Source organism: Crocuta crocuta, unplaced genomic scaffold (assembly GCF_008692635.1).
Source record: "Crocuta crocuta isolate KB4526 unplaced genomic scaffold, BGI_CrCroc_1.0 scaffold619, whole genome shotgun sequence".
NCBI classification, from domain to species: Eukaryota; Metazoa; Chordata; class Mammalia; order Carnivora; family Hyaenidae; genus Crocuta; species Crocuta crocuta.
Genome location: NW_027533395.1, coordinates 3,610,067 through 3,682,155, shown reverse-complemented (window position 1 = coordinate 3,682,155; position 72,089 = coordinate 3,610,067). Strand labels below are relative to the sequence as shown.

The 72,089-nt window shown below is 44.5% G+C and overlaps 2 long non-coding RNA genes across 3 annotated transcripts; one reads left to right on the top strand and one right to left on the bottom strand.

The window, feature by feature from the left end:
* Positions 1 to 42,819: 42,819 nt before the first annotated feature.
* On the top strand, positions 42,820 to 50,818 carry LOC144218543 (uncharacterized). Of its 2 annotated transcripts, XR_013331187.1 has the most exons (6): positions 42,820 to 42,937; positions 43,021 to 43,114; positions 44,519 to 44,661; positions 45,956 to 46,046; positions 47,451 to 47,586; positions 50,679 to 50,818. It is a non-coding gene; the product is annotated as an uncharacterized LOC144218543 (long non-coding RNA). The 2 variants fall into 2 exon arrangements; XR_013331188.1 differs by lacking the exon at positions 47,451 to 47,586.
* A 5,584-nt stretch (positions 50,819 to 56,402) lies between these two features.
* Positions 56,403 to 63,412, bottom strand: LOC144218541 (uncharacterized). The gene is made up of 3 exons (XR_013331185.1): positions 63,117 to 63,412; positions 58,615 to 58,745; positions 56,403 to 56,770 (listed from the first exon to the last, which is right to left on the bottom strand). It is a non-coding gene; the product is annotated as an uncharacterized LOC144218541 (long non-coding RNA).
* Between the last annotated feature and the right edge of the window lie 8,677 nt (positions 63,413 to 72,089).

The window sequence follows — 72,089 nt, the reverse complement described above, 5'->3', positions numbered from 1 at the left end:
TGAGAGACAAATGTGGGAACATTTTCTTGCTGTCCTTCATCCCAAGGTACTTTTGATCCCCTGCTAGCTCCTTCAAACCTACACCCTTGTGACCTGTCCCTTCACTAAACTCTCTTCGACCCCCTTCTTGTGTCATCTGCTTCCTGCCTGGACCCTGAGCAGCCCCTGGCAATGGGCTGTGGGTACCCCAACAGAGAGCAAGGGCTGTCTCTGCTGTGACAAGCTTCTCTATGCCACAGATGAGGCACCTTGGAAACACCTCTCTCCACCAGGCCATCCTGAACCTTAGAGGGGTTTGTAACAGTGATGCCTCTTGTTTCTCTCATCTACCAGCCATGGAGAGGTGGCAAATAAGCCCAGTTTACCTCCTGGCAGTCCATTTGAACAAAGAAGCTAGGTGAGCTAACGGAGATGGAAATCTCCGTGCCCCCTCCCAGGCTAGAAACAGGGGTGCTGTGAAGCCCGCCAGTGCAGCCAATCTCTCCCATAGCCAAGTTATGCTCCTGTGCCTCTCACCCAGCGGGTGTCAATCAGGCAGGGAACAGGGAGAGAACAGATGCAAACAAGCCGACTAAAAATACACCCGTTGCAGACTTCGTTAAGTGTGCGGGAACATCCTAGTCCCTGGGGCGATGATGGGACCTCAGGATCTCAAGAGGCAGAAGAGGCATGGCAACTAAACCCAGTATAAAAACAACAGCAGCAATGACAAAAATATATACCCAATAAAAAAAGGAAAAAGAAAAAAGAAAAAAAACTGCTCATGTTTAAATCCTGCAGGATACTAACACCTAATTATTTTTTTTTTTTTAAAACATTTTTATTTATTTCTAGGAGAGAGAGAGAGACAGCGTGAGCAGGGGAGGGTCAGAGAGAGGGAGATACAGACTCTGAAATAGGCTCCAGGCTCTGAGCTGGCAGTCAGCACAGAGACCGACGCGGGGCTCGAACCCACGAACCGCGAGATCATGACCTAAGCGAAAGTCGGACGCTTAACCGACTAAGCCACCCAGGCGCCCCCTAACACCTAATTATTAATCAAGCTGAACCAGATTGAGCGATGGTCTCTGAATCCACTTCCTTCCACTGTCCAGAGCCCATCATTCATTCTGTGTGTGCTACTGGTCTCATGCACTCCAGGAGATGGGAGAGGAGCCCATGTCAGGCTGGCTTCGAGACAAAGCAGGAGTCTCCAACCAAGTGAGGCCTGGAGGCCAGGCACACATGATACAGACAAGCAAAGAACCCCTCCACCAGTACTCTCTGCACTCCAGATAGCAAGAAAGCAAAGGATATTCTAGACCCAGGTTTAGAACAACCAGGAGAAAAAAGGACCGTTTTTCAAACGCATGAAAGCCAACATACTACCTTTATTTTAATGAAAGCGCTGACTGCACATTGTAGAAGAGTCCAGATTACACTGGCTGATGCAGGAAAGGGGACTGGTTGGCTCCTATAACTGAACAGTCTAGGGGTACTTCAGTCATAGCTGGATCTAGGTACTCAATGGATGTCACCAGGAGTCTCCAGCTCTCTGCCTTTCAGATCTGCTTTCCTTGGTGGGACTCAATTTTCCCTACTCATGAGTGGCCCCCAGAAGCTCCAGGCTGACACTTGTTATTAAGCAACTTCAGAGGAAAGTACATGCTGCTTCCCTAAGAGTGCCCACATAAGTATTGGAGTTGAATTTCAATGGTGTGACTTGCAGCACCTGCCCATCTGTATGTAACTGATCTTGGGGGGGGTGGGGAGGGGGTAAGAGAATGGAGTGCTCTGAATGGCTATGTCTGAGTCATGTGCTCACCCCTGAGTCTTAGAAATGGAATGGTCCATCATATATAGGCACTCCAAAAATATATGTTGAATACATGAATGAATGAGTGGCCCAGGGACATGAAAATTCACAGTACATTGGGAATCAGTGAGTTGGCTACTGTGGATAAAAGAATATGATGGGAAAGCTAAGAATGAACACACAGTATATGATATGGTGGCCATGGGCAAGGTACTTGGCCAACTGGACTACATGCAAGACACACAGGGAAGCTCAAAAGCACCATCTGCCTTCTGGAATTTACAACCTGTTAAGAGTCTTGTTATAACCATCCACAAGCTATGACACAGAGAGATGTTCCTGCAGGAGCAGAGGATGTCTTGCCCCCTGGGGAGGATGGGGCATGGGATGAGTACACAAACAGTGTACTTGGACTTGGTGAGGGGGAAGAATTTGGACAGGTGAAAGCAGGGACAAGGACTTGAGGCAGAAATGCTGCACCATTCAGCAGGGGTGGAGTGGGTTGGTCCTGTGAGGACAGGCCAGTGAGGGTGCCCAGGAAGTGAGACTCTAAATGGGCTCAGGATGCACCCCAGGGGAAAGGATGAGGCTTCTGGGCCAAACATTTAGAGCTTTACCCAGTTGTCCGTGGGGCATTGCAGTGGCTTTGTGAGCGGATTCCTCTCAGTCATTATCCTGAAAATAGCATCTGCCTTTTCTTGGGGAGTTAGCAACTCAAATTCATGGTTTCAGGCAATCAGCAGGATCTCTGCGCCCTGGCTGCTGCTATAGGAGCCCTGATTCCTGTCTGAGGGGCAGCGTCTTCAGGCTGCAAATCACCTTCCCTCTGACTTTCAGACACTTCCAGCGACAACGGCATAGCTCATCTTAAAAAGCCAGGTTTCACAGCATGCGTGATAAACTCAGCTTTAACTGACTATTGAAATCTACAAGCTGTTAATCCAGTGGCTGCCAGCAAAGGCCCATTCTCTCCACTGGTTAATCTTCACTTACAATGACAGGATTCATATGTTCTGTCAGCTGCTCCCAGCAACCCCCACCGAACCTCTCCTGAAGTCCCTGGCACAGCAAACACATTCACAATCTCCTCTTCCCCACCCCAATCTATCTCTCACTCTCTCTAGTGGAGGCAAACTGGAAATTCTTGGTCAAAGCAAGTAAGGACATCTCTTGGCATGGGTAAATTCTGTGCAGGGGAAAGTATGGATTCTCAAGGACCTTTATCAAGATTTGCCCACTCTGCCAGCAACTGGCCCAGCAGGCTCAGAGTATTGCTCAGTTTGATGAGTGACCTTTGCCGGCCATCTGGGTGGGGCCTCTTGAGCAGTAGAGAACCTTGTCACCTAGGAGCATCACTGGAGTCTGTGTTGCCTCCTCCCCCAGTGAGCAGCTTTACCTGAGACTCCCAGCACCCCCGCTCACCTGGCTGAGTTAGAGATGCCAAGCTGTCTCTCACATCAGAGGAACCACAGGCAGAGGAGCAGACCATGTCCTCATTGTCCCCTACTCATAATCCATGATGAGGATTTCAGTGGCACCTGAGAGCCTACCCAGACCAGTCCCTCTTCTTCAGCCTTCTCTGCCCTCCTCCTCCTCCTCACATACCCTCACCTCCAGCCACACTGAACTGCCCTCAGTTTCCCCAGATCCCTCCACCCTTCCTCATCCCTCTGCCTTTGCTCTGCCTGTCTTCTCCACCAGGCCACGCCCTCTACAACCGTCCCCCGCTGAGAAGTTCTCCAGATCCTCCCTAATGTTCGAGCTCAAATGCTACTCTTCCACAAAGACTTCCCAGGTTCCCGAGCTCACTGGAGCACTCTGAACTCCTGTGACACTCTTTGTGCATTTGTGGATACTCCTCCTGTTCTACTTTGTACCTGCAATGGCATGGCATAGAGATTAGAATATAAAGTTGCTGTGTGGCCCTGAGAAAACAACTTAACCTCTCTGTGTCTCGATTTCCTAACCCATAGGAATAATGTTCCTACCTCAGAGAGTTGTTGAAAAAAATTGAATGAGCCAGTATCTAAAAGTGTGTATGGAAATATCTGGCATACGGTGACTGTTTAAAAACCAGCAGGTGTATTATTGTTGTTAGGGTGGCTGCTACTATAAATATTTCCTTTCTCTTACTGTGTTAGGAGTTTCTTGGGGACAGGACAACGTCCTGTTCATACTGGAAACCCTCTCATTGGCCAGCATATTTCCTGGCATGCAGTATGCACTTATTACTTGATAAATGAATGAACAAGCAAGCAAAAGAACAAATTGCATAGGAGTGGCTTTATGGCTTGGATTTACTAACATTTTAACTTCTTTTGCTATTGGCCCTTCTTTACTCACATTCATACATACTGCCCATTACATCCCCTCACACACATATACAGTCTAGCCACATGAGATGCCTTAGTAATAGAAGGCAGGCAGAAATAATCCTCTGGGGAGGTTGGGAAAGGCTGCCTTTCTGGATACACACTGCATGGAGCATGACGACTGGTTCTTTTCATTGTTAGTTATTTTACTCATTTCGTCCATCAACAAACCTTTGCTCAGCACTTAGTCTGCACCAGACACCAGGCTAGGTGCACGGCAAGACTGGCACAGTCCTGACCTCCTAGTGCTTGAATCTAGCAGAGAAGATAGGCCTTAATGAATATTAACTCAAATAGCTGTAAAATTCTAACCATGACATAAGCCATGGCAGTGGCATTTAATAGGAGCAACTGGCTTGACTGGGAAAGGCAAGAAAGCAGCAGTACACAGCTCACAGCTCAGGGGCCCTCATTTATCACACTTCCTATGGCATTGTACCCCAAGGGGTGCCACTCATGTAAAAGACCATCCAAACAAAGCCTCCCACCAGCACTGTGTGATGCAGAAGCCTGAGAAAGGCTTCTCACGGGAAGTCCCCTGGGCTGCGACCAACAGAATGAGTAGGATTACACTAGAAGAAGGGGCAGAACAGAGAATTCCAGCCTGTTCCATGGCCCTAAGGCAGAAGCAAGCGAGGTGCCTTAAAGGACCAGAAAAAGGAAGACTACTGTGGCTGAACCTTAGGACACCAGGGACAGGAGGAGCAGGGGGAGGCTGGAAGGGACAAAGGTGTCAGACAATGTTGGGTTTGCTGGTCATGCAGAGGATCTGTGCCTTACCCTGCAAGTGGAGAGAATGTGGGCAGGGTCCTTCAAAGACACCCAACTCCCCCAGTATGGAACCTTCTCCACAGAGGCACCCATCATAAAACTGGTCCAGCTGGGAGGGGTCTGAGACCTCACTTGTCCTGACTTTCCATGTCTCTTCAGTCACCTGACCTACACAACCCTTACCTGCAGCCAAAACCAAACCCCAAAGTCCCCCACCTAATAGCACACCTGACCCTTAGGTCCCCCATAGGTCCCATAGGTCCCCACCTGATCCAAATCTACTTCTGGAAACCTCTTTGAATTCCATCATTCAAGCAAACACAGGTAAGATTTGTTAGAGGAATTCTTTTCTGGAAATTAAAGTAAATACAGAGTGAGAGAGAGCACAGTTCCAAGCAATGATGGGAATGACTGAGCCTATCTTCTGCTGGACGAAGCTTCCCAAATTCCCAAGCTGATCTTCAATCCGCAACAATCATAGCTCCACCACTGCTTGGGAAGCCACGGTTTGTCCCCCCTACTTCATGGGGGTCTCCCAGAAGCAAAAGTGATACCCCTGAATAGCTCAGCCAGGACAGAGTACAGGGGCTTGTCTCCTCTGCGGACTCACTTCCCTTCTGTGGTTTCTCAGCTTCAGAGCAAGCAGCCTGTTGGCAACTCATGCTGAATTTGATCAGCTTAGCCTTCTGGATTTCTTTGAAGCTTGGCTTTCTCTGAGCCAGTGGTTCCTAAATTTCTGAGTGTTAGACCCTCTGGAGGGCTCTACTCTTTATTAGGTGAACCCTCAGATCATTTCCCGGGATTTATGGGCTCCCTAAAGCCACCTATGGACACCCTCTTCCCACACAGCTTCGGACACCCTGCCCTACTCGTAATGCCAGAGCAGGCTTTGGATACCTGGAAATCCTCTAGGACAGCTTCTCCCATCCTCTCCCTAAGGAAGAAGGTTCCTTCCTTCTCCCTCCTCACTTCCCAGAACTCAGACCTACCTTTTAAAGTCTATAACCAAAGCATCCGACTTTCGCTTAGGTCATGATCTCACAGTTCGTGGGTTCGAGCCCCGCATCGGGCTCTGTGCTGACTGCCAGCTCAGAGCCTGGAGCCTGTTTCAGCCTGTGACTCCCTCTCTCTCTGACCCTCCCCTGCTCACGCTGTCTCTCTCTCTCTCCTAAAAATAAATAAAACATTAAAAAAAAAAATTTAAAGTCTATAACCAGAGATTCCAATGTAGAAGTCTTAGGAAAATCCCAAATGTGGAAATCCCACAAGTTTCTCCAAAGCTAATCTTTGCTACATCTCCAGCCTTTGCCCAAGCCAACACATAAAAATTCTTTTGTAGGATTTTAATACTGACTATGCAAGAAAGAAAAGAAAAAGGGGTGAGAATTTTGTGAAATAGGTGTGGAAAACACTAGATTTCACAAAGTTAATTCTGCTTCTTTGCTTTAGTACTTCTCAGAGCCTTTATTATGCTAAAGTGCTCCTTAGGCCTATTTGACCACAGAACTCTTTTAACACATCTCAGTGGTACACAGAAATACCAAGAGGCTGGCATTTGTGCCACTCAATACATGNGGCTAGAGAACCTAGAAATGAAGCTATCACATGGAATGGAATGGAGAGAATTGGTATAGAAAAGGATCCCCACAGTAGGGCTCCTTCTGGAAGTGGGGTGAAAGCGGGTGCCTGCTTTCTTTGTCAAATTTGATCCATTTGTTCTCAGCACTGGGCTCTCTTCACTCAGAGGGTCCCCAGGATGAATGCTCAGCCAGGTTCAAAAGATGTCAGTGGGTGGTATCTGCTTTCATGAATCAAGCAATCAACAACCTGTGGAGTATTGTAGACTGATGACATCAGAGCCCTGGGCTTGACCGTGGGTGGGATAGAGGGGGCATGGCAGAGAAGAGGTATTCTCTGCCCCAAGAACTACTAACTCAGACAGACAGAAGTAATTCCCAATAAACCTCCCGGACAAGAATGAAATCACAACCAAAGCCATGTGCCAGCTGCCTTACAGTGGGTTCCTGAAACCAACATGTGATACCTCTGCCTACCCCTCATCTGCCACATGCAAATATGTCTGCTTTGAGCTGGGTCAGGAGTCCTGGAGCAGGGGGTGGAGATAGGTGGTCCAAGAAGGCTTCATAAAACACCCAGACTGGGCAAGAATGTGCATGCATGGGTGTGTGTGCATGCATGTGCCTGATCATGTGTGTGGGTACATGGGTATACCTGCGTGAAAACACATGAGCGTCTTCAGACTGTTCTTTGAGAAAACTGTCAAGCTGCAGGGTTATCCCTGCCTCCGTTTGAAGTGACTTTCTCCCCCTTTCCTCAACCTCTTTTGCCTCCCTACCTCCACTTCCTCTACTGCCCAACAACACACAGAAGAACCAGTGGCCTCCTTCAAGTCCCAGAGATAACTAATTTATTATGATTAAAGGCATAACCTCTTACCTTACAGGGGCATCCTGTAAGGTAATACTTACATTCAATATTAATATTGAAAAGGGGCAATACTTAACCCCTAGGATGGGATCTCTAAAGGAGGTAGCAGCTGGGGAACAGGTTTTCTAACAACTTTTAAGTCTCCTTTAGGTCAATGCACAGTGCTGGGAAAATTGTGTTCATCATCTCATTCAGTCCTCATAATAATTCTGCAAAAGACACATTCTCTGTCTCATTTCTTGGAAAGAGAAACAGAGGCATATAGACATGAACAGGGCTTACCCAAGGTGACCCAGTGGTAGCGTGGAGTCTACCCTTTTTCAGTACCCTGTGCCTGGATGGGGATAAAATATTGGGGGGGGGGACAGATGTGGGGATTGGGATAGATGGCAAGACCTGAACTACTCTGTCAGGCTGACCCCATATCTATCAGGCCCAAGGCCCTTCTGGAGCCCCACAGCCCTTTTCCCTCCTGCTTTCCCCTCAATCCTCCCTCCCTCTCTCCTCTCCTTTTTCATTTTGGGAAGTAATTGACAAGGTGGGATTATTTGCCCTTGGATTCACACCTCCCAAAATGAGGTGCTGGCTTGGGGCTATCCTAAGCAGTTTTTAAGAAAGCAATCTAAACGGAATCAAATGTACTTCCCCGCCTCAGAATTTAGCTACAGAGTCATTTCTCTGGGTAATGATGATAATGAAAAATGGCCTCCAATTATTCAAAGCCTGTTTCCATGAATAATTCAGGAGCAAAAAAGCTGGGGCTCCTTACCTGCTTTTGCCACAACGCCCCCCCTCCACTCCCACCCTTTCCTCACTCCTGGGTCACTTCTTGATTTCCAAAAAACAAGACAGTAACTCTCTCTACGCTGAAGTACCCAGACACTCGATGCCTGGAAATGCCAGTTAAGGTAATTAACTGTGGAACTCATGCCATATGCCCAACACTGGGCTAAGCTTGCTGCGTGCATTCCCTCCTGAATCCTCCCAGGAACTGGTCCACATTGTACAGGTGAGGAATCAGAGGCTTGGGAAGTAAAAGGAATGCTCCAAGGCCATGCAACGAAGAAGTGATAGTGCAAGGATCCAACCCCAGGAAGTAGCAAAGCCTGGGCTCCACACCACCACTGTCCATTTGTACCGAGGGGACAGAGCCATTTCCTGACTCTGTCTGACTCTGACATTGCCTGACTACCCCTCTCCTTGCCCCTACAAACAAGCCCAAAGCTAGAGTGCTTTTTTGGCTTGTTCCAGTGTTTTAGGATTTGCACAGAATCATCCTTCCTCCTGGAATGTTGCTGACTCCCCAGTTTACAGCACTGGCTTCTTGCAAGACTTATTTGGTGGACAGAAACCTGGGAATCTTTTGAAGCGCTCTGACATCTGGGGTCCGGCTTTGCCTTATGCCAAGTCCTGCTCCTTGGGGGAAACTTTTGCAAAGTTTTGCGTGTAGGTGAAAGCAGCCTCAGCACTCACAACCCCCTCCCTCACCTTCCCATTGCTATAGCAACCCATATCCCATCATAACTAAGAGAACTGGTGAGAGGGGCAATTTTGAAATGGCACTTTTAGCTTCCTGATCTAAGACGTCTATGCTTGGTTCTACTCTGGTTCTTTACCATCTCCCTGTGATACTGGGCACATGGCCTCTTGCTCTACCCTCAACACAGGGAAGGGGCCTAGTCAGCCAAAGACCAACGCTTCATATACTTGTTACTGGGAGAAGAAAGAAGGCACAGGTGTCCCAGTCCCAAAGGGTCGTTAATCAGCCCCATGGCAGAGCCAGCCAGTGCACTGCCTGTATCCATTCCCCCTTCTTCCTTAGAAACAACCCTGGGATTTATTCCCACACTCTGTCTCCAGGAGTAAAGACTACTTATGCAGCTGGTCTCCTCAGGCAGCTGGGCTCTTACCACAGGAAATGTAGCAGAAGGGTGTGGGAAATTTCCAGTAAGCCTTCTTTTTCCTTCTCTTCCTCACATTTGCTGCCTAGTACTCAGATGTGGTGGCAGAAGAGGACCAGAGCCATTGCCAAACAGACAGGAAGAGGGTCCCTGACTTCATTCTCTTGCCCGCCTATCACCTGCTTGCCCCTCCCATTGACCAGACCTATCTGAAAGACAGAGGACTTGAGCTAAAGGGTCCTTAGCAGTCAGTCTGTAGGACTCACACAGGGAACCTCCTGCCGAGGCAGGCATGCCTCCAGAAGATCCCTCATTCACTTCCCCCCAAAACTCATAGCATGTCTGCTAGAACCCCCACCCTCTACCTTTGAAACCCACCTCAGCACTCACAACCAAAGACGATTGAGCCTACAAACAATTTGTACTATTATTTGTACTTGCTGATTCTTTCTGTTGTTTCCGTTTTTATTGTGGTGAAATATGCATAACATAAAATGTACCTATTTAACCACTTTTTAAAAATAGTTTATTGTCAAGTTGGTTTCCATATAACACCCAGTGCTCATCCCCATAAGTGCCCTCCTCCATGTCCATCACCCCCCTACCCCTCCCCCCCATACCCTTCAGACCTCAGTTTGTTCTCAACATTCAAGAGTCTCTCATGGTTTGCCTCCCTCCCTCTCCCCCCTACTTCCTCCCTTCTTCACCCCCACGGTCCTCCGTTAAGTTCCTCCTAATCCTCCTATACGTGCAAACATATGGTAACTGTCCTTCTCTGCCTGACTTATTTTGTTGGTGGGAATGTAAACTGGTGCAGCCCCTCTGGAAAACAGTGTGGAGTTTCCTCAAAAAATTAACAACAGAACTCCCCTATGACTCAGCAATAGCACTGCTAGGAATTTACCCAAGGGATACAGGAGTGCTGATGCATAGGGGCACATGTACCCCAGTGTTCATAGCAGCACTCGCAACAATAGCCAAAACATGGAAAGAGCCTATTTAACCACTTTTAAGTGTACAGTTCAGGGGCATTAAGTACATTTATACTGTTGTGTAACCATCACCACCATCCATCTCCAGAACTTTTTCATCTTCTCAAACTGAAATTCTCTCCCCATTAAACACTAACTCTCCCTCTAGCCCCTCCTCATTTCTCCTTCCTCCAGCCTCTGGTGACCACCAACCTGCTTTCTGTTTCTATTAGTTAGACAACTCCAGGTACATCATATAAGTGGAATCATGGAATATTTCTCCTTATGTGACTAGCTTATTTCACTTAGCATAAAGTCTTTAAGATGCATATAGCTTGTAGTGTATATCAGAATTTCCTTCTTTTAAAAACTGACTATATTACACTGTAAGCATATACCACATTTTGGTTTTGCATTCATCCACAGATGGACACCTGCCTGACTGGCCTCCACCTTTTGGCTATTATGAATCATGCTGTGAACATGGGTATAAGACAAAGTTCAAGTTTCTGCTTTCAGTTCTTTTGGATATATATCCATATGATAATTCTATGTTTAATTTTTTGAGGAAATGCCAGGCTGTTCTCCATAGTGGCTGTACTGTTTTACATTCCTACCACTGCTGACTCATTTTTCAGCATTGTTTTCATGACATTTTATGCTTCTGTGTTGTTTCCTCATCCAGACCATCAGTACCTCCAGGGCAAAGACAACACCTTCTCTTGCCTATGGATTTGACAGCAATAAATATTTATGGAGGACCCCCTGTAGAAAGACACTACAAATCACCAAGCACATTAATACAAATGACCAAGAGCCTTTCCTAGACCTCAAGGTATCAAGCTTTTCAACCTAGAAAGAAAACCAGCTAAGCAAATAAATGCAGTGATATCGGCTACAAACAAAAACAATATGCTTATTCCTACAGGGGTATTTACAGAAGACTTCTTAATAAAGACAGCATTTGAATTGGGCTGTGAATGGAAAGAAGAAGTTCTCTAGCCAGCACCAATAAAGGGAACCCTAAATGAGACAAACAGGGAGAGTAAAAGTACAGCTGTATGAAAGCTTCCGGTGTGTTCAGGAAATAACAGGTGCTCACGGGTCCAGCACCAAGACTGCAGGGCCAGTGAATTGAGGCAAAGTCGGTGAGGTGAGTTGGGGCCAGGAGTAGAGACCTTCTTAGCTGCCATGTTGAAGAGTTTGGTTTTAATTAGGAGGCAATGGAGAGCCACTGAAAGTTTTTGAGCACAAGATGTTATAACCAGAGCTTTGTTTTATGATAACGAAAACAATAGCAGTGCAGAAGGCTGGGTTAGGAGGAGGAGATTAGAAGCAGGAAGCCAGGTCAGGAGACCATTGCATGTTAGACACGAACCATGTTAGGACCTTGAAAGCAATGCCATGGATAGAGTGGGCTTGTGTTGGGATGCTGGTAAGAGAACACTGTGCAGGGAACCCTGTAGAAAACAGGCTCATTCTCTCTGAGCTGAGGGAAGTCCTGCTGTGTGCTGCCTTCCAAAGCCTCCTCTCTCAATTTGAGTGTGGTATGGACTCCAACTCAAGAGTTTTTTGGCCTTCTGTGGGCCTACTGAGGCAGAGGTGAAAGGCTTCAAAGGCTGGGAATGGGCCAGCTGGGCTGGAGCCAGATGGAGGACACAGCAGAGACATAGGATGCCCCTGGTAGGAAGAGCTAAGGGGAGGGGGAGGCCAAGTCAGGATGTCTGCTGATTCCAGAGCCTGAGAACTCTACTAGCCTCTGCCCCACCCCTCCTTGAGTGCCAGCAAGGTGAGCCATGATCAGGTAGGCAAGTGGCATCACTGCGAAAACCATGCAGGTCTGAAAACTCCTGTACCCTGATCCTTTGAGAGAGCTCCCCATACTTCCCAGCATCCATTTGGCCAGGGTTGGAATAAAAGAAATGAGCAATAGCCTGGATCAGACTACATAAAGTATGTTTTCCACTCATGAGAAGGCCAGATCTGTTACAGTCAGAATGGAAAAGCTTCAAGTTCAGTACCAGAGAAGGTGATGCTCTTACAACATTATCTTTTATTACCTGAACTTGGGATAGAACTCCACTACAGGCACCTAACACATGGGGCTAACATGCCACAGGGAGGCAGGTCCGGACCTGCATCTCCAAGCTATGGGAGCATGGCTGTGGGTTGAGGACAAACAGAAGAATGGGGATCTGAGCAGCAGGACCACCATGCACACTTCTTCAGGCCACGCATCACACAAGGGCTTCTGGGAGCTGGGGCGTCCTTTCCAAATTTGCACAGTCTTCATATAGAGTAGCTAAGGGCCCTGGTGATACAAAGATTTTTAAGCTGTTTCAGAAATCATCTCCCAGCTCTGATGTTCCAAAGCCAATAACTTCTATTATTAGCTTTCATACCCCAAGTAGCTCCTTTGTGTAGCACCTGTCATGTTTATAGATTTACACTTATTTGTATGAATATTTATCAATGTCTGTCTTCCCTCTGGATCATAATCTCCAAGAAAGCAGGGAGCAAAAGGCTGCTTGGGTGCCTAGCAGTACTTGGCACATAGTAGAGGTTTATTAAGTGAAAACTACTGTCCCAGCTGTAGGTCACCATAAAGCTCTGCGGGATGACTTTTGTGCCCCAATCCCTATCTCCAACACCAGACTCCATTCCCTGAAGTCTTGCCATGGCTTGGAACTGGGGTGAGAAATTTGGCTGTAGCTATGCTTTGGAAACTCTGGATTTTGAAGAAAGCGCACTGTGTGAAAACCCTCAAGCCACAGGCAAGGTGGAAACTGAATTAGGGTCCCTCACCTCTTGTGTCCCATCCCTTATGCCACCAGTAATGCAATGAGCTGGCCAGGGAACCCCATGACAGAATGATGGAGAAGTCCAATTTTCTAAAAGGCATCTAAGCCAGACTTTGTCTGAAATCCACACACCCTCATGCACACACAGAGACATTATTTTAGGCTGCAGAGTTACTCACAGAAGTTGGCAATGATAAACAACACCTTTTGTAACTATGGGGGAAATGGGTCGCTTTTCAAAGCCCAGTTTCTTTTTTTTCACCCGCCAAAGTCGTCATCATTCAGGTTTTAACAACAACAGTCTTGGCTTAGACAGGAAGATGTTCAGGGGAAATTCTACACCTCCTCCTCCTCCCTTCAGTCTTCCATTGGGGTATAACCAACGAGTTCGTCAAGTCACTCCTCCACGTTCCCTTTTTTTCTAAAAACTCCATGCCATCCCTTAAAAACAACTAGTACCTCAAGGCCTTCTATGTTTCTCAGCCCACATTTTAGGTCAACAATGGTATTATAAAGCTATTGCTGCATGACAAACACCGTTCAAATTGCAGTGGCAACAATAAGCATTTACTTTTCACTCACAGGTTTGCAGATTGGCTGGGCAGCTCTGCTCCGTGTGTTTCTCATCGAGTGTTTCTCATCCTCATCTTGGGGCCAGGGGTGAGTCAGGTGATGGTAAAAGCACAAGAGGGCAACTCTATTGCACCAGCACATCCCAAGCCTCCACTTCCTTCATGTCTCTTAGCATCTCCTTGGCAAAGCACATCCAATGGCCAGACCTCATGTCGAAGGGCAGGGACAAGCTATCCACCTTTGTGAGAGGAACAGCAAAGTGACACAGCACAGGGCATGGATCTAGGGAGGGGTAAGCCCATCCCTCATAATAAAAAAACTATCTGCTTTCTTGATATTCACCAAGTCCCTCATTTGCTGAGTTTCTGCTACATGCAAAGCACTATGGGATACCAAGTTGAATTGGATCCAGTCTCCACCCTCCAGGAATTTACAATAAAGGAAACAAGTGAATCCCTAAAAAGGTGACATTTGAATGTGAAGCAAAGAGCTTGGGAACAGGGGAGGAAGTAACACATTCTGCCAGTGCCAGCTGAGGAATACTTTTTGGGGAAAGGAACATTTTAGGTACAAGGATGCTTTTGATGGGTAAAAAAGGAAAGAACCCTTGACTCTCAAGCCAAGGGCAAGAAATTCAAGATCAGTGGTGATGTATAATGTTGTAATCTTTTGTATTGTAAACTGTTTCCATAATCCTGGATACTAAAGACACAGAGGGTGCTGGATTCCTAGCACGATAGTGCTCTAGAGGATTCGAGAGCTCACCTAATCCAAGCCTGTATCAGGACCCCCATGTTGTGAAGCCCTGGGGGACACAAGATGAATAAGACATAGTTCTCTGACTTCAGAGGGGGCAGTTCTCACCTCAGAACAGAGGTAGACAGGTCCATGGCTTGTGATCATGGAAAATCAACAGGACCAACTTGTAACACCAACCCATGTAAAACAAGGAGGGAGAAAATGTGGCAATCCTGAGGACAAGAGAAATGCCGAGAGACTTCCGGTCAAGACAGACTTCCACACTCTGAAACCTTTCCTGGGAGAGGGATTCTCTCTCTGCATGCAGGTATCTGGAGTGGAATTTCTCTTAAGGCCCCTGGGCTCCAAAGCATTTGGATGAGCCCTTTTTATCTTCCTAAAACTTAGAAATTTAAAGTTGAATTGTCTCTTCAGACCCACCTGTTCTACGTTACATTGGGGAAACCAAGGCAGCCCAGTAGACCCTTCTCTCACTGAGGGTTCAACCTAACAAATGCTCAAGGACACCTAGAGGTTAACATGGCCAGGATTTCTCCCTGTGGAGTCTCAGGATGGCCATGAGGGAGTCTAGAGCAGCCTGAAATGACATGTGAGATGTGTGTTTTCATGAGTATAAATTTGGAGTAAGAATTCATAGTTTTAATTATACTTACATCCTCAATACAATTAGGTCCACTCGTTCTTCCATTTTTTCAACAAATACTTCCTGATGTAGACCTCCTAGAGATCATGTGCCCAGCACTGAGGACGCAAGGCAGGTGAGGCACCAGCCTCCCTCCAGCAGGACGATCCATACAGCACCTAGCTCTTCCACAGAGTCCATTAGATAGGTCAGCAGCATTTTTATATCCTTTCGTAATGTGACACATTATGCCCAACATTCCTCACTGCTCCCCAAATCCTTCCCCCCACACACCCCTCTCCCTGCCTCTGTCCCATCGTGCCTTTAACGAATATTTAAGGAGCACACACATGTTTTGTGCCTGGCCCCGGCTGTGTCTTGTTTAATTACTGAAACCATGGTCTGCACTGAGCCAATTTTGAGGCAATTCATCTCTATAATGAGAAAAAAAAATGTTAAGTCTCTTGTCATCTCCTCTCCGCCCCTCTCCCCACCACCCTGCCCTGCCCCAGTCAGGGAAAGCTTTGTTTTCTCCTTGAAGAAGCCATGTTGGAGACTCCCCCTATGTTTATGGTTTACGGAAGGAGAACATTAGAGGATTGCCATGGTTACAGGCCCCATTCTGCCGGCATCTGAGGACCAGAGGGAGCTGGAGGAAAGCACAGAGCCCCAGCCTCTGGGGTCGCTCAGCCCAGAATCATCATTTAAAAAAAAAAAAAAATGTTTACATCAGAGGAGAAATTGCTTCTCAAACAGAAAAGAGAAAATGCCAGGTTTGATGAGATTGTTACACAGACTCTTGGCTCGTTGTTTCTCCCTCACCAGCATCCTCCCCCCTTCCCCCCTCCCCATTATTATTTAAGGTTTTATTAAATCAGGCAACGGGAGCAGAGGACAAAATGCAACTGGGTGTTGGCAGCTCTGGCGGGATGCCCGGGCTCGAGGCTGGCCCTGCGCCTCGTCCCCTTCATCTTCCGCCACGGCAGCCTGGGCGGCCAGGGTTGGCGTCTGCCTGCAGGCCCTGCCGGGGACAGCCTGGAACTGGGCCGTTGACCCCGCTCTGTCTCCCTGGGGCCTTTTGGACTCAGGCGGATCGTTCTGATTCTGAAGCAGAAGCAGGCCAAGCTACAAACTGGGCAACTAGCGTCTTTGGTGTCTTTTCCTCTCAGAACTAGGATTTCCCTTCCTGAAAAACGAGGGCATGGGGGACCATCCTGAAAGCAGGGCAGCGGAATACTGTTGTAAAGGGTCTGGCTGCCAGGGCCCAAATCCTGCCTCACCACTGGCTGCTTGTATGACCCTGGCCAGGTGCTTAACCTCCCTGAGCTCCAGCTCCCTCACTGGAAGACCAGGAAGGACGGCAGCATTGGCCACATGGAGCTGTGCTGACACCCAGTCACTCGGAGGGGGTGTGGTTGTGTGCACGCTCAGCGAATGGGCACCATTATCCCTGTGGCCACAGCCTGTGGAGTCTCCTTTCTTCCAGAAAGCCCACAAACTAATGCATTTCTTCAATAAGGGGTGTTGTTTGAGCTGCCAGATGGCAGGCGAAGCTGTTGGCATTCTAATGGAATGATCTTTCTTCCCCTTCTCCCACACCCCAGCCCCTCCCTCTGAAGGAGCCCACCGGCAGGTGGCCGGTGGGGGGCTTATCCTGAGGAGACCTGCGGGGGCCTGAGGGAAGGCTCACTTGTGTGAGTTACAGAGCAGGGGACCTGGATTTCTGCACTGCAAGCTCGTGGAGGCACAGATGGCTTTGGGTAGGGTTCCTTGGTGAGGTAAAGTGGGAGCGAACCTAGGAGGAGGAGGTCCCAGTTCCAGGAGCCATAGTGAAGGGAGTAGCCAGATGGCATTTGTTAAGGACCTGGATGCATTCCTATCTGCAGCGCCCTCTGGGCAGGCACCACATTAAGCCAGCACTGTGGGTGTGGCTGTGATCGCACACGTGTGACAACACGTGGCACCTGGCCCGAGCTCATACAGCTTCCACGTGGCCAAGCCTGGCTGCCACACTGGGACGGTTGGGGCCTGACCCCCAGCCTCTCCGCTTGGTTCCAAACACAAGGCGCACTAGAAAAAGGTCTCTGGCCAGGGTACAAAGCGCTGAAGGCCCCTAACTGCAAACCTTTTGCTCTTTCTTATCACTAATCCGTTCCCTGCAGTCTTGTTGACATGCCTGAGAACTTTGTAAGGTACTATGTGAAAATCCGAGCGCCTCTACTGTGCAGAAACCAGGAAGGAGAATTTGGAAGACAAAAGGCAGCTGTGTGAGCAGGAAGCCCATCAGCCCCATGTCATACAAAGACTCTTAGTTCTTTCAAGGGGGAGATTCCTGTACCCAGGTGTGTGGGTACATCAGTCAGTTGTACTGATTGGTTCGAGCATCACCGTGTCAGTGCCCAGGGCAGGCAGGAGGAACCTGGGTGATCAGAGACTGCCTGCCTTTCCTCCTGAGCCTCATACTCTGTGCCAGGCGCTGTATTACTTAATGCAGCTCCTCATAACTACCTGATTAATCACTGTAGTTATTCCCTTTATATGGAAGGAAAAGGAGCCTTAGACAAGCTAACTGCCCCCTCCGTGTTCCTAAAGTGGAAAGTGACAGACTAAGATTTAAACTCAGAGCTGTCTAAATTCAGAATCCAAAGCCCTTGCTCTGTGCCCACGGAATCCCTCCTCAAGACAGAAAGAACCGTCCTAGAAGTCCAAGGCAGGTCTAACCCCAGAGCCCATGCCCATATCCTACGGAGGATATGTTCCCTCTCCTCAGGGAAGGACAAACTAGCTGAAAAACAGGGCAGCCACCAAACCCACTAAGTAGCATGCTGCGAATGTCCATCACTGAGGGTTGGAGCAGGAAGTATAGATGCTCACCCAACAAGATGAGGGCACCTGGATGGACACCTGGGAAGGGGTGAGCTTACAGGACAGAATGGCCATAGCAGAAGGGACAAACCCAAGCAAAGGCAGAGGGAAGAGGGTAAGTCCAGCAGGGCAGGCATCCTGAGAGCCAAGTAAGAGGAAGCCTCTTCCAGTGAGCTAATGAGGAGTAGCGGGGTCTCCACGTTGAGTGTATGACGGACTTCAGGACTCCAAGAGTGGTGGCTGCAGGCACAGAGCCCAAGCCTCCCCTTCTGTTCAGACCAGGAAGCCTAAGCCCTTGTACCCCCATCCACCCTCTGCCCGCCAATCAGAAGGAAAAGCAATCTTCCATATTAATGTATCTGAATCCCAAACCTGCTGACCTGTGGAGAACCCTTTCTAGTGATTTATTTGTCTCTTCTTGCTAAGACGACTGCTATTATTTTAAGTCGCACATGTAGCGGAGACACTAGCTCCTTTCTGGGGTCAGATTGGGCTTGCCCTGAAGGCTAGAGAAAGTCCAGAGGGATCTCAAGGGGTTCCTGGCCCCAGGATGGCATCACTTGGCAGGGCCACTTAAACCACTCTGGGACAACATGGAATTCCTCAGAGACCCCTGTTGGCAGGGACCTGGCCAGAGGAACCAGACAGAGAGAAAATCTGGCCACCAGCCAGTAAAATAATGTCTAGAAGATGTGGTTTACTACCCGTGAAACCAGGGCACCTGTGTCATGGCAGATATCTTAGAAAAACTTTCACGGATTTTGCAGTGAACTCAGGATGACAGTCTTTTACATAAATGACCCTGCTTTTTCTCAGAGAGCAAGAGAAATAATATCCCAAATATTCCCACCCCACCTCATTTTTTTCTTTGCTACAAAAAGGGGGAGGTATTAGGAAATGGATGCTACAGATTGGTCAGATCAAAAACAACTCAGAAATCTCAACTTAGTTCACAGGGGAACAAACATTATTCAGCACCTGATGTGTAGCTGCAGGGCCTTCCAATGATTGCTAAAAGGGCAGGAATTGCCAGGGGTAAGGCAAAACCTTCCCAGTCACCCTTGACCAGAGAGACAGAGTAATGGCAAAAAACAGGAGCTCTGTGGTCTGGGTATCTGGGTTTAAATGCAGCCCCCACTGGCATTAGGCATGGTGTTTAACCTCTCAGTGTGCCTCCACGTCCCCATTTATAAAATGGGGATATTAACAGCCATGGCAGATTTTCAATTAATGTTATTTCTCTTCCTTCCTGTATCTCACTTATTCCACTCTGAATCTTTCAAAGCTCACTTCTCCATTGAAATCTGAACAGTCTATCCTCTACCTCCTACAGCCTGCAAGTTCTGCTTACCATGTGCAAACCTCTACTATGCAATCAAATATTTTTATGTCCTGTATTTTCAAACTGTTTTCAGAGAGGAGGTGCTGTCTCTCCAATTATAGGCACAGTGTGTTGAGGTGGAGCTGCCTTTATACTTATTGATGACCCCCCTGGGATCTGCTACAAGACTGGCACATGATGGGAACTCAAGCAAGAGACGTTTAACAAGGTAACCATGGAGACACAAGGGGCTCGGGGATCAGAAAATCAGTCCACTGGACTGGCCAGATAAGGACTGGATCACTGTATACTGAAGATGTAGCCTGGCATTGCCTAAACATACAGGGGATGATGGATGGATGGATAATGGGTGGATGAATGGGTGAATGGATACTGGATGATGAATGGATGGAGAATGAATGGATGGCTAGAATGATGGCTAGCTGACTGGATGCATGCTTGGACACCTGGATGCATGGACAGAATAACCTTATTCTAGTGAGATTTCTCTGACCTCCTTGTCCCTTCAAGTCTACCCTGAATATTTACCTCCTTTCCTTGTCCACAGGCTGTTATTTTAGCCAAGCCACAGCCAAATTCTCAAAGGTAAAGGTTGGTTAGTTTTCTCACTTGCTTCTGTTGTGTAACTAAATAATATAAAAACAAATCAGTGTGGGGGCACTTGGGTGGCTCAGTCAGTTAAGCATTAGACTTGAGCTTAGATCATGATCTCACAGCTCATGAGTTCAAGGCTCATATCCAGCTCTATGCTGTCAGCACAGAGCCTGCTTTTGATCTTTTCTCTCCTTTTCTCCCTGTGCCTCCCCTATACTTACTCTCTCTCTCAAAAATAAATAAATTTTTTTTTTAAATTAATGTCATGTCCCAAGCATTTCTGACAGTTCTGTCAGCCTCCTAATTAATGCCATTGACTGGCAGGCACTCAGTGGCCTGTCCCCCTGAGCTCTGCCAGAACCCCCAACAGGTAATGCCAGGCCTGGTGTGACCTGCATTGAGCCCCATCCAGCAACTTCCTCTCCTGCTCACCCTGGAGACACAACTACTTCTGCCAAGTTCAGTGTGAGGCAGCCCAATGCCACCACATGCTCAGGAATGTGGTTACCAGGATCGTGTAGGAAACAGGCTCTGTCTTTGGGGAAATCTCTTTCGAGCTTCCTTCCACAGCCTTACCTCTGCTCAATCCACAACTCACCCTCCAGAGCTGATTCTTCGGCCCTCCCCCATCAGTTCCCTTTGCTGACCTTTGAAACCTTCTGTCTACTCTGTGGGGAAGGTGAATGTGTCTCTTCCCTCCACTCATGTTTCTTTTTTTTTTTTTTTTTAACGTTTATTTATTTTGAGGGAGAGAAAAGAGCCTGTGGGGGAGGGGCAGAGAGAGAGGGAGAATCCCAAGCAGGCTCTGTGCTGTCAGCACAGAGCCCAATGTGGGGCTCGATCCCATGAACCATGAGATCATGACCTAAGCTGAGATCAAGAGTCAGATGCTTAACCAACTGAGCCACCCAGGTGTCCCCTCCATTCAGATTTCAACCTTAGCCCACCGAGAAGAGCATCTTTTGTGAGTTTCCCCCCAGAGCACATTCTACGAAACACTTGGGTGTTACCCCTCAAAACTGTCAGTCATTGAAAATGACAAAAGTCTGAAAAATTGTCACAACCAAGAGGAGCTAAGGAGGCATGATGACTAAAGGGGATGAGGTGTCCTGAATTAGATTCCAGCTCAGCAAAAGGACCTGAGGCAAAAAATAAGGAAATCTGAACCAAGTATGGGCTTTATTCATTAATAATGTACAAACACTGGTTCATTGCTTAGGACAAACATACCTAAGTTAACCTAAATGTTAAGATGCAAAAATAGGAAAATTGTGTGGGGTTTCATTCCTACTATCTTTGCAATTTTTTTTATAAATCTAAAACTGTTCTAAAATCAACTAATTTTTAAAAAACTTAATGGAAGGATTTGAGTCCCCAACCCCACCCACCTTGAAGTACTGACATATATATTCCCCCAGAGTGATACCTGTTCAGATACTGTCTCACAGCCATTTGGTGCCCCAGTAAGCGCAAGTTTCTTAAAGACAAGAACCAAGTCTTTCCTTTCTCTTATTTCATGCATATATTCTTCACACAGAGCCAAGCATGTAGTAGGTGCTTAATAAATGCCTGATGATTGTTTAAAACACCTCAGGACTTCAGGAAGCTATGGAGGTGGGAAGTGGCCCAATTTTGCACCTTATGTAGTATATATTTTCCACAAGGAAACCAGCTAATGGTGATCCATTAAATGAGGCAAATTATTCCAAGTTAACAATTACCTGACCAGTACAAATAATAATAAATCATTCTTAACACTTAATGCATAACCATACTACTTAATGGTAGTATGCATGAAAGTTGTGCACAATCTCATATAATCCTCAGAACAACCCCCAAGTAGCAGGTAGTTAGAATTGCTATAATCCCTGTTGTATGGATGAGCAAAGAGGAGTTCAAGGAGATAATGACCCAAGGTCATAGGGCTAGTCATCAGTGGAATTAGATTTTACCCTTGGCGGAGCAGTCTGGCTCTGAATCCACTTTAAACCAGTAACATTCTGCTTGTGCCAATGACCTACCAACCTGTGTTACTTATTTCAACCTGTTTATCAACATGACCTATGGGCTCTGTGTCCAAATGATGGCAAATTCCCAATAAATAGATCAAAATAAACAAGGGCATCTAAAGGTGTCTGTCCAGAGGCACCTAGGTGGCTCAGTCGGTTAAGCATCCAACTCTTGACTTCAGCTTAGGTCGTGATCTCGTGTTTGTGAGTTCAAGGCCCACATTGGACTCTGTGCTGATGGCACAGAGTCTGCTTGGGATTCTATCTCCCTCTCTCTCTGCCCCTCCCCTGCTTGCTCTCTCTATCTCTCTCTCAAAATGTATAAAAAGAAACAAACAAACAAAAAAAAACAACTGCATTTAAAAAATCCTTTAGAGCACATGTACCCCAGTGTTCATAGCAGCACTCTCAACAATAGCTAAAACATGGAAAGAGCNGGAGATGGCATGGAGGAGGGCACTTGTGGGGATGAGCACTGTGTGTTATATGGAAACCAACTTGACAATAAACTATTTGTAAAAAAAATAAAAATATAAATAAATAAATAATCCTTTAAAGGTGTCTGTCCAAACTAACAGAGAGGGGTTGTCCAGACCTTCCAGAATGACAGCTTCTCCTCCACAGCACATGGCCTGTCTTCCCTCTGCTACTACATGCTTGGCTCTGGTCCTGGCTTGGCCATCGGGTGGCTGGGTCGGCTCAATTGGCCTCAATTTCCCGCCTCTGCCATGAGAGGGCTGGCCCAGCAGACCTCTGAGGCCCTTCCCAACTTGAACATTCCAGGGCTCTTCAGACATGATGGAGTCCCCAAGGGGCAGGTCTGCCTGCATCAGAACCGTATGGTGTGGGCACAGAGGGACCAGAGTCTGGGGGAACAGCCCTGCCTTTGTCTTTTCCCTCCGAGTACTCCCAGCTTAATTCTTCAAAGCCCAGTCCTGTCATCTCTCCCCCAGGACTGGGATCTTGGAAACAACCCAGCCTTTAGCACAGGTCTTCCTGAACTTCTGCCCTTCCACATCGGAAGGGAAAAGGCCAGCCACAGCAATCCTACCCAGCCGTTCTTTGTTTTGTTTTAAATTGGGAGAACATTCTACTACATAGATTTTTAAAATTGAATCACGGAATCTCCAGGTTGGCAGTTACTTCAAGCATAATTCAGTTCAGGGGCATCTGGATGGCTCAGTTGGTTAAGCATCTGACTTCAGTTCAGGTCATGATCTCACAGTTCATGGGTTGGAGCCCCATGTCATGCTCTGTGCAGACAGCTCAGAGCCAGGAGCCTGCTTTTGATTCTGTGTCTCTCTTGCTCTCTGCCCCTCCTCCATTCGTTCTCATCCTCTCTCTCTCTCTCACTCTCTTTCTGTCTCAAATAAATAAACATTTAAAAAATAATAATAATAATTCAGTTCACGGGTACCTGGGTAGCTCAGTTGGTTAAGCTTCCGACTCTTGGTTTTGGCTCAGGTCGTGATCTCATGGTTTACGAGTTTGAGCCCCACGTCAGGCTCTGTGCTGACAGCTTGGAGCCTGGAGCCTGCTTCGAATTCTGTTTCTCTCTCGCTGCTCCTCCCCCATTTGCACTCTGTCTCTCTCTCTCTCAAAAATAAACATTAAAAATTTTAATAAAATAAAATAATAATTCAAAACAACAAAATATTTCAGTTCAAACCATCACCAACACAAATAATTAAATAGTTCCCTCAACTCCACAGCATCCTTTCTAGGAGGTCTACCCCATCAACACCACAGACCCTCGCTCCAGGGCGTGGAGGCAGGTGGTGGCAGGTGGTGCTGGGGAAGGGAAGGAAGACTGGGCAGGGAGCAGGGGAAACAGACATGGATCATTCTTGCCCCCTGTACCTGTGCGCTGGGGAAACAGCGGAGGCTTATATTTTAAACACACACATACAGACTCCAGGCCAGTCCTGCCTCCTCCCCTGCTCTGGTCTCCGTAACAGGAGACCTTGGGGGAGCTGCTTCTGGCTGGGTTGGCTCATTCAGAAGCATCAGTAGGAGACTGGAGGATGAGAAAAAGGGAGAAATCAGAGTATCTCTCCGCTTCCTTCTCTCTCCCAGAAAGTGTCTATGGCAACAGACGCCTAATTGACTTCTGCTCCCATCAGAAACACCTGCTTCACGGCTCCAGTTCCCACCAGATAACACTCCTGCCCCCACTCCTGGGCTCTGGTAACACCCCTCCTTCCCTCTGACTCTCCAGCCTAGAGAGGGATGACTACTCCCTGCTGTTGCTAAGCTCTGAGTTGCCTCACTATCCCTTTGGGCTTTCAGCTTCTCCATCACATTGTATTAAATGTCCAGCATTGTGAAAATTCACAGTGATGTCTGTTTTCCTGGTTGTACCCTGCCTCTTGATATCAGCTCTCTGGTTATGTAAGAATGTCAAGCCTGGAAGGCAAAGCCCCTTTAGTCTATTACTTTCCACGCAATGGATCAATGAGCCTGTGCTCCAGAGGAAGAACCCTGAGTGGCTAAGGAAGGTGCTCAAATATCCTGTGATCCCAGGGATTTGAATTGTCAGCTCTAGAGCCCCCCACCTCTGTCTCCGGGGACCTATCACTCACCTCCAGATGTGTTTGGGCACCCACTGGCCAGATGTGCTCAGAGACTACAGAGCAGAGAACAATACACACCTTTGGTGGAAGAGGGAGTCTAAGTAGTTCAGGGAGGCCTTGAGAGATGCCAATGACGCCTGTTCTCACTCCACCCCCAGAGGAGACACAAAAACCCTTTATGAGATGTTCAGGGGTTCTGCAAGGCAGCGTTTGGGGCTCAATCTCTTCTAATCAGGAGTGATCTTGCTCTTATACCTGCACTGTCCACCGTGGTGACCTGTATCCACAGGGGGCTTTTTCTAATTTTAATTTAAGTTCATTAAAATTAAAGAAAGTTTAAAATTCAGGCCTTTGGTTGCACAGACCCTATTTCAAGTGCTCACCTGTGGCTAGCAGCTGCCGCATCAGGCAGCGCAGACACAGAACATTTCCGTGTTTGGGGCAGCGCTGTTGTAGACTCAACTGCCTTTGTCAACAGAGAAAGAAATAGAAACTGCATAATACAAATTAACCAATTACATTTTAACAACCAAACATTCCCCCAGCTATGTGTGTGACCAAAGGATGATTGCATTTTTATGCAGAAATGGCTTTTAGTTGTACCAGCCAAGGGTTCAGGCAAAGTGGAAGAGGCTGAGATTATTTTCTAATGCCTCTTCCAAAGATACATGAATCGAGAGCTGATAGGATTAATGTAAAGATGCAAACCCACCAGAGCGAGAAGCTTTTTAGAAATGAAAGAGAGATATTTACTTAAATGGGAAAAAAAAAAAGAAGCAGCAACATGTTTACTCTTTACTTGGTTCTTTTATGGAAAGAAAAGAAACAAAAGAGCACCAGCTAAAAGGTATTTAACTACCACACAAGTGTAGCAGGCCAGGACTCTGAAGGCGATGCTGGCAGCGGGAGAATGAGATAGGATATTTAAACTGTCTGCTCTGACAAGAAAATTAAAGACAATTGAGCACGGCACTAAGCCTGGAGAAACTGAGCCGGTTTCTTTGCATTATACCTTCTCTTACCGCAGCTCCTAGCTAGAAAGAAACAGCTCTATTTCCAGTTCATTCAGAGTCTAGAACAGCCGCCCCTCCTTATCCACAAAGGATACCTCCCAAGACCCCCAGTGGGTGTCTAGGGTCGCAGACAGTATGGAACACTATCTATACCACAAGTGTGCCTTGTTTTATTGCACTCCGCAGACCGCTGCAGTTTTTGCAAATTGAAGGTATGCGGCAATCCTGCATGGAGCAAGTCTATCGGCGCCACTTTTCCAAAAGCATGTGCTCACTTTGTGTCTCTCTGTCCTGAAATATTTCAAATGTTTCCTTATTATTATACTGGTTATGGTGATGTGAGATCAGTGATCTCTGATGTTACTATTCTAATTCTTTTGGGGCACCATGAACCGCACCCATATAAGATGGAGAACTCAATAGATAAAGTACGTGTTCTGACTCCAGCCATTCCCGTCTCTCCCCCTCCTTAGGCCCCCCTCTTCCCTGAGACACAACAGTATTGAAATTAGGACAATTAATAACCCTTGGATGCCCTCTCAGTGTTCATGCGAAAGGAAGAGTCTCCAGTCTCTCACTTTAAATCAAAAGCTAGAAATGACTAGGTGCAGTGAGGAAGACATATAGAAAGCTGAGATAGGCTGGAAGCCAGGCCTCTTGTGCCAAACAGTTAGCCAAGTCATGAATGCAAAGGAAAAGTTCTTGAAGGAAATTACAAGTGCTATCCCCGTGAACACACAAATGGTAAGAAAGTGAAACAGCCTTATTGGTGATATAGAGAAAGTTTGAGTGATCTGGATTAAAAAAATCAAATCGGCCACAACATTCCCTTAAACCAAAGCTCCAACCAGACAAAGGCCCCAACTCTTTTCAGTTCTTTGAAGGCTAAGAGAGGTGAGGAAGCTGTGTAAGAAATGAGTGAAGCTAGCAGAGGTTGGTTCACGAGGTCTGAGGAAAGAAGCTATCCCTACAACATAAAAGTGCAAGGTAGAGAAGCAAGTGCTGATGTAGAAGCTGCTGCAAGTTCTCCAGAAGATCTAGCCAAGATAATTCATGAAGGTGGGTACACTAAATAGCAGATTTTCTATGTAGATGAAACAGCCTTGTATTAGAGAAGATGCCATCTAGGATTTTCATAACTGGGGAGAAGTCAATGGCTGGCTTCAAAGCCCCAAAGGACACTGACTCTTTTAAGGGCTAATGCAGCTGCTGACGTTAAGTTGAAGCCAATGTTCATTGGCCATTCCAAAAATCCTAGGGCCCTAAAGAATTATGCTAAATCTACTCTGCCCATGCACTATAAAAGGAACAACAAAGCTTGGATGACAGCACATCTGTTTACAATATGGTTTATGGAATATTTTAAGTCTACTGCTCAGAAAACATTTGTTTCAAAGTATTACTGCTCATTGACAATGCACCTGGTCACCCAAGAGCTCTGATTGAGATATACAACAAAATTAATGTTGTCTTCATGCCTGCTAATACAACATCCATTCTGTAGGCTATAGATCAAGGAATCATTTGGACTTTCAAGTTTTATTATTTAAGAAATATATTTTGTAAGACCATAGCTGCCATATATAGTGATTCCCCTGATGGCTCTGAGCAAAGTCAATTCAAAACCTTCTGGAAAGGATTTTCCATTCTAGATGCCATTGAGAACACTCATGATTTATAGGAAGAGGTCAAAAAATCAATATTAACAGGAATTTGGAAGGAGCTGATGAATCATAACAAAAAAAAACCTACTAGAACCAAGGAAAAGTAAAGGCTAACATTAATTAACATTTACCATTTGCTAGGCACACTCTGCCCACACATCTCATTTAATCTTTGTGTCAAATCTGGGGAAGGAGGCACTACTAGCCTTTCCATTCCACAGATGAGAAATGCTGGGTACAAAATCACACATCTATCTAGTCACAAAGCTAGTAAAGGGGAGATCCCAGAGTCTAACTTGGACAACCTGCTTCCAGAGAATGTACCCACCACCCCTATACCACACATGAGAGGAGAAGGGTCTTAGGTTCAGCAGATGCCCACAACATCTCTATTAATTACATATGCTGCACAAAGATGTTTTCAATTCAGCCAACGCCTGATTGCACACCTAGTGTGCATGGCCACAGGACAAGGTTTAGATTCTTCGGTTGCAATTCCAACCCTACAGGATTTTACGTATTTGCCTCTTACAGGGACACAGAGAGCCTGGTCATTCGTGGATGATACCCAGATCATTTTTCTTTCAAAAAAGCACAGAAAAAAAAATAATGACACATTTTTAGCAAGAAAGGAGATGCCAGAAGGTAATTGCTTTCCAAATTACTGTAAGTTATAAATGGATCAATGATTTTCTCTGGAGTTGGAATCAACTGTAATTAGCAATATGCAAATCCCACCCTGAGCCCTTTGCTGTCCACAATGAAGGGGGAGGCACCCTAAGCAGCCATTTATATTCATCTGGAAGAGTCCCAGATGGGCCCACACCAAATGGGGTTTGCAGCCTGTGAGCTGAAGGAAAGTGGAGGGGAGCAAAGGAAACCTGTGTGCTGTTGACATTGGGGGCCAAGTATGGGGGTGCTCCTCAGATCCCTTCTAGTGAAAGTCCTGCCCTGTCCTGTCCCTGGGTCGGGCCTGAGTGGGGATAGCAAAGAAGAATCTGGATCCCTGTGACTTCCCTTCTACACTATACAGTGAGATTGTGAGAAGGACAGGGCAACTGTCAGGATTTAATTTCTTTTATTTAATGTTTTTATTTATTTTTGAGAGAGCACATGCATGCAGAGAGAAAGGGGTACAGAGGATCCGAAGCGGGCTCTGTGCTGACAGCAGTGAGCCTGATTTAGGGCTCAAATACACACCATGAGATGGTGAACTGAGCTGAAGTCAAATGCTCAGCTGACTGAGCCACCCAGGCGCTCCCAGTATTTAATTTCTAAGTGGGACCGATATGTGTGTCACCTGAAGGAAGAACCTGGCCTGGGTGGGAGAACTGGAAATGTAAGCCCTGGTCCTCACCCTGCACTGCTAGCCTTGTGCCTGGGAGCCAGTTGCCTCACCTCTTAGGTACTTATAAGAAGAGAGGATAGACCAGGTGCTCCTTAGGGTTCCCTCTCTTCATTTACTCATTCACTGAAAGCACTTACTCCACCTAATATGTACCAGGCACTGTGCCAAGCACTAAGGACAGAAACCCAAATAAAATTTGTTCCCGCCGTCAGGAGCTCTCAGGTCTCCAAGAGCAAAGGATGTGTAACCAGATCACCTTAATGATGTGTACTAAGTGCCCCAGAACATATGGGGACAAGTTCATCCCAAGGGAATCCAGGAGGCTTCTTGGAGGAGGTGACATTTGAGCTGGACCTCAAAGAATGATTCTATACTTCATTTCCAAGCAATTCACTTGTAATCCCATCTGGAGCCACAGAAGTTCTAAGGTAGTGCTTCTTGAGCTTTTATGAACACATGCATCATTGGGGAGCACCTGTAAACTGTCCATTCCTGGGGCCCATCTCTCACAGACTCCAGTCAGTCCCTCTGGAACTGTGACTGAGAATCTGCATTTTAGCAAGCTCCTCAGGGATTCGGGAGCAGTTGGTCTGCCAACCACATTCTGAGAAACAACCAGTTCAATCCTTGTTGCTTCTATTTGTATTGTTCCCAAAAAATTTTTTTAAAAATCCTAAGATCTGTTTGCAGATACTTAACAAGACACTTGACATTTGACAACTCCTGAAACTTCCACACGGGTGTCCCTTCCCAAGAAGTAAACCAAGAGCTGCTGCCACAACCGTGATGCCACCACGAGGATATAGGGAGCCTGTGTAGACGTGAAGCCCCACATTCCACTCATTCTCTGCAAAGGGCCAGTGGTTCGGCATCTGTCCTTCAGAGATGCCCACAAAGCAGTCTGGGAAAGTGTCCCTAAGCGGTTCTCCTGGTCCCTCCCAGCTGACTGCTGACTGGCTCCTGAGCCAGAGGCACCTGGTTTCCCTCCATCCAGTTTCCTGTTTCTCCCATCCCTATCAAATAGGGGGTCCACATCCAGTCCAGCCCAGGAGGCAGAAGGTAAGGAGGGCATTATGGTAAAGAAAGCCATACTGCCCTGAACAGAATGCTCATCCCCCACATCTTCCCCTGGCTGCCTCTGTAGTCGGTCAGGCCTCGGCTCAGATGTCCTTTCTTCAGAGAGACCTTCCCTGACCAGCCCACCTGATACACAGACCTCTGCCTCATTAGCCTAGCCACCACCTAGTCTAACGTATCTGGGATGGCCCTTTAAATGGTGAACCCCAATCTGTCGTGCCTCTACATCTTCGTGCCTCACAGAATCTTATCCCCTTGATTCTAGGCCTCTCCTGGGACCTGTTTTAACCTTAGAATATGGCAGAGGTGATGTCATGCCTTAGGAAGTACTGGAAGCTTCTATTCCTGTGTTTGTGGAAGCCCAGGACCCCAATTTAGGTAGTCCAGCTCCCTTTCTGGATAGAGAAAGTGCAGAAGCCATATGGAGAATGAGAGGCCGAAAGACTACATGGAGAGAGAGAGAGAGAGAGAGAGGCCTAGCTGACCTGGCTGATCCCAGACTCCACCAGCAGCCAGCCAAATGCAGCCACCCAAGCAACTATCAGCAAGATCTGCCAAAGAGCCCACCCTGCTGAGTCCCGCTCTGATTGTAGAATTGTGAGCTAATTGAATAGGTGGTACTCTATATTTTTAAATTTTTAATGTTTTTATTCATTTTTTGAGAGACCGAGAGAAAGGGGGAGAGGGACAGAGAGAGAGGGAGACACAGAATCCGAAGCAGGCTCAGAGCCTGACGCGGGGCTCGAACCCACGGACTGCGAGATCATGACCTGAGCCAAAGTCAACCGCTTAACCAACTGAGCCCCCCAGGTGCCCCTGAATAGGTGGTATTCTAAACCATTGAGTTTTAGGATGGTGTCTTATGCAACGATTGATACCTCACACCATATCACTGGGTTTCTCTTCCTTCATACCATTAGCACAAAGAAACAAAAAGTCTCTGTCTGCCGCCTCTAGAAGGTAAACTCCATGAGGGAAGGGGCTGTTTGCTCACTGCTGTATCCCCACCACCTACAGCCTTGCCTAATCCAGAGGCAAGAACTCCACTACTGCCCACACCGGAACCTTAGGCTGGACCAGGAGAAACATGTAAGGCAATAATCCAATGCCCAGAAGCCTCTGTCTCTGTCAGAGCCAGAGTCAGAAAGACATGTTGATTTTCCATTAACAACCTTCACATGAATCAGAGCAAACTTTAAAGGATAAAGGAAAACAGTTAGTGAGGAATTTTATGCTTGTTCAGAGGCGCCGTAAACAGCTGGCTTGCAAGCAGCAAGCGCTGCGGTTCCCCGGGGTCCCAGCACGCAGCAGCCGAGACCAAATGGCACAGGCGCCAGTCTCTGCGAAGTCCCAGAGCCAACAGCTGGCCTTCTGCACTCCCCTTCACCACGCCATGCTCGGAGCCCGCCCGCTCACAGTAATGACACTTCCCAAACAGACCTTCGTCTGCCACCTCCCGCAGAGCACAGCCAGCTGCTGACGCTGGAGTAAGTCAAGAGTCCCCTCTGGGGTGGGCAAGCTGGCTACATATGGGACAAAGGGAAACAGTGCAGAAAGGTGCTTCCTCGCTGCCTTTTGCACAAGTGGCCCCGTGACACCAAGCCCCTAACTCCCGTTTGCATGATCTGGTCTCTTTGTTCGTCCCTCCCTGTCTGTGTTTGCGAAGGCCTAAGGAACCTTTCTCTACAGGCAGCACTGACTGCAAGCAAGGAAGGGTACAAGGGTATAGTCCACCAGGGCCTTCGGAGCCACTATATCAGTCTGACAATGGCATTTGGGGCCGAGGTCCTGGTCCATCCCCTTACCTTTAACTTTTCTAAGTTCCCTTGTCTTCTCTTTATAGGGATTCTCTCAGCACTTTTGTGAAAGTTAAATTAGGCGATGCATTTAAAGTAGTGGTTCTCACACCTTGCCACACAACAGAATCATTTGGAGGGCTTGCTAAATCACAAATTTCAGGGACTCGTCCCAGATTTCCAGCAGGTCAGGAGTGAGGCCCCCAAAATTCCACTTCTCACAGCTAACAAGTTCCCAGATGATACTGTGCTGCTGGTCCAGGGACCACACATTGAGAACCACTCACTTCACGTAGTAGAAATGGAAATATGAATATCTGTATACACACACATACACAAAAGCAGCTCAGGTTTTTCTGGAGCTGTCCCTATTTTTAGTCAGTGGAAATACATAAATCATTTTAAACTGTCCCTCCTATAGCCCTCGAGGGGCTGGCAAAAAGGCAGCCTTGCAGTAGAGTGATTGTAAAGGAAGCAGAGAGGAGAGGATAAATATTTCAAAGGCTCAGAAACCGGTGTTCTTATGCACCCAGAAAGAAGCCGTGAAGTGTCTGGAGAAAAGAAGAAGGAATCACACATCCTTGGAACCTATTAGCCAGGGAGCATTGCTTCATTACTGGTCAGTCAAGGAGTCTCAGGTGGAGGTGGGCTTTGGGGGCCAGGAGGGTGTTGGTTTCCCAGGATCGAATGGACATCTCCCTCTGGCTCTAAGATCCGTGGCTTTCCTGGCTCATAATCACAGCAGCCAGACTCCCAGACCTCCCTCCACACCTGCACCATCAGGATCTATGAAGCAGAAATCCACACCTCCGTTTAAACACAATCCTAGATCAGACTTCTACAGCCTTGAGCAGTTCTTTCCTAGGGTGACTCAAGTGTCCTTAAGGACACAGGGGGCAGGGAAAGGGCAAATGGGCAGTCAGTGTTTCGTGCAGAGTTTCAGTCTGGGAAGATGGGAAAGTTCTGGAGATGGATGGGGGTAATGAATGCAGAAAAATGTAAATACACTTAACGCCCCAGAGCTGTACCCTTGAATGTGGCTAAAACGGTGAGTTTTCTGTTATGCATATTTTACCACAATAAAAAGTAAAGACCCATCAAGGAAATAGACATGATCAGGGGCGCCTGGGTGGCTCAGTTGGTTAAACGTCTGATTTTGGCTAACGTCATGATCTCCCCATTTGTGGGCTGAGCCCCACTGAGAACTCCGTGCTGACAGCTCAGAGCCTGGAGCCTGCTTTCAATTCTGGGTCTCCTCTCTCTGCGCCTCACCTGCTCACACACTGTTTTTCTCTCTCTCTCTCTCAAATATAAATAAATATTTTAAAAAGGACATAAACATGATCAATAGGTATCTGATTAATTACAAATTACCTTAATACAGTTGTCATAATGTGTTAGAAGCATGCAGAAAGACAAAAGAGATAATGTTTTGAGGTATCCCTGCCTAACTGAATGGGTGGTCTGATTCTAATAACAAACATTTCTGAATGAGGCAAAAAGACCTTCAGGATAAGAGGAAGCAATATTCCTGGTAAATATCCAAATTCCTTTGCTTCTTTTCTGGGCTCTGAGGCAATATTCTGGTCTACAGTGGGGGCTTTCTCAAGGGTACCACCCTTCACCCACACCCCACACTCCCAAAAGGCAATGTCCCATGCAGATACATGTGGCTGGAGAGAGCTTCCGTTGTAAATTTCCCCACTGGCATTCCACACTCTGCTACATGTGCATTCTCCTGGGAGCAGAGTCCTGTTTGGCCACAGCAAATCCATTCCCCAGAACCTCAAGGCCATGCTCATTGAAAAAGCTGAAGTTCTAAGCCTGCAAAGTGGGAGATGCAAAGGACCCTCTAGAGAGTCATAAATTCCAGGAGGCCCAGCCTGGAAAGTGAACTGTCAATTCCGTCCACCTCCTTCCCCCCCCAAACACACCTGTTTATAATAAAAGCATAAGTCAAACAGAGGAAATGCTCTCATTTTGCCCAGTAATGGAGGAAGCATAGCCTGCTTTCAGTTTCCAAGCTCATCGAAGGGATCTATCAGGTCCCACTTTAACCTCCTTAACAGAACAATGGCTGAGTTTTCCAAATGCCATGCATTTCACCCTCTCCCTTCTAAGTGCCTACTGGACCTACTGAGTCAAGGAGTCAGCACTCAATTATACATGGCCTTGTGTCTTTTCCTGGCATATATCACCTGATGGGGTGGGGTTTGTAGCCAGAGAGCTTCAGGTTGGAGACGAACCACTGTACCTGCAGGCTGTCTAACTTTGATTCTGAGTCTTGGAATCAGCATCTATGCTTAGAATTTAAGAAACAAGACATTAAGGTAAAGAACAAAGATGGTGAGCTAACACGGCTGCAAGAATGCCTGACCCTGTTCAGGTGCACGGCAGCTACCCTCTGAACCCATTGCTGAGCTTCCAGGGGGTGATAAGCACCTACTCCCTCCCCCCCCCACACACACACACCGTTTCCCTGGTGCCTGGTTTTCAAGCTTGGCTGCACCGGAGAGTCTGGTGGAGAGCTTCCGTTGCCCAGAGGTCCATGAGTGAGGCTCGAGAATCTATTCTTCTAAAGCTCCCCCAGCCACTTCCCAGGAGCAAACAGCACAACTCCGAGTTCAACAAATGTTCAAGATGGACTTAATCAATCGATGGAGATGCAGAGTTCTGTGATCGATATGATTGACAGGGAGGGACTATTCCTTGCAGGCATCGTTATTATTAGGTTCCATTTTAATAGTGAGAAAACTTCATAGAATATTAGATGCCTCCAGATGGGCATTAACTGAGCTGCCAAACACTCCATCTTAAGGCCAAGGATTTCAACAAAGTTTTTGTTAATTATTCACATTTGACAGCAGTGTCTCTTCACATACTTATTAGAGAAATAACCATCTTCTCCGAGACATACCTTGTTTGCTGCAGTTGTGAAAAAACTAAAGGGATCATGGAAGAATTTGGAGAGAAAGAGCTGAGAAGCCCAGTAGTGTATAAATAGATAGCTGGATGGTTACTAAAGTTGATGGCAGAGTCATGTAAGTAGAGAACAGGAATGGGGAGGGGGGAGGGGAAGAGGGACCTCATTAACTACAAAAATCATTAACAGAGAGAGAGAGAGGGGAGGGCTTACATTAGAGTGTTGAGCTGCCAAGGGAAGGCTGTTCTGGAAGAGACCAGGACTGCATCTGGAACAGGTGCTGTGGGTCAGGTCACAAGGAAGGAGCGGAGAGCTAGTCATCTCCCACATCCGTCCGTGGTTTTCCACAAGGATAAGAGATTGGTATGTTTAGGACATTTAAATGGCCATGGTCTCTGTCTTCTAATACCTATGCTCAGGGTTGTGGCAGCAGTCCCCACAGGCAAAGGGGTCTGCAGAGGTGACCCAGGCCCTCTCCATGCCATGCATGGACATGAGGGGTCCTCTGTGATCTGAACAGTAGTCAAGGCGAGACTCAGAATGGAGCCAAGGACCCAGATGAGCACAGACTCCAGCTAGCAAGTCCTACCTGATGTGTGCTCCCCAAATCCCAGCTCCTTCCTTAACTCTCCAAGTTCTCCTGGGTCCTGCATTCACCCCAAGTGGGAGAGTACTGACTCTTGCAGTGTCCCATGACCAAAGGAAGAATTCATTCACTTTGACTTGATTCATTCCACACACACATATTGTGCTCCTACTCTGTGTCAGCAAACAGGGGTGTACAGACACAGAGGATAACGTCAGATGAATAAATAGATGCTAAATGTTTAAAACAACACAAAAAGCAACCAGCTTTTACTAAACCCATGTCATATGCTAGGCTCCGTGTTAAGTGCTGTATATTACCATTTTATCTTTAGCCCATGAAGAAGGCATTACTATTCCAGTTTTACAGAACAGGAAACTGAAGTTCATAGAATTGAAATAGCCAGGCCATATAGCCAGGAATTGTTGGAGCTCAAATTTAAGACCACAGCTGACTGGTTCAGCATTTGAAGAGCTCAAAACCTGATTGAACAATGAGGTGAGGGTGCTGGATAATAGAATGAAAGAACCAGAATACCGGAGACACCAGCACAAAGGTAGCAAAAAAGGAAAAGATTATGGCCAGANTCAAGAGCATAGTAGTCTCCCACTCAGAAGAACCCATACACATTTTAGCAAGCAGTTTTTAAGGTTTGATTCTAATTTTATACGTGCAATGCATACCACCCTTAATGTCTTATCACAATCTGATTGATACAATAGTCATCTGCCCACCTCCTGTCGATTTGGGGATCCTGGGAAAAGACTATGAGCCCCCAGATGAAATTCAACCCCCTAGTAAAGTTACAACATTATGCTTTATTTAAAAATCACAAAGGGACTCCTTTTCTTAATCTACTTGAAGGTGTGTGTGCGTGCTCATGTGTATACTTGTGCAAAAATTTGCCTAAACATGAAGCCCCATGCACAGGGTGTGTAGATGTTTTATATTTCCCTCAAAGCAGATATACACATAACTTATAGGATGTAGTGGCTTTGAGCTACCTTGTTTAAGAACAATGGCAATAGTTTATTAATATATTCTGTACACTTTAGGAAGGGGAAAATCCATCACATGGCTGTTCCCAGGGATTTCAAATCCTTTATAGAATCTAGAATGCCTATGGTGGAGTATCAAGTAGCCATACATCACCAATCAGGTGTGGAAAAAGGGCTGGAAATGTGTTATCAAAGACACAATCACTTCTCTGGACTAGTCCTCATTCAGATCAGACCTCACTTAAAACTGTGATCCCCTGCAGGTAGAATAGCACCTGAAATTCAGGCAAGGATTGAGCAGAAGTTACAAGGAGTGATTCAAGGGAGTGTTTACTTCCCATACCCAAGCACAGCTGAAGTCTTCAAAACACAAGTAACCCCAAGAGACACCCAAATCCCACACCCCAAAACCAGTAGGTTTATTATTAACCTGAGCAGATTTCCTTCAATAGCAACACAAGACATTTAGATAGTAGAAAGTTGTGTCGTATGACAGAGGAGGTGGGAGATGGAACAAGAGAGTCTGTACTCGTTGCCAGGAAAATTGGAGCCAAGTGGTTCTGCTGGAGACTCCTGCTTTCAGAGAACATCAGTATATTCATGGTGGCTCTTGCAGGTTGTTCTGGAAAACCTCTGTCTTCCAAGATGCAATATCATGCTTTTGTTATCAGACTGGGCCTTCCCAGAGGGCAGTCCATGTTCTCTGATGTCCCATTCAGATAAGTCTTCTTGACCATGGGGAACCAAGTTTATCACTACCCTCTTCTCATAGAGCCTAGTAGGTAACTCTGTTCTCAGGGAGGTTTTCAAGCCATAACATGAAAGAATTGAGTAGCTGTAATTAAGTGTGTGTGTGTGTGTGTGTGTGTGTGTGTGTGTACAGCAAAATGTGTACAAATACAGCCAATGGCAACATATAAGTACCCATTTGCTTAAATACATAAATAGATACAATCAGATGACTAGGGAATGTGCACCCATGTTGAGCCTAAGCTATATCTCCTGTGGGACTCAAACATGTTTTGGAATGTCTGAGAATTGGTGATCCACTTTAGGAAATCATTATAAGGACTGAGGAGCTTCTGGCAGTGAACTTCCTAAGGGAAGAGGGAGATAGGGAAAAGTTTGACCCAATGTAAAGTCCTCAAGGTGACAGAGGAGGCGTGATTCTGCGGATTGTGCAGAATCTACCACTTGGCCAAGCCCTGTGCTGTATCACTTGGGCACTATTAGCTAATTAATAACAGCTAAAATTTTAGAGCATTACAGCATAAGTGTAGTTTTGCATGCATTAGCTCATTTAGCCTCTAAACAATCCTGAATCGGGTACTGCCGTTTTAGTTCTATTTCACAAATAAAGGCATTAAAATTCAAAGAAGCAAAGAACTTTCTCTAACACAGACAACTACTGAGCAGGAGAACTAGGCTTCAAACCCTCATCAGTTTGAACCCATTACCCAGATTCTAACCTCACACTATCCTGATCCCCTAGGGAGAGAGGACCTTAAATAAAAACTGAAAGAACCCTCTGCCTGCAGCTGAAGGCAGGGTTGCTTGAGGAAGCACAGAGACAGCTACTCCCTCCACCTGTGCCACAGACTGCCCTGTGTTAGCACCTCAGAAGTTCAAGGGTACTAGGGGTGCCTCAGTAGGGGGGCAGGTGTGCACGGAGGGAGACTATGGTGCTCTGTGGTGGGAGGCGGTGGAGGTGGGGGGGTGGGGAGACATAGTGCCCCGTGGTTGTGGCAATGTCCAGCATAGGTAGAAATACACAGCTGGCCCATGGGCAGCAGTGCCGCCCAGCAGAATCCCGCAGCAGCTGACCAGACTTGCTCCTGGGTTTCATGGGAAACTCCCTGGGTACACACAAATGCTCGAGGGGCTTTGGCAAGGATGGGGGTCCTGCATTAGCAAGAGGGAGGATGAGCTAAGAAAGCACAGGAGATCGCTGGTGACATGACCCACCTTTAATCTCAGGCAGCAACAGCCTGGGGGAACACAGTAAATCCAAGAGAGAGGAACAAAGAACTATCTGATCCTCAGCCTGACCATTTTTGTGTGTGTGTGTGACTGATCCTGATTTCTTTCTAACCAAAAGGTCAAGCTAGATGGTTAAAAATAATTCCTCAAATTTGCATCAAAATGAGGATAAGAGTTTCAGTTACCCAATGCCACTCTTCCCCTAAATTATCCTCAGTATTGATGAGAAGCTCAGCCTTAAGTCTGTCCAAGCGTTCTGGCCATCTCTGACCATCCAGGGAAATATCTACTGGCACTAGGAACAGAACCCACAGCGCCTAGCCCTCAAGCTCATGGGGGTACACCCCCACATCCACCTCCCTGCGAGCTCACACGTTATGCACACAACATAGATGAGATAGGGTTAAAGGCTCAGCCCTACACTCTCTCAGCAGATGCCATGTGGAAAAGTGCTGGCCAGGCAGTGCCCTGTGGCTTCAGCAATCAGGCAGGGCAGGCGAATTAGTCAGTCTGAGAACCATGGGGGAAATGCTGACAAACTCAATAAGCAGCAAGTGCCTGGCCCCGAGGGGTGGGGGTGGATCCACATCAAAACAGAGGGGCAGCAGTCCTGGTGGCAGGGGCAGGGCAAACAGGTGTTCTCCAAAGAGCCCTTTACCTACTGACCTCTTCATCCTTTATTCCAGAGATTATTTTCAAGCAACATTAAAGAGGCCTTACCCAGAAACAGACTCATAAATACAAAGAGCACACTGGTGGTTGCCAGTGGGGAGGGGGGTGGAGGGATGGGCAAAAAGGAGTGAAGGGAAGTGGGAGGTGAAGGCTTTCAGTTATGGATGGATAAGCCAGGGGGATGAAAGGTGCAGCATGCGGAATATCGTCAAAGGAATTGTCATAGCACTATGTGGTGACAGATGGCAGCTATGCTGTGGTGAGCTCTCTGGCATAACATATAGAATTGTTGAATCGCTATGTTGTACACCTGAAACTAATGCAACATTGTAGGTCCGCTGTACTTCAATTAGAAAAAAGCACAATTTAAAAACTCAAATTGGGGGCACCTGGGCAGCTCAGTTGGCGTTAAACAGATGACTCTTTGGCTCAGGTCATGATCTCATGGTTCGTGAGTTCAAGCCCAACATTGGCCTCTGCATGCACAATGCAGAACTTCCTTTGGATTCTCTCCCTCCCTCTCTCTCTTTCAAAAATAAACAAACATTTAAACAACTTGAATTATGTGATTTGAAAAAGGAACTGAAAAAGGGGCGCCTGGGTGGCTCAGTTGGTTAAGCCTCTAGCTTTGGCTCAGGTCATGATCTTGCAGTTTGTGAGTTGGAGCCCTGCGTCCGGTTCTGTGCTGACAGCTTCGAGCCTGGAGCCTGCTTCAGATTCTGTATCTCCCTCTCTCTCTGCCCCTACCCTGTTTGCACTCTCTCTCTCTCTCAAAAATAAATAAACAATTAAAAAAATTTTTTTAAAGAGAACTGAAAAATAAAGCGGGCTTACTAAGGCACCAGGCCCTGTGGTCATGCCCTCTCAGACACCCATGCCCTTGAAACAGAAGCAGAGCAGGGACAGGCAGATGATGCCAAAGGTCCTAGAGTGTTGCAGGAGGCACACGATATGCTATCATCCTGGAATGATGATTCCAGATGTGGGAGCAGACAGCACCATTTTATGTCAAACCAAGCATGGGCATACTAAGGTATACAATGTGAACTCTGCAGGAATGTTTAAAATAGAACATAAGGCTTTAGGATTAGAACTACACTCTCAAACACCATCCCCCAGCTCCAGCACGTGCTCATTGTCAGCTGGAATTGGGGTTCATCAGAGGAAACGCAGAAGGAACAGAGAGAGAGGGAGACACAGAATCTGAAGCAGGCTCCAGGCTCTGAGCTGTGAGCACAGACCCCGAGGCAGGGCTCAAAATCACGAGCCGGGAGATCATAACCTGAACCAAAGTCAAATGCTTGTCTGACTAAGCCACCCAGGTGCCCCGAGTCTTTGTCTTTATCTAGCAATTCTAAGGATTAGATTTCGGGGTCTTCTTCTCAAATTTAAATAATAGTAATGGCTTAATGACTTGCCCAAGCTCACCTAGCTCGTGACTGAGCAAGAAGTATAAAACAAGTGTGTCTGATTCCACCATCTCATTCAAGAAGACAGCTTAAGAGAACCTAAAACCCTGTTGAGGCCACAAGGAGAGCATTTAGGAGCCTCAGTTACTTCCCAGATTTGCCAAGAGCAGAGAGAACACCCTGGCAGGCAGAGAGAGATGGCTGTTGGAAAAAAAGAACAGAAGCAGGTCCCCCAGTGTCCAAACAGCCACTAGCAGAGCATCAGAAACCCCTGAAACAAACAACGACATCCCTTCTCTTACAGGTAGGGTGTGGTGGACGTGGAGTCATTCAAAGAAAAAAAATGTTTCTTTTTCATTTCATATAACACATCTTTCTTTTGATGTGTTGTGACTGAGGACATCACAGAAGCCCACCAATTATGAAAAACTGATTTCAATTTGATATATTCACACACTATCTGGACCTTGGTGGAAACATTAAATTATAGTGGTTTTGAGGGCGCCTGGGTGGTTTGGTCGACAATGTCTGACTTCAGCTCAAGTCATGATCTCGCGGTTCGTGAGTTGGAGCCAGGCATTGGGCTCTGTGCTGACAGCTCGAGCCTGGAGCCTGCTTCAGATTCTGTGTCTCCCTCTCTTTCTGCCCCTCCCCTGCTCATGCTCACACTCTCTCTCTCTCTCTCTCAAAAATATATATTTAAAAATAATTATAGTGGTTTCCACATATTTCCAAAGGTTAAAATTCACAGGCAGTGAAAGGCAGGTCTGGAAGCTGCCCTGTGAGGAGAATCTTGCAGGGGTGTTGGGACGGGCATCCCAAGAGGACCCAGAGCCTTTCTGCCCAAACAGCCCTGCCCACAGGTTACAATCTGTGTGAGGAGGAACAGACAGCAAGAGGAATTCACCCATTCCACAGATAGTTATTGAGCCAAGCAACTGCTCTTAGTACTGAGGACACAACAGTGAACCTAACAGTCATAACAGTGCTTTCAATGAGTAGCTGAAACTAAAGCAAATTCCCATTTTTCAGTGAGTATTGATATTACCTTAGTAATAGCAGAAGGAGCCTGTAGTAATGGTATTCTTTGCCTGCTACTGATAGAGTTCACCTTCCTGGGCCATACTGAGTTCCCTAGCCTGTAAATGAAGATGGTAGTAGCAGCTGTGTAAGTATGAGGTCTAGGACAACTGACAGGTTTAAAATACATAAAATAGCACAGTATATATAGCACATGAAAATGACATGGACTTGGATCAGAGACCTGAGTTCAGGATGTGACTCTGAGTCTATTATCTTGTGCATTGCAGAGGATATAAACCTAAGTGAAAGAAAAGGTACTTAGAACAGCACTGTCAATATTAGCTTTTTTATTTTTTATTTTTATTTTTTATTTTTTTATTTCTAGGAGAGAGAGAGAGAGAGAGAGACAGCGTGAGCAGGGGAGGGTCAGAGAGAGAGGGAGTCACAGACTGAAACAGGCTCCAGGCTCTGAGCTGGCAGTCAGCACAGAGCCCGACGCGGGGCTCGAACCCACGAACCGCGAGATCATGACCTAAGCGAAAGTCGGACGCTTAACCGACTAAGCCACCCAGGCGCACCTGTCAATATTAGCTTTTATTATGAACAATAATACAAACAGGAAGATAGAAAACTCACCCCTTACTGAATGGTACTGAATAAGCATTCAATATATGCACATCAGTTACCCTTCCTCTCGCCTCCTCTTTCTGTCCTCGACTGGGTGCCCAAAGGGGGCTGGGGACACACTGAAGGTTGATGAACCTGTGTGCCCCATCTCTGACTTCACTACAGACCAAAGAAACAAATGATTTTGAACTTCCCTGGATTTTTATACCTGTTGTCCCTGAGAGGAGCTGAGTGATGCTTTCACCGGAATCAACTACGCTGGCTTCAGTTACCCAGGCCCAGGAGGGGTCTTGTCCAAATTTTGTGTTGCTTATCACCCTTAATAATCCAGACCATGGCCTTGAGTTCCCCATTGGATGGGGCAGTAGAAGCAGCTCTCCTTACATGATAAAAATAAATAAATGAAGCCAGGGAGGAGGAGGGAGAGAGCAAACCATGTCAACGGAGTCAAAAGGAAATCAGGTGTGTATGGTATCTTCAGATACCATACAGGGAAATGGGAGCAACTCCACCAAAGGTCAATGTTAAGCAAAAAGCCCAGCCCTGGAAAGCACTCACAGAAGGAGAAAATCTCTCATCATCGTTCCCCTTGACTGCCCTCCTTCTGTCCCCCCCACTGGTCTTCAGCTGGGAGGAGGGGGCCCATTCTTACAAACAAGGAGCCAGTTGATGATCAGAGGGGAACAGATGTCTTCACTTCTTCCCTGGCACCTTCATGCTGCTTTCAGCTTAATTAGCCAACTGTGCTCCCCTTGCACCTGGATGGGAATCTGGATGGGAATCCAGATGGGAAACTGGAAGGCTGAGCAAACACCCGCTGGGCCGGTGAAGGGCAGTCCACACCCTCTTCATCCTCCAGGCTCCACCTGAGCCCCAAGAGCCGGCCGCTTCTCCTAGGACTCTGGGCTGTAGCCAGGACCATCAACCTACTGCAGGGGCAGGTCTGAAGGGAAGCAGGCTCCAGAGAAAGGCCCCCACTTCCCAACTGCCCCTTCAGCACCCAACCCACCTCGGTCCTTGGGAGGAGATGAGCAGATCTCAAACCACTAGATACCTTTCTCAATATCTTACACGTATGAATTCATTTACTCCTGGCAAGAATGCTAAAAAGTGAGGACATCACTTTTTTTAACTGATGAAGGAACAGAAGCACAAAGAAATTAAATACTATGCCTCAGGTCATACTCATCTATTGAGTAGCAGAACTGGGAATAAGACCCAGACATTCCAACTCTAGAATCTGGGGTCCTCACCATGACGCTAGAAGCTGGATGGGTGAGCTCACCAGTGAGCAGAGCTGAGTGAATGTATTTGAGGTCTGAAGGCAAACATGTGGACGTCCTTCAGCCCATCAAGCCAGAGAGCCCATAGAGAGATCCTAGAGAGATCCGCTGAGGAAAGAAATGTGGTCCCTGCTCTGTCAAGGTTTAGTGGTTAATAATAATGGCTGATGTTCGTCGTACAGTTACCCAGTCCCCCAACCTTATGTTACTATTTCCGTTTTACAGATGAGGAAAACAGACTCAGAGGGGAACATGCACAAGGTCCTGTAGATAATTCAAATCGAGCTGAGACTTGAGTGTAGCTCTGTCTCCAAAGGAGGTATGCTTATCTTTCCTTGCACTGGTTGAAAATGCAATACTCAGGGATGCGGCTCAGTTGGTTAAGTGTCTGACTTAGACTCAGGTCAAGATCTCGTGGTTCGTGGGTTTGAGCCCCGTGTTGCGCTCTATGCTGCCAGCTCAGATCCTGGAGCCTGCTTCGGATTCTGTGTCTCCCTCTCTCTCTACCCTTACCCCGCTAGTGTTCTCTCTCTCTCTCTCTCTGTCTCTCAAAAAAAATGAATTAAAACATTTAAAGACTTAAAAAAAAGAAAAGGCAATACTCATTCAGGTACAGGAGCGATCAGGAATGGGAGGCCCTCTCCCCCAACCCCTGCCTAGTGCTACGGAAACCCCTGGGTCAGAAGAGCTAGACTTGGGCCCTGTCTCCATCAGGCCCACCTTTGGCTCCTCCTGGGAATACAGGGGAACCCGGACTCCGCCCCTAACTCCTGTACCTGCAGCCCTTCTCCACCAGGGAAGTGAGGTTCCAGAAGCAGGTCTTCCTGAAGCAATCTGTCTTCTCCAAGCTCCCAGGAGAGTGGGCAGATGCCTGGAGGGAACTGATCCTCCTGACTTGGAACACCTCTGAGCCTTCCATGGAACCTTGTCCAGCCTGCTCAGTCCCCACACGCACCTGTCCTGTTGCCCCAAGAGACAGAAAACTTGGCCTGATGGCCTCCCAGAGATGCTCTCTGTGATTTCAGATTTTCATAAAATGGCCATTTTTGATTTTTTGAGAAGGCTTTTCTGAAGTTCTGCATTTGCAGACACATTGAGGGTTTTCGAACTCACCGTCATTATTACTCATTGTTATCCCTGATAATCTTAGTTTGAAATCTGCTTTGAGATTAAAGTAGCTACTCCTGCATTCTTTTGATTAGTGTTAGCATGGTATATTTTCCTCTATCCATTTTTAAAAATTTATTTATTTTGAGAGAGAGTGTGTGTGCATGCATGTGAGCAGGGGGGGAACAGAGAGAGGGAGACAGATCCCAAGCAGGCTCCATGCAGCCAGTGCAGAACCAGACACTGGGCTCAATCTCCCAAACCTTGAGATCATGACCTGAGCTGAAATCAAGAGTCTGAGCCACCCAGAGGCCCCTCCTCTGTCCATTTTTAATCAATATGCATCTTTATATCTAGAATGAGTTTCTTGTAGACAACATATAGTTGGGTCTTGTTTTTTCATTACTGCAAAAATCTCTTCTCTTTTCATTGGTTCTTTTAGACCATTCATGTCCAACATGATTATTGATATAGGTGGATTAATATCTATTGCATCTGTTACTCTTTCCTATTTGTTCCCCTTGTTCTTTGTTCCTGTTTTTATCTTCCACTCTTTTTCTGTCTCTTGTGGTTTGAACTGAGCATTTCATATGATTCCATTTTTCTCCTTTCTTAGGATATCAATTATGAATCTCTCACTAGTGTTTCTGTAAAGCTACCATGGTCATTCCTTTCCAACTGGCTGCCAGTCCAGACTGTCTCTCCATTATTCACCACGTCCATTCCATGTAAGCTGCTTTCTGCTCTCAGTTGGCCACGGTGAGTTATCAGTTATTCTATTAACAACTTTATTTTGCACTCAGTCCTATGTAAACGCTAGGCTCTGCCTTCAGGAGTTGATGGACACAGTTCCCATTTACTGAGTATCTATCATGTGCCAGTTGCTTTCCTGGATGTTCTTACTACTTCAGAATGGGGGCATTACTATTCCAGTTTCAGTGATTGGTTGCAGAAATGTCCCTTGCTGTACATCGTTATCATTTTTTTTTCCAAAAAAAGAAAAATATCAGCACAGTCAAGAATCTGAGTGGGCATCTAAACCCTGATATCATCTTTCAGGTTAGAAATATGACTTCCTGCCCTTTGATTTCCTCCCATGTTCATTTTTTTAACCCCGTGGAGGATCACTTGGCTTTAGTACCAGCAAGTATATATTGTGATTTTTTTAATTAAATGTTTTTTAATTTTAAAAATTTACAGCACAGACATTTGAGGATGAGTATTGGAAAGGATGACTTCACCCCTTCTGGGCATTCTGATCTAATCTTAGCTATAATAATAATATTGCAGGAAAATGATAGGGGGCACAAAACATTTTGGGGGCACCCTATCCACAGCTGATTCAATCAGTGATGGCCATCTTGCCTATGTGATGACCTTTGTTTTGCCACTTCTGGGAATTTGAAATGGAAACTTGGAGATGGAGCCACAGATGGGAGCAGGTCAGAAGTGGAGCTCAGCTGAATCACGCTAATGGTGAAGCACTAATGCAAGGTCGGGGCACACTGCTGCTACTGTTGGCCTGGACGCAGCCCGGTCCCACCTCTCCTGTGGCCTGGCTGTCCAGATTTTACTTGGATTCCAGCAGGCCCATAGCCTTATTCTTACCCTTACTTAAGCTAACTGCAGGGACTTCTGTTCCTAGCAAATGTATGATCTCTAAGATAAATTGATTTTGCTTTTAAAAAAGTAATAAAATGTACCTCATTTACGGAAGAGCTAGACTTGGCCCCTTCTGAGTTTCAGATCATACACTGACTATAACCAGGCAGGTGGGTGTGAAGTTCCCAGCATGCACCTGACCCTGTGGCCTAAGTTGGAGAAGAGACAGAGAGCTTGGGGTGGGGGTGGGGGGGGCAGGCAGCAGGATGGTGGACAGTTGGTCAGTCCTATTCCATCCTGGAGGGAAGGGACAGGAGTGAGAGCAGAAAGCCTGGCTTAGGGCCATAGAGAAGGGGAAGAGAGGAAAAGGAGCCGACTTTTGTTCAGTGCTTGCTTCTTGCCTGCTGCCAGCATGCTGGTTGCCACAGAGATGGGCTGCATTGTTTCCTAGGCTGAGCACTTCTCCGAGAGCTGGGAAATAACCACAACCAAACCTTCGTTGACACCTTTGCCAAGCCAATAAACTGCAGTTCGTGGGAAAGGTAAGCTCACCCAAAGGCAGTTTTCACTAATGAAAAACTGCGCAAGATATGAAAGTAACTTTTTTAATAGGAGCCTGGGGATAAATTTCTAAATCTTATATATCTTTATATAGAGTGGAGGTGCTTAGGTGCATGTATGCATGTGCCTTGGGGGTGGCGGGTAACTCTTTGGAAAGGAAAGCACAGTGCTAGAGAAATCCACTTACTGTGCATCCTTGGGCAAGTTACTTAACCTCTCTGAGCTTCAATTTCTTCATCCATTAAAAAAAAGCTAAATTACTCCATATGGTCATTTTGAAGATCAGATGGCCTGACATGTAATGCCTGGCATTCAGTGGCAGCCTTTTTTTTTTTTTTTTTAATTCAACTGGACTTGGCAATGCTGTCAATTCCTTCAGCAAGATCCCTCCCCTAAGCCCTTGATGTCTGCATAGGAGAGAAAGTTCCACCAGCAGTAATCTTAGCCCTCCATTCTTAAAAACTTCACAGCAGTCTTCTGGTACAATTTCTCTCCCTTTCTAAGGAAACTGTTGTAGGAGGGCAAGTGCTAGGGAACAGGCTGGTGCTAATCAGTGATCATCTCAGCACTTTGCCCCCTTTTCTCCACCACTCTGTCCCCTGCAAAACCCCGTGGATCAGTCAATGTGCCCAGAGGAGAGGCTGCACTCCATTCACATACGGATAGCCTGATCTCGGGGTGCCTCGGTGGCTCAGTTGGTTAAGTGTCTGACTTTTGGGTTTGCCTCATTCATGATCTCACAGTGTGTGAGTTCAAGTCCCACATCAGACTCTGTGCTGACAGCTCAGAGCCTGCTTGAGAGTCTTTCTCTCTCCCTCTCTCTCTGCCCCTCCCCCACTTGCCTCCTCTCTCTCTCTCAAAATAAATAAATAAATAAACAAAATTTTTAAAAAAGAAGAAGAATGGCCTGAACTCAGGGCACACAAGAATTTTTGTCTGACCAACTCAGGTTTTCATATTTTAATATAGCCAATCACATTTTAAGAAGTCTAGAATTCTAGTGCCTCTTGAAAAGTCAGACATCAGGCTACACTGGGCTCCCCTTCCTCCCTATCAACAAGAGGCTGGCACTCTGGAGTCACTGCCTCTTTCAGCTGAGGCCAGCAGTCTCCAGTCACCGAATGTCCTCACCAGTCTCTATTGCTTTACACTGTGGGCCTGGCCCCCGGCATCTGCAACATCTGGGCCAGTGCCATAAACTTAACCCTGCCTCTTATGTTCTGCGAGAAGACAAACAGCATGGGGTTGCACGAAGCCCCCAGCAATGGTACCCCAAGAAAGAGCACGGTGCTTTGCCCTGCAGGCTTTTCCAATAAGAAAAGAGCACTGGGTCAGGAGTCTGGCAGCTGGGGTGCGTGAATTCACCCTTCCTCTCACCTCTCTAGACTTCAGTCTCTCCTCGTCTGACTCGGGACAGTTGGAGGAGCAGGACTCAGAGATTCACTTTGGCACGACCCTGTCATAATGCAGAGTCACTGACCGTCTGGCTCAGCTGGGAGTGGAGCTGCTGGATGACCCCAGGTGCCTGGGCCATAATTCAGAGCCAGTCCATCAGAAAGGGGCTGGGCTGCTGGTGGGAATGCCAACTGGTGCAGCCACTCTGGGGAACAGTATGGGGGACCTCAGAATGTTAAAAACAGAGCTACCCTATGACCCAGCAATTGCACTACTGGGTATTTACCCAAAGAATACAAAAATACTAATTCAAAGGGATATGTGCACCTCGATGTTTATAGCACCATTATCTACAATAGCCAAACTACCTGCCAAATAGCAGGTATCTATCAGCTGATGAAGGCATAAAGAGGTGTATATAGATACACACACACACACACACACACACACACACACACACACAATGGAATATTACTCAGCCATAAAAAAGAAGGAAATCTTGCCATTTACAATGACATTTTTTGCTAAGCTAAATAAATCAGTCAGAGAAAGATTAAAATCATATGATTTCCCTCACACGGGGAATTTAAGGAACAAAACAAACGAGCAAAAGACAACAAAAGAGAGACAAACCAAGAAACAGACTCATAACCATAGAGAACAAACTGATGGTGACCAGAGGGGAGGCGGGTGAGGGGATGGGTGAAAATAGGTGAAGGGATTAAGGAGGGACCTTGTGGTGAGCACCAGGTGTTGTACGGAACTGTGGAATCACTATATTGCACACCTGAAACTAATACTGCACTGTATGTTAACTAACTGGAATTTAAATTAAAACTTTAAGAAAAAACAGGCTGAGCTGAAAACTCCCAGCCCCGGAGCCTCAGCAGGAAGAAGGAGAAGAGCTAGAAATCACTGTCTCCTGCTGGGGCTGTTCACTTTCCACCCAAAGTCATATAGTGGGTGGGTGTCAGAGGAAGTGGAGGCCCCGACTGGGGCCAGGCGCATGGTAAAAACGTGAAGTAGAGAAAAAACATTAAAAGCAAGAGGGATGGGAAGATAAAAGGGGATAGAGAGGGAGAGAGGCTTCTGGCTAAAGAGCTGCATAATTCTGGACTAAAATAAAAATTATATCCCCGGGGGATAAAAACACAAAAAAGGGTCACCAATTCGTGTTGTGACTTATGCCAGTGCCACCCCAGCTCCTGGAGACATTTATACCCTTGGCTCCACCCTCCCTGCCCTGCCTCCTTCTTCCCACCCACCCCTCCAAGCCCTAGCTGCTTCCAAATGAACCCTCTGTTCCGTAAGCTGTTTTCTTAGATTGCATCTAACATAAAATGTTCCACTAGAATAATTTTGTTTTTGTTTCACCAAGCAAGAGAAAGGACCTGAGATGCTTTGAAAAAGCAACCAAGTCCGGGCGGTTTTAAGAGCCTAGCAGGTGGGGAAATAAGAGTACTTTAACACAGATTTAAAACAAAGTAGAAGCTTCAGAAATGCAGAGAGAAAGAGAATGACATAGAGATGGAGAGACGAAAGAGACAGAGAGACAGAGAGAGAGAGAGAGAGCAACACAGAGGATCAGGTTTGGGAGCATCCTCTCAAACCCCCTTACCACACCTGAAATCCAAGACAAGCCCTGGGAAAATGTGTGCCCACAGCCAGAAGCTCCCCATCAAACAGCCCTGGCCTGGCCCATGGCCCCTGCAGCCGGAGCCTGAGGCCAGTCTCCTCAGACACAGCCTCAGCCATTTATTCATTCAATACACATTTGCAGGCTTCTAACAACAGGGGAAGCCCCTCAAGGTCAGGACTATGTGTCCTTTGTCCACTAACGTACGCCCAGTGTCCGACATGGTCCTGGCACACAGTGGGTTGCTAATAAGCATTTGCTGACCAAACGATTACTCTGTGCCAGACACTGATATAGGCACAAGGGGACATCATGCGGAGTAAGAGACACAGCCTCTGCCCCATGGGGCTAACAGTCTAGCTGGAGAGATAAAGACCTTAAGAGACTATTACACTACAGCATACTAAGTAGGCAGTGGGGGAAGTTCAGGGTGCTATGAATATACATAGGAGGAGCATCTAACCCAGACTCAGGGAGACAGGGAAGGCTTCCTGGAGGAAGGGACATTCAGTCTTTAACCCTTAGACATGAAGGATGAGAGTCATCCAGGAGGTGTAGAGGCAGGGGGGAAATTGCAGGCAGAAGAAACAGTGTTGTGAAGACTCAGTGACAAGACAGAATGGGACATTCGAGGAACAGAAAGAGATCCGGGGCAAATGGATGGTTGGAGACAAGAAGGTAAAGGCTTGGAGGGAGCTTGGTGAGCGAGAACAGACTGCTTTACACAAGGCCTGAGAAGCCACGGCAAGCCATGTATACACTTCATCCTAAAGCAGTGGGGAGCAGTCAACACACATTTATTAAGCAACCTCTTCATGTCAAGACTGGCCTTCGCATTGCAAATTCAGAGGAAAGCAAATCAATGGTGATCCTTGCCCTCATGGACTTCAGTTTAGTGCAGGGAACAGACATGAATCCAAAAATAACTGAACAAACCATTAGGTAAACACGAAGGGAGATAAGCAATCCAGAAGAGCCCACCAGAACTTCCTGTGATGACGGATATATGTAAATACCTTGTAGCCACATATGGCTAGTGTGTCACTTAGGACGTCACTAATGTGACTGAAAAACCAAATGTTTCATTTTATTCAATTTTTATTATCTTAAATTCAAATTTAAGTAACTGTCAGTGGCTAGTAGCTACTTTATTGGATGGTATAAAAGAAAAATGAAGCCAGATCTGAGAACACATAACAAAGGAAGCTGGTCTTAACTAGGGAAGTAGGACATTCTTGGGGATGTGACATGACCTCGGATCTCAGTTATGAGATGGCAGATACTGCTGATGGTCCTGTCTCAAAATCCCTAATATGTAGTGGAAAGAACACTACAGCCAGAATACAAGAGATCTGGGTTCTAATTCTGGTTCAGTGACTTCCATGCTGGACAATACATTATTCAAGCCCTCGATTTGCTCCGAGCCTCATTTTCCTCATCTGTAAAACAAGAATGAACTGTTGCACCTAATTCACAGAACTGTTATGAGGATCCAATGAGGTATGTATGTAAAAATTTTTGAAAACTATAAATACCACATGAATGTAACATATGATTTTTGTATCTCTTTTGCTTATTACAGGAGAAATGCACGCCCATTGTAGAAACATCAGAAAATGTAGCAAGATTCAAAAGGAAAAAAAAAAGTCAAATAACTTAGTACCTCAGCTGTCTCTGCAGCCATCTTTCTTTGCATATCTGGGCCTACCTTTAATTTTTAAAACAAATACCTAAAGCATGCCTGCATGCTGTTTCGTAGCCTGCTTTTTTCCCTTAGCAATACATCACAAACCTTCCTCTGAGTCATTAGTTTTCTACAACATGGTTTTGAATGGCCGCAAAGTGTTCCATAAGAAGTTGTGATTTTACCTTCAGAGCCCATTACTTTCTTCATTAGCAGGTTGAGACTGAGTCAAGGGAAGTACCCATTTCTTCCTCCCCACCACAGAGCTGGCGTTGGGCCCAAGGACGCTGCCCACATGTTCAGATTCACAGTGCTGGGTTCCTAGAATCCACTGCCTCAATGACTCTGAACAGACGGAATCGTGAAGGAGGAGGTCTCCCAAGGCGCTCAGCTAATCCCACCTGTATCTTCACAGTGGTTTCTCCTGGCCCTGGAAGGAAGCCAAGCCCAGAGAGCAGTGTTGCCAGATTCAGCAGTAATTAACACATCGGCACTTGGCACCTAGTGCTGTGTGGGTGGAATTCTCCAGGGTGACCATCAAGCTCCCCTCATCAACCCACCTCTACACCAGGCTACTTGGGGAAGTGTGTTTTCTTTGTGACTTGTAACTTCCCTGGACTTTTAATATTTTCAAAGTTCAGGTGGCACTGGGGCCCCCTGAGTGGCCCTCCTGCTGAATTGGTTTTCAGACTGTGCCACTTTAAACATGATTCAAGAAAAATTACCGGAACCTCCACTCCATCTGTCTCTGGAAATGGTCTTTGTGCTTAGATCATTTGCCAGCGACACTCCATCTCCACAATTACCTTGGCTATTTTATCTCTATCTGTGCGGAACACTGAAGGGGAAGCAGCAGATAACACCATTATTTAAGTGACTCGTTCAGCTTAAATACCTTTGCACCTCAGACTATGAAAGACCCCACTGCTGCACTGGCCTCTCCCTGGGAGACCAGCCCCCGCGCACTGCCTTTAGGTTTCAAGCATGATAAAGAGAAGTTGCCAATGGAACAGTGTCATCATAACCCGGCTGCATCCTTAGGAGCACAGGGACGGGACCGAACCCCTGGTCACAGCTAGAACTGCTGCTCCACACTCCCTAACCCCCAGGTGGCCCCATGGCAGAGACCTTCAAGACTATAGTGTCTACTATGCAACTGGAAGCTTCTGCAGTGGATGCAGCTGCAGCATGCAGAGGGGTTAAGAGGAAAAGGCAAGGATCAGACAGGATGTTACCCTACCCGGTCTCTACACGTGTATCTCTTTACATATTTACTATATACACATACGTTAGACACCAAGAGGAAGAAAGATGCTACTGCATGCCTCCCGCCTGCAGGGAGATAAAATATCAAAAGATAATGAACAGAAACAGGCAGTACATGACGGGCTAACGAGAACAGCAAGCACTTATAGAGCTCTTACTGCGTGCCAGGCATTCTGCTAAGCACTTCATCACGTTTTCTTGTAACTATCCTATGAGGTGTTCATGATGAATCTCATTTTTCAGGTGAAGACACTGAGCTATGGTGAGATTAAATGACTCACCCAACATCACACACCAGCAGTGGTTGCAGCCAGGGCTTGCTGCTTTGCAAGCAAGATGCAGCTGCTTCCAAAGGTAGCAGTTATGAGAAAGGAAAGGAAGGGCACAGCACCACTTCTCATAAAGCCCATCCATCTGCCCTGTCAAGTGTTAGGACCAGAGACTGGCATGCCCAGTGGGTGGTGAACATAGCTCTCCATCCACTGGGTTCTTCTCCCAGAGACACATTCCCCACATTTCATACCCAAAGTGTGGCCCTTTCAGGATTTCTTTCTTTCTATTCCTTTCTCCCCTAAAAATGAGATTCCATTCTTTCCACTCAAGGACTGGGTCAAAACCAGCAGCAATCCCAGCATCATGGAGCAGGGGTGCATCCTGATAGTCAAGCCAGGTCATGGCTCAGAGGAGCCTAAGACAGAAATGACCTGAGAAGTTGTATGAAATCAAGGTAATGAGCAAGAAGAGCCCATGACAGCATGGGACAAGCCACGTCAGGTCTTGGACCCAAGGTAGGAGTCAGAGCAGACAGGAAATGAGCCATGAGGTCCAGCTTAGGATGCAAGCCCCAGTGGCAGGCTCTGAGACAAGGCTGAGTGTATTTTGGGGGAGTGGTTCTGAGAAGCAGCAGTACGGGGTGGGGGCTGAGACAAGGAGTGGGAGAAGCAAATACAAGGTGTTAATAAGTTTAACATTTGGGGGGGTGGGGTGCCTGGGTGACTCAGTCAATTAAATGTACTACCTCTGATCAGGTCATGATCTAATGGTTCGTGAGTTCGAGCTCCACATCCAGCTCTGTGCTGACATCTCAGAGCCTGAAGCCTGCTTCGGATTCTGTGTCTCCATCTCTCAGACCCTCCCACTCTGTCTGTCTGTCTCTCTCTCTCTCAGAAGTAAACATTTTTTAAAAAAAGTTTACCGTTTGGGGCATTTGGGGCTGAGTTGTATGGGGAAATCCCAGGAGAAGATGTGGAGCATACCTCAGAGGGGTCCCACCTAAAGGGTTAGGAGACTAGGGTATTTGTCCAGCAACACCTTCACATGAGTAGTAGGAGGGCTGCTCCCAGCATCTGCACTGCCCCACCTGCTCAGGCCAAGCAGGCTCCTCCCATGGCCAGAGGAAGCCTGCAGGCAGAGGATCGCAGGGGCTTGTAGAAAAAAAAGCCCCGGTTGGGTGTGCCTGGGGCCTGTGACCAGGTCAGAGCCAGAGCAAATAATAACTGGGAGGGAAAGAGAACATGAACACAGGGAAAGTCCTTAAGCTATAAAGGACAGAAGTCCTGTGAGCTCCCGCGTGCAGCCTGGGTAAGGAGCGCCTGATGCAGGGGCAGGCAGACTGGGGCAGAGTCTCAGTGGGGAGGGCTGCGCTGATGGGGGGTCTTCCGGCCCTCGAGGGCCTGCCCCCAAGCCCCTTCCCTGTCCTAGGGATGAGCTGGCCAACCAAACTGCACATCAGACCTGAGCAATGGTAGGACCCCCTGCAGGTCCTTGGTCCTCAGCCCCTTTCTAGCTCTCTCTCTTCTTCCCTCTGTTCTTCAGGGCCTGCCCCCCACCCCCAAGCACTTGATCCCAGGGCCAGGGAGAAGCGATTTTGCTGCGATCGCACCTCCTCTCCTTCCGCCCATATCTACAGCCTGACCCTGTGACAGTGGCCCCAGAACTGTCACTCTGCAAATAACTGTGGCCAGGGCAAAGAGGGACAGAAGCCAATGTGAGGATCTGAGACAGACACCTGTAATTGCAAGTTTGGAAAAACCCAGACCTTCAAGGAGAAGGCTCTGTTTCAATTTTCTCACTTTATTTTTCCTTAACCTCAGACTGAGGGGGAATAAACCCTCTCTGATTTGTAGACTGAAGTCTTTAAAGAGCTATCTTGTCTTCTTTTAAATTTATTTTTTCCTTTGGCTCGGGGCAGTTGCCAGGGGCCCAAAATGGGAATTTGGTACCTTGGTCAGATGGCTCAAAATGTCAAAAGTTACTATAGGGGATATCATACTACCAATCCATCTTTCCTGCTAATCCAAAAGTCAAATAAGTTCATGGAGGGCTTTTTTTTTTTTCCCTAGAATTTCAGGCTCCCTGAGGACTAATTTCTCTGAAAGCTGCATTAAACTAATAGCACCATAAAAGGCCCATTGTGAGATGTAATTGGTTTGCAGGACTTTCCTATAAAAATAATAAAAAGACTGACAAAGGCAGTTTCCAAAGGTCAATTATCTTTGTGTTGCTTGAGTTGAGTGGAGGTCAGTCCCAGAATTCCATTTTATAGGCATATTAATCAAAATGGGGCCTGCTCTGCCCATCTGACCTCATCAGCTGTCAGAGAAATCACAGGCTCCACCTTATGCGGATTGCCAAAAGGATGCTTTGGGCTCCTCTTTTCCCCAGGAGAGATTGGCTCATCACCGTGGATGCAGAGCTGGAAGATGAAGTTTTCAAGGGAGAAAAACTATACTCTGAACACAAGAAAGAGGAGATAACTCAGTGAGTCGGGCAGGTGTATGGCAGGCAGTGTGCTCAGAGATAAGGCCTCTGTCCCCAAGGAGCTGGAGAAGTATGTTTGTCACAACTCTTGGTTATATTTAACCAAAACCAACTAAAAACTAGCTTAAGTAAAAGTGAAAATTTAGTTACCTTAAATAATGGAATTTTAAGGATGGCTGTATCCAAAGGCTCAAAGAATGTCAACTCATTGATGACAGAAAGTTCTTATTATTCTCTCTCTCTTCTATCATCTATCTTCTATCTATCATCTATCTATCTATCTATCTATCTATCTATCTATCTGTCTGTCTGTCTGTCTGTCTGTCTATCTACCTACCCACCTACCTACCTATCATCTTTCTCTGTCTATGTCTGCACGGCTTGTCCCTGCTCTCAGATAAGCTCTCTGCCACATGGCAGGCAAGAAGACATCAGGCAGCCTATTGCCCATTTTCCCCAGTGAGCTACTTCATTATAAACAGACTTTTTCTCCTAATGTTCACATATCAATTCCAGGAAGACAAAACAAAACAAACACAAAACCTCTCGTTAGCCCTGTTTGGATCACATGCCCACCCTGGACCAATCACTATATCCGTGGGGTTGTAAGAATATGATTTCTCAGATTGGGTCACATGCTCACCCCTGTGGCCAGGAGGTCTAGAGAAAGGGCATAACAATGTATTTGACAATTAACCAGATCACATCAAGTAGAAAGAAAAGAGGCTCTCCCAAGCGCAAGATGCTGGCAGACAAAATCGTACCCATCTAAAGAAAGTTATCCAACTTAAAAATGCACCCTACCAGTTATTGAAAGGTGTTCTTCATTCCAAACATTCCACTGATTATTCATTCCTCTTTTCTCTCACCCATCCATCCATTTATCTGGTGAAACAGTTGGTTTTACAGGAACAAGATCTTTTCCTTCTTGCTCCTGCTCAAAATAAAATAAAACAAACAAACAAACAAACAAACAAAAACAATTGCTATTTCAGGGCCCTAAGTCTCTCCAAAAGGCTGAACTATCCTCAAGCCATAGATTGTACAAAATTCATTAAGGATGCACAAGAAAGAATGGAAGACTATACTACAGAATGCTAACACTGGTTATCTCTAAATGGTGTGAGTAGTTCCTTCTTTTTCTTTATTGTGTGTTGTGTTTTCCAACCTTACTATACTGAAAATGTATTGCTGATATAATTTTAAAAAGGAAAACATAGGGGTGCCTGGGTGGCTCATTGGGTTAAAGCATCTGAATTCTGGTCATGATCTCGCAGTCTGTGAGTTCAAGCCCCACCACATCAGGCTCTGTGCTGACACCTCAGAGCCTGGAGTCTGCTTCAGATTCTGTGTTGTCCCTCGCTCTACCCCTCCCCCACTTGTGCTCTGTCTCTCTCTTTCTCTCAAAATAAATAAACATTAAAAATTTAAAAAAATAAAAATAAAAAGGAAAAAGTAATGCTAAAAACCTCGTAATCTCATTACTCTAATTCTATATGCACCAAGCAAACTGTTTAGGACTTAGACTAGTTTCCCAAGTCAACTTTGCTACAGAAAAAGAACAGTCAGACCATCCATAATACTCAGTACGTCTTTCCATAATGATAGTACTCAGTCATGCTAATTCATCAAGTGTTTCCTGAGCCTCAGACTGCTCACAAGATGCTGACCCAACACCAGCCTCTTCTTGACAAAACTTGAAGGCAGCACCCAGAACCCTGGAGGATAAAAGTATTTGCCTCTTCACAATAGCCCTGCAGTGGCCAGCCACATTTGCTGTCGGCCACAGAGCCATGACTCATTAACAGCTAAGTAAAAGACTGTGCGTTTTCTGTCATCTACGTGAGGGGGTAGTCTTTTGATGCAGTCAGCGATTGTCCATGCTGAGCATGAAAGGCATGTGCCCTTCCTGTGAACAGCAGCAGGAATGTTCCAACTGGGGTTGGAGCTCCATAGAGTCATTTCTGCATTGGGAATAAAAGTGGAAATTATCAGACCTTTGAAATAGCTTCAACTTAGATCTTAATATTTTGAATAGGATCAAAGTGACTTGGTATAGTACAGTACTTTTCATGGAGTGCTTTGTCACACAGGTATGGAAATACACATATGCCAGTCAAAAGTATTTTAAACTCCAGAACCATCTTGGAAGAAGTAGGATTGCTGATCAAATAGGAAAAACAGTTTTCAAAGGATGTTTGTGCTACCCGGAGGTGAAACCATTGAATGACTGAACGCCACGCGACATATGTAATATTCACATGGATTCTGAATCTGATAAAGTCCCAAGGAAAGCAACTATCAATCAGAAATCAACTAACACTTACTATTCATCCCCTGTGATTTATACATTCTTTTCAAGAAGTGCCTTACAACAACCCTATCAGGTTTTGAAGGTGGGAAATCAGTGAATAAATTTAGTAACTGGAAGAACCAGGGTTTCATCCAAGTCTATCTCGACTCTGTCGCCTACTTCTTTCTATGACATTGATGTGGCCCTCTCAGAAACTCCCAACTATACCTGCACATAGCACGCACATCTGTGGGCATCACGTGTATGAATAACTCATGCAATGCTCAGGTGCCACGTGTTCTGCATTGACTATGTTAATATCCAGGCAATGGAAAAGGATGCCAAGTCAGAATAACTCAAATGAAAAGGGAAAATAGATGGTAGAGTTAACTCTGAATGAGTAAAATCAATTCAACTTACAGAGTCCCTCTCCTACTGCATAGAAAGTAGCAGCTGAGCAGTCGGTTCTGGATGAGTTTGGCCATTTCTGGCTTAAATACAAACTCTTCAGAGGAAATTTCCTGAAGTGTCTGGTGGCCATAATTCTAAAATGTAATGCTAAATGTCAGCAGGGAAATAAACCTACTGGTTATAAATCCCATAAGGAAATAAAAAAAGGTCTTTGACTAGATCACAGCATGACACACCAATGTTCCAGAAAGACAAACATAAACATAAGTTGCTGCCTACTTTAAAAAAAAGAAGAAAAAGAGGAAGATGAAGAGCTAGTGACAAATTCACTTTAGCTCCTTTGCCGAGTCCTTGCTATTAGTGCCTGCAAAGTTACAGGGCCCAAGGGTCTGTTCTCAGATACTGCTTTCTGGGACGGGTGTCAGCCAAACTGGGTTTATTTCTTCTAAAGCTAAAACTGGGGAGAGTACAAATCTTTCTTTAGAGGTTTATAGAAAACAAGACTGGCTTATTCGGTGTATGGCTTTATGTTGTTGTTCTTTATAATAACAAGAAGATTTGGATACACACTTGGGTTCATGAAGTATAAACCCTGCTTAAATCTATAGAAGTTAAGAAGACGTGTGGTGGCCCCACAAAGCAGGAAGCAGCATCTGTGTCAAACTGTACTGAGCAGTGTTCTTTGTTGTCGTGAAGTATTGATAAATCCCCAGGTCTTCAACAAGGGGAGTCAGGAATAGGAAACTCATTTCAAATCATAGCTCAGGTAGGCGTCTGAGCCAAAATAAGATGAAAGTCATTAATTTTTTTTTTCTATTAAGCCACCAAGCACAAGTGGAAGAGTTCTCTCCTTTCCTTATTTCAACCTGAATTCTGTTAAGAACAAGGGCCAAGATTCCTGTTCTAAATCTTTGGCGAATGGCACAGAATTGTTCTTTTCCTTTTTCCTTAGCAAAACAACAAGGTGTGAACAAAACTGTCACTTACTATGGTAATTAATACAGGGAGGTATAATTAGCTGCCACAAGCATTTCTTTCTCGTCTCAAACACCACTGATGCCAAGGAGATGAATGTCTATATCACCGTTAGGGTAATAAGCCCACCTGATGGATGATAGGTATGCTCCACTTGTCTCGATTTGGTAACACTATGCCCCAAATTAATGTCTGAGTGATTTCTTTATAGATGAAAACAGTCACAGAGGCAAAATGCTTCCTCAGGCAAATCTTCACATCTGTAAACATAAACAGCCTTATAACAAACCACATAACTTTCTGGAACAACATAAACATAAGTGACTAGAACTCAGGGCAAAGCTAGAACAGTCTCTAATGGTAACAAACTGGAGAGTGAGCACCCCAGTATTTAGCCACTTAAACCCAAACCCACTCTGCCATCAGTCTGCATAAGACCTTACAACAAAAAAAGACTAAAACACTATCTTTGGCAGACTGTGTTTGGAAGAGGTTGTGCAAATTATTTACACTACAGCTGGCTTTCCTTTTATTTCAAGAAAGGCAAAGCTGTTCAACCAGAAAATAAAATCCAGCATGCAGTTTGCTTAGTGAGAAGTGTGCTGCTCCTTTAACTAGATCATTCCATCACATCTTCAGCCCTCTTTCTCCATGTACAACCAACACAAGCTGCCCCCAGTCCCTTTACCTTGTACCACCACCCAATTTTCTCCCTATGTCTTTGTCCTTCTCACCATCTCCTCTGGCTCAGATACCTGAGTCAGCTCACTATAGCCTTTATTTCCTATATCTTTTAAAAATTTTATTTACTTTGAGAGAGACAAGGCAGTGTAAGTGGGAAAGGGGCAGAGAGAGAGAGAGGAAGACAAAGAATCACAAGCAGGCTCTGCATTTTCAGTGCAGAGTCCAATGCAAGGCTCAAACCCATGAAACCCTGAGATCAGAACCTGAGCCAAAACCAAGAGTTGGATGCCAAAACCAAGAGCCAAACCAAGGCACCACATCCCATATTTTTTTAGGTAAGTTCTGTGCTCAACGTGGGGCTTGAACTCACCACCTGAGAACTCAGCCTCACTCACCTCAGCTCTACTGGCTGAGCCAGGCAAATGACCCCATTTGTCTTATAATTGGGAGAATTAATGCAGTCTTCCTTGTATAATCAGCTACAAGGTGCAATACTTCTTCATGAGTAGAATTACCATTCCATCAAGTTTATTAATTCTTCAGGAAAATAAGACTGCATAATATTTCCATTGTGAGTGCTTCTTCCAGTGTGCCTGACCCAAGCTTTCTCTGTGTACAAATCCTGTCTTTGATAGCCCTGAGTCATGATCTTCTCCCCTTTGCTTAAACACTTCTGGTGAAAAGAAAGTCAGCATATTTGGGGCAACTGGCTGCACTGCCAGACTGCCATAAGTGGGAGACTGGAGACTATCTCCTACAGTTTGGGTGGCTGATTCTGGTTCCCCTCTCAGGAGCTCTGCAGAATATATCAAGTCCTCTTTCATCTTGGTAACGTCATCAACCAACTGGAGACTATGATTTGGTGTCTCTTAGCCCAAGTGTTGGGCTCATACCAGATAGCTCCATGGGACCCTTGGAGAGAATCATCCAAGGGGACCAGCATTTACTTGTCATAAGTAAATAAAGATCCAATGCGACCAGATCTTTCAAATTTCCAAGAGAAGTTTGAGATCTGTGTTTGTATGGGAAACTTCCCAGTTTTCCCAATTTTTGAAAGTTGACATCCAAGAGAGAAAATCGTTTTTTATGTTTACTTATTTATTTTGACAGAGGCAGGGAGGGAGGAAGAGAGAGAGAGAACGAGAGAGAGAGTAGGAGAATCTGAAGCAAGTTCTACACTGTCAATGTACAGTCCAATGCAGGACTCAAACTCCCAAACCACAAGATCATTACCTGAGCCGAAATCAAGAGTTAGATGCTTAACCACTGAGCCATCCAAGTGTCCTGTGATAAAGTAATTTTAAATACCATGCAGACCAAATGAAACACATATGCAAGCTGGATCTAAACCACAGAACACAAGTTGCAATCACTTCTCTAAAACTCTCCCCTCGAAATTAGATGTATAGAGGCATAGATGACAATAGCAAATGTTATTTGGTATGTCTCTTTATTTTTGTTGTACACATTGGCCTGCAAAAATGATTAAGTGTCTCACTGAGTGCATTCATTTGCAATTACCTGGAGGTTTTTGTTTGTTTGTTTTTTAAACCATTTCAACTAAACGAATTCCTCATGCAAGCCTGTCTGCATAAGTACAAGTTGGATGGCTACAAGTTATTTAAATAATTAGCCAACATTATTCATCTTCCATTCATGTGTGACCTTAGGACATTTATTTAACCTCCCTGTGCCTCAATTCCTTGGGATAAATGTGTCTTTCTTGGTGGCATTTAATTATTACCAATCTCTTCACAGGTTGAGGTTACATTACAATTAGTGACTCTACTCCAAAATATGGAGTGTGGAAAGGGAAAAATAGTAATTTTACAGTGGAAAAGCCTGGCGAACACTACCTTAACCAAATGATAAAGGTGAACATTACCTGTGATGCCCTATGGATATCATGTACCAGCTGGTATGAGGGATTAGAAGGGCACTTAAACTCTGTGGTACTCTTCTTCAAAAATCATTAATTTCTATCTAATCATGAGAAAAATATCTGACAATTTCATATTGGAAGACATCTACGGAATTGTGTTTAAGGAGGAGGAAGTAGTCAGTTGGGTCAAATGTTGAGAGACTGTATAAGATTAGGATGGGAAAGGTTCTGCTGACTTGAGTGTTTCCAGATCTGTGGCTAGAAACTGAAACTGGGTTGAAGCATTGAAGGGTTGACAAGTGACTAGAATCAAGGATAGATAATGGTTTCAAGAAGACTTTCTTGAAAAGAAGAAGAGAAATAGGATACAAGCTAAAGGAAGATATAAACTCAAGTAGAATTGCTTTTTGGTTATTAGTGAGCCATGCTGGTAAATATAAGTTATTAAGAATGACCCTACAGAGTAGGACAGACCAATGATGCAGGAGAGAGGTAATAAAACTTACTGAAACAGCAAGTCCTTGAGGAAGTAAGGAGATATGATCGAGAGCACAAGGAGAGAGGTTGGCCTTGGGTGAAGTAGAGACACTTCTTACCTCTTAAAGAGGAGAGAAATGAATACAGGTAAAACTCCAAGCAAATGTCTAGTTTGTTGGTGGAAAGATTATAGCTTCTATGGTCTCACTTAAGTATGAAATAATCCATGAGTTTAAAATAAGAAGGAGCAAGGAAGGGTGGTAAAAAGAAGGCAGCGGGTAGACACTTACACTAGGATACCTGTCAATCCATTGCAGCAGAGAGAGAAGATCAAGGGATCTGAAAGTTTGCAAGGAAACAATGGTAACTGTGGGCCATAAAATCTAAGACATGTAAGGAGGGAGAGGGAAGAAAAGAGATGAATAGTGACAAAGGAGTAGACTCTAATTTTGAAAGTGTTCAGTGATGTCGGAAAAGTGTTGCATTGGCTATTCTAGAGCATATTATCAAGGAGAATAAGAAGCTACTGTCAGGGAACAGAGTATTTAAAATCAAGATTTCAAGGGGTGCCAGGGTAGTTCAGTCAGTTAAGCGTCCAACTCTTGATTTTGGCTCAGGTCACAATTGCACAGCCATGAGATCAAGCCACCCTGGGCATAGAGCCTGCTTAAGATTCTCTGTTTCTCGAGGCGCCTGGGTGGCTTAGTTGGTTAAGCGTCCGACTTTCGCTTAGGTCATGATCTCGCGGTTCGTGGGTTCGAGCCCCATGTCGGGCTCTGTGCTGACTGCCAGCTCAGAGCCTGGAGCCTGTTTCAGTCTGTGACTCCCTCTCTCTCTGACGCTTCCCTGCTCACGCTGTCTCTCTCTCTCCTAGAAATAAATAAAAAAAATATTTTAAAAAATAAAATAAAATAAATAAAATATAATAATAAAATAAAATAATTGATTAGTGACCAAGGTAGAAGAGAGGGAAAGTTGCTGGAAGTGAGGGACTCAAGGAACTGAAAGCATTGTGTGGATCATGCACATGGTTATGGAAGTCACCAGAACCAAGGAGAGGAGTAGGCACTAAAAACCATAAATGAGACTTGAGTCAAGGCCTTTGGGGCACAAGGAGAATGCTAGAAGGTGGATAGGTAGTGAATGGAATTTTAAGGGTTGGTGGGTGACATAGTATGATGGCCCAACTTCAAACAGACTTGATATTTTGAAGGAGAAAAAAAAAGGAATTAAAGTAGAAGTGCAGAGCAAAAATGACACCTACTCCATATCCTTAATCTGAAGAGCACAGACTTCTGTGAGATTTAAGAAAATGATCTCTACTTAAGAGTGCTGCAAGGGAAGCAAGGGTGAACCAGGACAAGGGAAAAAAGAAGAGAATTTCCATTCAGAATAAAACATCGAGGATGTAGGAAGTTTGCAGACCATAGGTCAGAGTATAGAGGGCACAGAAAAGGAGAGAAGGGATAGGGGATTGGGTCACTTTGAGCAGTATGAGAGTGGGATGTCCAGGAGCTTGTGCTTTTATCAGAGATGGAGGAAACCTCAATGTCATGATGTGGGGCATGATAGGATTAGTCAAACTTACCAATCCAAGTCTTGCCTCTGAAATCAAATGCCACATACCAGGAGGCTGCTTCTTGTTTCATGAGAGAGGCCACATGGATCTGAAGACAGGATTCCCTCAGGGTGGAGATTCTACATGTAAATCAGCTGTTCTCAAATCTGGCTGTGCATCAGAGGCCCCTTGGAGCTTTAAAAAAAAAAAATCCAATGTCCACATTACACCTGGGCCAGTGAAATCAGAGTCTTTGGGAAAGAACCCAGGTATAAGTTTTTCTCTATGTTCCCCAAGTGATTCCCATATGCAACCAAGTTTGAGAATATGGGTTCGTCTCCCAAAGACTCTGGGGTGTGGCCTGAGCATTAGAGTTCTTAAAAGCCTTTGTGATGGCAGCTATTACAATTATTGTAACACGTAATAATTTCTCATGCATCATCACAATGAGGAGGAGGAAAAGAAATTGCCTTTGTTTAAATAGAAAAGAACAGTGTTATTATGGAACCAAATGAAAGAGTTCCTGGCATTCTGTCTCAGATTAAGTGTAAGAAAAACTAATCATTTATGTGAAAGAGATGGAATTGGCACGATATACTTTAATAGCCATTCAATCTTCTAATACCTATTTAAAGAACGTAATAGAAGACTTCACAACCCAGGGAGGATTCTTGACCATATCCATTCAGACAGCAGTTAAGCAGTTTTCATGATGTTTATTATCCATTCACCTGACAACATAGAACAATATTTTAAAATTTTCTAAGCCATTATTAGGAGCAAGGAGATGATTTTTAGATAATAATAATAATTAAAGCTGACATTTATTGAGCACTTACTATGTGCCACGCACTATACAAATCACATGTGGTCTTCTGTAATCCTCATAACAATTCTGAGATGGGTTATTATCCCCACTTTGCAAATGAGAATCTGAAGCCTGGGGGAGTTGACTTAATATGCCTGTGATCAAAAAGCTATACTTGGAAGAACATGGATTCAAACTAAAAGTCTGTCTGGTTTCAAGACCAGTGTGGTTTTGACCACTATGCCATCTCATCTACTTACAAGATTCCACAAGACATAAAAGGGAACAAGGTTGTCGGGGGGGGAAATGGAGGAATCACCCTTAAAGAATAAGTAGAGGCATACTCTCTTGCTTGATAGAATAAAAGAGAGAATAAGTGTCTGGGGAACAGGATGTAAAGGAATTTGGAAGTGAAGTAGAGAAAACTCAAAAATTCAAAAATTTATAAGGATACTTTTACATTTCCTAAAGCACTTGGCACAATAAGTTATACACAGTAGAAACTCAAAACATAATGTTGACTGAATATTCTTTCAATTGTCATTGTTTCATTAAATGAAAAATCTTAATGTAAATAGTTGATTTTCCAAAAGACATATATTCTGAAAGTTTTTGTTTATTTAAAAAATTCTCATGTTTATTATAATCATGCTGTTTATATAAATATCTTAGAAAATATAAGTACAGGAAGGAAGGAAAGAAAGAAGGGAAGGAAGGAAGAAAAGGGAAGGGAAGGGAAGAAGAAGAAAGGAAGGAAACATTCCTACAGTAAAAAGCCAGCTAATAAGTGGAGAAGGAATGAGAAAATATCACCATTTGGCCAAATATTATAATTGCTGTTGATTAAGGAAAGAATCATCAATGGTGCTAAAACTAGTGGGTACCATTTAAGGAGGAATAGAATATTAATACAGTCTCAAATTATCTACCTACTAGATATTTATTAGTCACAGGCTTGAAAAGTAAATTTACTGGAGAAATATGGTGATGGCATCTTAAGCAAACTGTCAAACTTAACATGATCAGTAATGAGACCAACCATCTGCCTCCCAATATGATGCATTGAGAAGAACTCAACATCACTTCTGTGATATTCTGGCCAAAAGGGTATGACCTAAATGTAGCCATAAGACAACATTAAACAAAATCAAATTTGAGTTTGAAAAATAACCTTCAATGCCATTAAATGCAAAGAAAGACTAAAGATCTCCTCTAGATTAAAGGAATTTAAAGAGATGTGGTATTGAATTTTCATCTGCTATAAAGAACATAAATGGGAAAACTTGTAAAGTCTCAATAGAGTCTAGATATTGGAAAATAGTGTTATATTAGTGTGAATTTTTTGAGGTTAGTTTTTGTTAGAGTTATGTAACAGAGTTCATTTTTAGGAAATATACCCTGATGTATTTAGGAATAAAGAGACATTGGTTCAGAAAAAAGACATTAATAGATAAATGAATAAAGCAAATAAAATGATAAAAATTAGATAATCTGGGTAAGTGATATCAATAAATTCTTTGCAATGTTCTTCAACTTTTCTGTAAGTCTATAAATAAGTCAGAATAAAAATTGTTTGAATAACTAATTGTAATCCACAAGCAATATATCTAGCAAAAGGACAACAAACTCTAAACACTCAAGGTTGTAATATTCACAATATCTAACATCTAATAAAAAATTGCCAGATATGCAAAGATGCAGGAAAATGTGTCCCAAACCAGGAGAAAATTTAGTCAATAGAAATAGTTACAGGGGAGTATGGGTGGCTCAGTTGGTTGAACATCTGACTCCTGATTTCAGCTCTGGTCATGACCTTGCAGTTGTGGGATCAAGCCCCATGTCAGATTGCAAACTGAGCATGGAGTCTTCTTGGGATTCTCTCTCTCTCCCTCTCTCTCTGCCCTCCCCTGCTTGTACTCTCTCCTTCTCTCTCTCTCTCAAAATAGTAGATAAACTTTAAAAAAAATAAATAGCCACCTGAGTGTTATGTGGAAACTAATTTGACAATAAACTATTTGTAAAATAAATAAATAAATAAATAAATAGCCACAAATTACAGTAGGCAGGAATTTCAAAATATCTATGGTAAATATGCTCATAGATATAAAGGAAGCATGAACATAAAGGAGAGGGAAGATATAAAAATAACCGAACGAAACTTCTAAAGCTGAAAAATACAATATCTAAAATAAGAAATTTAGTAAATGTGGTTTAAACACAGAGTTAGCACTGCACAAGGAAATATTAATATTTAATTTAAATAATAAGTAATATTAGTAAAACTTTAAGACACTGAAAAAGAACTATCCAAAGTGAATAACCAAAAAAGAAGAAAAATAGAGAATGTAATGCCTACTCAATACTATTAAACTGTCTAACATAAAAATAATAGTAATATGGGTGCCTGGGTGGCTCACTCAGTTAAGCGTCCAACTTCAGCTCAGGTCACGATCTCATGATTTGTGAGTTTGAGCCCCACATTGGACTCTCTGCTGTCAGCACAGAGCCCACTTTGGATCCTCTGTCTCCCTCTCTCTCTGCCCCTACCCTCATTTTCACATGTGCTCTCTCTCTCTCTCTCTCAAAAATAAACATTTAAAAAAAAAATACTAATCCCAGAAAAAGAGTGTGCACAAAAAAAAATCTAAGAAGTAATGGCCAAGTTTTTTCCAAATTTTATGAAAACTATAACTAAGATCCAATAATCTCAATACCCCTCAAGCAGGATAAACATAAAGAAAACCACAAAAAAAGCACATTATAATAAAATTCCAAAAAAATCAATTATATAGACACATTTTATAAAGCAAAAGACATACTAAATTCAGGGGAACAAAGATAAGAATATTGGCAGTCNCGGGAGTTTTCCTTCGATTTCTATTTTTTTGAATAGCTTGAGAAGAATTGGGATTAATTCTGTTTTAAATGTCTGGTAGAATTCCCCAGGAGAATATTGGCAGTCTTCTAATAAAAAATAATACAAAACAGGAGTGCCTGAGTGGCTCAGTTGGTTAAATGTCTGACTCTTGATCTCAGCTCAGGTCTTGATCTGAGGGCTGTGAGTTCAAGCCTCACAATGTACTCTGCACTGAGTGTGAAGCCTAATTTAAAATAATAATAATTAATAACAACAGCAACAATAACACAAACCAGAAAACAATATAACAACAAGCATAGGAAGAAGTTGGCAAAAGGAAACAAACTTTCAGTTAAAAGGTGAATAAAGTCTAAGGATCTAATGTGTAACATGGTGAGTACAATTGATAACACTGCATTGTCTAACTGAAATTTGCTGAGTAGAACTTAAGTAAAATTTTAAAAAGGTAGGGGAACCTGGGTGGCTCAGTCAGTTGGGCGACCAACTTCGGCTCAGGTTGTGATCTCACGGTTCATGGGTTTGAGCCCCGCGTCGGGCTCTGTGTTGACTGCCAGCTCAGAGCCTGGAGCCTGTTTCAGATTCTGGGTCTCCCTCTCTCTCTGACCCTCCCCTGTTCACACTATCTCTCTCACTCTCTCAGAAATAAAGAAAACGTTTAAAAAAATAAAAGGTAAATGTATGAAATGATAGGTATGTCGATTGACTCAATGGGGAAATGCTTTCATAATGTATACATATGTCAAATCATCATGTTGTATATTTTACTTTAAATATCTTACAATTTTATTTGTCAGTTATACCTCAATAAAGCTGAAAAGAAAACTCAATATAAAAGCAAACAGGAAAAGAGAAACAATGAACAGATGGAACAAAAACAAAACAAATAGTAAGATGGTAGTCCTAAAAATATCAATAATTGAATGAAATGTAATGGGTCTAATTTCTCCAATTAAAAGGGCAAGACTGCAACATTGAATTTGAAAAGAAAGCAATATCCCACTATATTCTATCCACAATGAGTATATTTTAATATAAGGATACAAATACCTTAAAAATTGGGGTGCCTAGGTGGCTCACTCTGTTAAGTGTCTAACTCTTGATTTCAGCTCAGGTCATGATCTCAGGTAAGTGAGGTCAGCCCTGCATTGGGCTCTGCATTGAAATGCAAAGCCTGCTTGGATTCTCTCCCTCTCCCTCTATCTCTGCCTCTCCCTGACCCATCTCTCAAAGTAAATAAATGAAAACTAAAAAAAAAACCAAATACCTTAAAAGTAAAAGGATATAAAAAGATATGAAAACTCTACAAATAATAAGGCTGGAGGGAATATATTAATGTTAGACAAGGAAGACTTCTAGACAAGGAATATTCCCAGAAATAGAGATATTTCACAACAAAAAGTCAGTTTTTCAAGAAGACATAATCCTAAGTATTTATACACTAATTTTAAATCTTCAAAATCCATACAGCAAAAACTAACAGAGAGGATAGACAAAGCCACAGTCACATTTGGAGATTTGACACTCCACTCTCAGTAATCAAAAAACAAGTAAGAAAATCAGCAAAAATTTAGACTACCACCTAACTTGACCTATTTGACATTTATACAATGCTCCACCCAACAGAAGCAAAATACATATTTTCAAGTGCACATAGAACAAGAACTAAGATAGTCCACATTCTGGCCCACAGGAAGGTAGGGGGATGGGTGAAACAGGTGATGGGGATTAAGGAGTGCACTTGTTGTGAGGAGAATGGGTGATATATGGAATTTTGAATCACTATATTATGCTCCTGAAGCTAATGTAACACTGTATGTTAACTATACAGAAATAAAAATAAAATAAAATAAAGTATACAGGTCGTGTTCTCTGATGACAATAGAATTAAATTAAAAATCAATAACAAAAAGCTATCTTGAAAAGTACTAAAATGTTTGCAAATTTAAAAACATGATTCTAAATAGCCCATGAGTAAAAGAAATAGTCCTAAAAGAAGATAGAAACTAAATAAATGAAAATAATGAAAACACACCATATTAAAATGAGTGGGATTCATTTAAAGCAGAGTTTAGAGTAAAATGTGTAGCTTCAAAGGCTATTTAACTATTGTTGAGAGTGCTGCTATGAACATTGGGGTACATGTGCCCCTATGCATCAGCACTCCTGTATCCCTTGGGTAAATTCCTAGCAGTGCTATTGCTGGGTCATAGGGGAGTTCTATTGTTAATTTTTTTAGGAACCTCCACACTGTTTTCCAGAGCCTAACNACTGATGGAGGTGGGGGGGAGGGGAAGGGAGGTGATGGGCATGGAGGAGGGCACTTGTGGGGATGAGCACTGGGTGTTATATGGAAACCAACTTGACAATAAACTATTAAAAAAAAACAATAAAAAACAAAGGCTATTTTAAAAAAAAGGAAAGGGCTAAAATCAATTACCTTAAGAAGCTATAAGAACAAGAGAAAATCAAACCCAAAATAACTAGAAGAAAAACACTAAGTATTAGAGCAGAAGTCATTGAAATAAAAAACTGACAATAGAAACTAACCAAAGAAAAAAAGAGCTGGTCTATGGTTCTATGGAAATATCAATAAAATTTTGTTGATAAAGTCCTAGCTAGACTCTCATAAAGAAAAAAGGAGAAAAAATTCAAATTACCAATATCCAGAATGAAACATTTGTTCAGATCTTAACAATGTCAAGGGTAGTAAAAGAATATTTCGAACAGTTTTATGTCAATATATTCAACAACTTACATGAAATACACAAATTCCTTGAAAGACATAAAGTACAAAAAGGTACACAAGACAAAACAGAATAATTGAATAATCTTATATCTATTTTAAACCATCACACAAGAAAAATTGTAATTTCGGATAGCTTTACTGGAAAATTATATCAAATATTTGAGGAAGAAATAATACCAATTCCACACATAGTATTCAGGAAGTAGAGGAGAAGGAACTTTTCCAATTCAGCTTTTGAGGCCAGCAAACTCTTAATACCAAAATCAGAGAAAGATACTACAAGAAAACTATAGACCAATAAAATTCATAAACATAGCTGTAAAAGTCCTTAACAAAATACTAGTAAGTCTAATTCAATAACATATACATACATAAATATGATAATATGACAAAGTACAGTTTCCCCCCCAAAAAAGCAAAATTGATTTAACATTTGAAAATTAAAGTGATTTATCAACAAAAGCCAAGTTATGGAAAGAGCCCAAATGTCCATCAACTGATGAATGGATAATAAAGATGTGCTATATATATACAATGGAGTATTACTTAGCAATCAAAAAGAATGAAATCTTGCCATTTGCAACAACATGGATGAAACTAGAGTGTGTTATGCTAAGAAAAATAAGTCAGGGAAAGATAAACATCATAGGATTTCATTCATATGGGGAATTTAAGAAAAAAAACAGATGAACACAGGGAGAGAGAAGGAAAAACAAGATTAAAAACAGAGAGGGAGAGGGTGCCTGGGTGGCTCAGTTGGTTGGGCCTATGACTTCGGCTCAGGTCATGATCTCACGGTTGGTGGGTTCGGGCCCCGCATCCGGCTCTGTGCTGACAGCTCAGAGCCTGAGGCCTGTTTCAGATTCTGTGTCTCCCTCTCTCTCTGCTCCCCCCCCACCACTCACACTCTGCCTCTGTCTCAAAAATAAGTAAACATTAAAAAAAAAAAACAGAGAGGGAGGCAAACCATAAGAAACTTAAATACAGAGAACTAAAGGTTGCTAAAGGGGTGTTGGGTGGGGGATAGGATAAACGGGTGATGGGCATTAAGGAGGGTACTTAGTGATATGAGCACTGGGTGTTATATATAAGTGATGAGTCACTAAATTCTACTCCTGAAACCATTATTAAACTATAGGTTAACTAATGTGGACTTAAATAAAATTTAAAAATTTTAAAAAAGAAAATCAAAGTGATTCACCATGTTGACAAAATAAAAGAGGAACAAACATGATTATCTCAACATGCAAAAGAAAGGATTGATGAAATCCAATACACATGCATGATTAAAACCTCTTAGCAAACGAGAAATAAACTCAATAAAAGGCATCTGTGAAAATCCTACAGCTAGAACATCAAGAACAAGGCAGATACTTCCCTCACCATTTCAACTTAACATTGTACTAAAAGTCCTGGCCAATATAAGTATGGCAATTATGAACAAAGAAACAAATAATAGAAAGAATACTGGCTGAAAACAAAGAGAAATGGTCTTTATTTGTAGAAAATATGTTTATGTTCATAGAATAATTTACATAATCTCAAAAAGCTATAAAACAAATTTACTTACATCCTAGAATATAAACAAATATAGAAAAATCAGTTGCATTTCTACATATCAATAACAAATGGAAAGTAAAAGCTAAAATACCATTTATAGTAACACCAGAAAATGCAAAACAGTTAGACACAAACTTAACAAACCTTGTGCAATATCTATACACTGAAACTACATGAAGTTGCTGAGAGAAATTTAAAACTATCTAAATAGAGGCACCTAGGTGACTCAGTTGGTTGGGCGTCCAACTTTGGCTCAGGTCATGATCATGGGTTCAAGCCCCAATTTGGACTCTGTGCTAACAGCTCAGAGCCTGGAGCCTGCTTCAGATTTCTGTTTCCCTCTCTCTCTGCCCCTCCCCCACTTAAGCTCGGCCTCTCTCTCTCAAAAATAAGTAAACATTTTAAAAAATTAAAACTAAATAAATGAAAACATATACTATATTCATGGATTGAAAGCCTGAGTATTGTTAAAATGAAGATTTTCCCCAAATTAATCTATAGATTCAGGGCAATCCCAACCAAATTCCCAGCAGGCTTTGTTGTAGACATTGACAAGTTGCTTCTAAGCTGTATGTAGATATGCAAGAGATCTAGAATAATAAAATAATTCTACAGTAGAAGAAAGTTGAAGATCTTACACCATCTAATTTTAAGACTTACACTAAAGCTATTGTTACCAAGAGAGATAGATATGGAACTACAGAACAAAACAAAGAGTTCATAAGCAGAACTGGTCTAATAGCCATTTGATTTTCTACAAGTGTGCCAGGGCAATTCAATGGGAAAATGACAGTCTTTTTAGCAAATGATACTGAACAACTGGATATCCTATGGAAGAAAGATGAACTTCTACTCTAACCTTAAACTATACGTAAAATTAACTCTAAATGGGTTATAAATATAAACATAGAAGCTAAAACTTCTAGAGGAAAACACAGATTAAAAAATCATTACTATCATGGAAGAGGCACAAATTACTTGGGACAAGAAAAGTACAAACCACATAAGAAA